At 39.4% G+C, this 72,089-nt stretch overlaps 1 protein-coding gene across 1 annotated transcript; it reads right to left on the bottom strand.

Moving 5' to 3' along the window:
• Positions 1–3,687: 3,687 nt before the first annotated feature.
• On the bottom strand, positions 3,688–33,836 carry LOC139159336 (vomeronasal type-2 receptor 26-like). The gene is made up of 10 exons (XM_070736656.1): positions 33,570–33,836; positions 32,331–32,577; positions 31,741–31,822; positions 30,636–30,799; positions 21,354–21,458; positions 18,790–19,025; positions 17,044–17,859; positions 12,855–13,082; positions 5,097–5,223; positions 3,688–4,589 (listed from the first exon to the last, which is right to left on the bottom strand). Exons 1-10 carry the CDS (start codon positions 33,834–33,836, stop codon positions 3,688–3,690), a joined length of 3,174 nt encoding a protein of 1,057 aa, XP_070592757.1.
• Between the last annotated feature and the right edge of the window lie 38,253 nt (positions 33,837–72,089).

Genomic DNA, 72,089 nt, shown 5'->3' on the forward strand with positions numbered 1-72,089 from the left:
CCTGTCTGGAACCCGCATTGCACATCAGACATTAATACAATTGAGAGAGTCCAGAAATATTTCACAAGATGAGTTCTTCACTCCTTTGCTCACAACAAAATACCTTATTCCACCAGACTTGAAATACTGGAATTAGACCATTTACAACTATGTTGCCTCTGATCTTATCTAAATGTAGTTCATAAAATCATATACCAAAATGTTTTTTTCATGTTAATGACTACTTTACCTTCAACCACAGCAATACACGGGCATGTAATAGATTCAAACTAAATGTAAATCATTCCAAACTCGACTGCAGAAAATATGACTTCAGCAATAGAGTGATCAATGCATGGAATGCACTACTTGACTCTGTGGTTTCTTCCACAAACCCCAAAAACGTTAACCTTAGATTGCCTGCAGTCGACCTCTCCCCATTTCTAAGAGGTCTATAAATGCACCACTGTGCCTACCATCCCTGTCCTACTGTCCCCTTTTAGCATTACTTTTTACTTTGTTATACTTATACAAACTATCCTATACATGTTTGACAAACAAATAAACCCATAAACACATAAACCTTTGCAAAACCAAAGTATTCATTTTATTTACTTACTTATTTGCAAAGCTATATCATATCATTCACAACAATCCATAAAAGGGTATTAAAATCATACCCTTACCCCTAAGCACCAGACTAGCTTGCATCCCCCATCCTACCCAATGCTTAGGAGAAGATCTGTATCTTCACACACCTCCAGAATGTTAATAAAGGATGCTATCAAGTATATATTGTATATGTTGTAATTATATTATATAATTTCTTTCTCTTATATCTTCTGAAGTTGACTAACAGCTGGATTCAAGTATGGATTAGCAAGAGAAATTACCTATCTGAAGATGGATATCTCTTCAACAAGACTTTTTTAGATCTAGATATTTGCCACAGAATATTCATGGCTTTAGAGTTGTTGTCCTATAGCCTACAGTTAACTACAATTAATGCGATTCTTCTATGACTAAACATTAACTTGTCACATAAAATCTTTCCCTTCCTTGAATTCATCTCTTTTATTTTGCATCCCTTTTATTTAAACCAAAAGGAACAGGAAAGCTGCAGAAGTGGCAAAAGTGTTAAACGGTGGAAAGAAAGAGTGGAGAGGGTAGTAGGAATTAAAGAGTAAATGTAAAGAAGGGGAAGAAACAGCGGGGAGAAAATAGTTCTTCTTCTGTTCTAAGTTATTCATCCAATCATTTTATTGGGAGTCATTGGTTAACTATTGTTCATAACTAAATAAAATAAACATGAATAAATAAGGCACTGATTCTTCACAGTCCCAAAGTAATCATTTTGAAAGCAGGCAGAATTCATCCAGACAAGATTCATCATGGGGCAGTGTTGGCAATGCCCAGTTTTGTCCATTTCCACTTGTGGAAGAAGTTAGGGAATTTTGCAAACTCGGGGTTTTTTTTTTTAATCATTATGTTCCCCAGGTGCCTTTCCAAACTGGGATGAGCAATAATGACTTGCCTTTCTCAAGGTGGGGATTAGGAGGAAATGAAATCGTATCTAGAAAAGACACTGGAGCAGGGAAAATCAATCACCAGAATGCTTGGACATGCTGACAAGTACCTTTTCAGTTGGTGGGTTGGAGGCTTGGCGAATGAAAATGGAAATGATAGAGCTACAATTTCAGACATTATTCCAGTAATCCAGTAGTCTCCTGGCTTGTAGAAATGGAACCACTCCTTTTCTTCTATTATCACCTTTAATGGACATTTCATCAGCATACTGGCATAGGGAATTTGAGACAGAAGCAGAAGCAGAAGCAGAAAGAGCTGTATATGCAGCAGCAACAACATTTGACATACAGTATTCTGCAGCAGATCCTTCCTATAGTTTTTTTTTCAGAACAGAATTAAATCTCAGCGATCACAGAAGACAGCAACTACAGTGAAGAAAGTTTGCCTCAGATTTGGAAGAGATATCTGTAATTTTAGACTGCACCAGTATTTGCCCAGTTTTACCCCAAACTCTGATTCCACCACTGCTTTACAAAGAAGATTATGACATAAACCTTGTTCAAAGGAGAATAAATAATCATGATTATTTTAATAATTAGAAAGGGAATTGGGAATGAGCATTGCCATAAAAGTGTGCCATTGGAGAAGAGTTTTGTTTGACTCAGGAGAATATATCTAATTTGAGAGTTGACAAAGAAACAGTTCAGTGAAGTTAGATTGTTTTTGGTCTCCAAACTTATTCTTGAGATTCTAAAGATTAAAATGTGGAAAAACAGTTCAAAACTCTTGAACTAGACAGTGGGCTATTATAATTCCTTCTTATTTTGTCTGATGTGGATGAGGCCATTTTCCTCAATAAAAGTTAGATACTCCAGTATGGTTAACTCCAGATCATAACATGTTGAACAACCCATTGGAGACCCCTGTTAAATGTCTTGTATCTTTCAAAAAGTGGAAGACTGTCAATCTTCATTGTTATAAAGAAGATCTAGTCAAAATTCCCTGGGGCATTAATCTGTAACAATGTCCCATTACTGACTTCTTCATGATAGCAATAACAATAACAGATTTATAGACCACTTCACAGTGCTTTTGCAGCTCTCTCTAAGTGGTTTACAAAGTCTGTATATTTCCCCCAAACAATCTGGGTCCTCATTTTACTGACCTTGGTATGATGGATGACTGAGTCAACCTAGAGTGTGGTAGTAAAAATTTTGACAGCCTATCACTGGGGAGAAGATATTAGTTCTCTGAAAGCTTTATGCTGTTTAGTTGGCAGTTGGTAAGTTAGATAGGAATTTCATGTTAGTGAATTCTCATGTTAGTGTACAAATATGTGTGTCAAAGAGGTCTCCTGCAAGGTGAAATCAGGATTCGTGACTTTAGGATTTGTTAGGGAAGAGAAAGTTATTTGTGAGTTCTTTGTTTGATTAGGGAAAGGGGGGCTGCAGGTTTGCTTTATATATTTGTAGGAATTATTGTAGTTATTATTTTAAATCTTGTAATCTATTCCTGTATTAAATGTATACCCATATGTATGAACTGCTGGAAAGTTAGAAACAGGGTTGTACAAGGGGGAAAGTAGGAGTAGCCAAGAGTATTCCCACCAAAAGGGAAATTAGCATTATGCTACAGAATATTGCTGAATCATAAGGACTTTGATTCCTTAGGTGAAAGAGAAAGGGATGAGTTATAAGAAAAAAAGCATAAGGCCCTATGACCTAATTGCCTCAAACAACCCTGTTTCTGTAAAAGAACAAGAGCCCTGTTCCTATAAAAGCAGATCTGTTCCTGTACAAATGTGGAAATTAAGCACAGGCCCATGTGCAAATGGCTTTAGAAGGAATGAACAGGAGATGTGGAAATTATGTAGTAACTGTATATAGCAACAAAAACACATTATCATTAGCCATAGTCTTTAATTTAAACTAAAAGCATATCAGAACACTACTGTTAACAGTTTATCATGGTTATGATTTAACATGAATTCAAATTGTGACAATTGAAGGATATGATTAATGCAAATAGTTTGAGTTGTTTTAGAAAATTTACCACTCTATTATTATAATTTAAAATCCACATGGAAGGAAGATAAGCTTCAACACATAAAATATTATTTCAAAATATGTGATTTTATACTGCATATAAACTGTACAAAAATAGATACCAACATAAAGAACCTTAATGTTGTTTTGGCATCAGATGTTCTTTTGTGTTCATGCCAGGTCTCAGGATAATAATGTAGCACTTGGGGATAAAGATGCAGCCCAGTAAACCCAGGCAGGAGGCCAGGATGGAAAAGACTTGCACAGCCACCATATATTTCCCCTTGGTACTCAGATATGTGGGAACAAAGGAGATCCAAACACTACAAAAAACCAACATGCTGAAGATGATCAGTTTGGTTTCATTAAAGGCCCCAGGCAGATTTCGAGCCAGAAATGCCACCAAGAAACAGATGGCAGCCAAAAAACCCATGTAGCCAAGAGCAGAGTAGAACATGATGACAGAGCCTTCATTGCACTGCAGCAGGATATGTTCTGGTTGGGATTGAAAATCAGAATCTGGGAATGGGGGAAAGATTCCCAGCCACATCATACAAATGCCTACTTGAATACCGGAGCAAGATAAAACAATATAGTTGGCCAGACTCTTCCCCAGCCATTTCCTCATGCTGCTGCCTGGTTTTGTGGCCATAAAGGCCACTACCACCATTACAGTCTTGGCCAGCAAGGAAGACACAGCAACTGAGAAAACAATACTGAAAATGGTTTGTCGAAGGAGACAGGTCATTTTCATAGGGCGACCGATGAATAGAAGGGAGGTCAAGAATGAAAGCAGGAGTGAAACCAGGAGGATGTAGGTGAGTTCACAGTTGTTGGCTTTGACTATGGGAGTTTCTCTGTATTTCATGAAGACTCCCAGAATCAGGGCAGTAGTTAGGGACAAAACAATAGCAAAGAAAGCCAGGAGGAGGCCCAACAATTCTTCATAGGATAAGTAGCTTATATTTTTTGGGACACACTGATCTCGTTTCTTATTGGAATATTGATGATTGGGACACTTTTCACAATGGACTGCATCTGAAAAAAATTGGTTAGTATATATCTGTTTCTGCAGCTGTAGGAGCATGAAAACTGCATGAGAAATCGATTACTTCATTTTCAAGAAATAATATCATATTTCTGTCCAGAGATATCCATATAACACAACATTAGTTAAAACATTCAACACTCTTTTTAATGATTAAAGATGAATGTGATTATGTGAAAACTTTTCCTCTTTCCCAAAATCAAGCAAGAAAGTAGCAACTCAATAGAAAGCAGCAATCTTTCATTATTTATTTTAATGTTCACATAATCATACAAAATTTGCTGATAGTGCCCAATCTTTGAAAAGTTTGTGGAAATGTCATTTTTTTTGGTTGCTTCTTGATCAAATATCCTCAAAAAAGCACTATAGAGTCTACGGAAAGGGGCGGCATACAAATAAATAAATAAATAAACAAACAAACAAACAAACAAATAAATAAATAAATAAATAAATTCCATGCTAATTTTTTGTTTTGTTTTTGGAGCCACCTACTCTACCTTCCTGTTCAGAGAATGTTCCTTCCGCACACAGAGAACAGTCGTAGCAGCAAACAGGGGCTCCCTCTTTCACAAGCTTGACATAACCTGGAGAGCAAGTTTCTGTACATCTTGAATAAGGCACCATCTAAACATAATGATAATGGTTAGCTTTCTCTGTTTCTAGCTGGATCACTGTATTTTCGAAGTCGTTGTTAGCCTGAATTAGTCTTTCATTCATATCATCCATACGTTTATGATCTTGTTCAATTCTATCCTCTAGCTCCTGAATTTTTTGCTCATGTTTTAAAATTTGTTGTTGAAAAATTTCATGTTTGTTGTCCATATTTTGAATTCTCTCTTTTCACTCATGTCATTCCTAATCTCCCCAATTTCTCTTTTAATTTCATCATGTTTTTTTGTCATCATATCTTGCATTTGTAGTAACATTGCCTGGAGTTCCTTAAAAGAGTTAGACCTTTCCCTGGGTAGCATGTCCTCAAGGGATCTCTGAGTAGATGGCTGGGAATTGTGGAGATAGACTGATTAATTGGTCTCCTCCCGGAACCAAGTCTAGATAGATTTGAGAGGATCATCATTTTTATATATTCCCACCAGGAGTCCCACTTAGACAAACCTTTTTTGGTCCCTTCCACTATTTAAAATACTGTGCTAGCTTTGATCATAAACAAAGAAAGAGTAAATAGTATTTATAAGGTTATACAAATTAGCAATAGATATTCTGGATACACTTCTATAATTTGTATCTATTACGAATAAATCAAAGCCAAGTATCAATCTATATTATATAACAATCTATGTAACAAATCAGGAAAATTCAAAATAAGCCTTGATCATATATCAGATTATAAATAAAAATTGTGAGAGCAAGTGAGGTCAAGAAAGTTAATTAGTTGTCGAACAATCAGATATTCAATTTTTCAAGATTTATCAATAGAATCAAGTAGAAATAATAGTTTAACTATGTAATTAATAGTCAGGTAGTTAAATCAACAAGAGAGAGTAAAGGCAATCAAAGTTTATCATATCACTAATAGTAACTTATTTAAATTTGTTTATATTATTCAGAGTTTAGGTTGTTATAGTCAGTTTTAATCAATTGTAATCAATTCTTATAGTTCATTAGTTTCTTTATGTGAGCAAAGTTTATAATCCAGTCTAGTAGATGGTGAAATGTTACAAAGGATCGGTAGAAGAGACTTCTGGAAAAACCTAAGGTTTTTCAGTCGAATCCTCACAGGTCCTTTAGTCTGTGCTTTGGACTTTCTGTGGTATCTGTCAGCAACCACGTAAAGCACACAGTCGAACCAAAATTTCTGGAATAAATAGGTAGTTCAAATTGCTGTCTGTCACTTTTGGATTATTTGTAAGTTATTTTAGTTATTTTTGAAAGATTTTAAAATTGTTCTCCTCTTTTAACCCTTAGAAAAGCATCTGATCTTATTTATTTATTTGTTTATTTGTTTGTTTATTTATTAATTCATTTATTTATTTAATTAATTCAATTTTTATGCCGCCCTTCTCCTTAGACTCAAGGTGGCTTACAACATGTTAGCAATAGCACTTTTTAACAGAGCCAGCCTATTGCCCCCACAATCCAGGTCCTTTTTTGTTGTTGTTAAGAAACGCTGTCTTTTTTTTAATCGAAAAAACCCAAAAGAGTCAAGAGATTTATATAGACTGATAGAAAGAATAGAAGGCCAGGAATGGAAATGACAGGAGGAGATAGTGGATAAGATAAGGAAACGAGATGAAAAGAACAGCCATACAGAAGAACCTAAAGAAATTCCAAGTACGAGAGCAACAAGACCCAAATACAAATAAAGTCACACAGAAATAAACTAATCTAGGGGTCGAACTATACTCCATGAATATAAATGGATTAAATACACCAAAAAAAAGAAAGAAAGAAATTTCTTAATAAATTAACTAAGAACAATTTAGACATAATAGCTTTACAAGAAGTCCATATCAAAGAGAAATTTGAGCACCTTCTCAAAAGAAATAAACTGGGAAACTTATTCACATCGTTAGCTCAAGAAAAAAATGGAGGAGTGATTTTCTATATAAATGTAAACATAGAGGCAATTTTAAGATACAAAGATACAGAAGGGAAGATCTTAATTGTGGAAATTCAGAAAAATCAGGAAACTATAACTCTGATTAATGTATACGGTCCCAATGAAGGCCAAGAGAAATTCTATTAAAAATTGCAAAATAAAGTTAGGGAATTTGCAAAAGACAATATTTGCATGATGGGGGATTTTAATGGAATAATTTATAAAGATTATGACTACAAAAATGGTGGATTGCAAAAACAAAAGAAAAAAACCCTACCAAATGTCTTTTTAGAACTAATCAAAGAATTTAAACTCAAAGAGGGAGGGAAAGAAATCCACAATTGAAAAAAAAAATCACTTATTATTCCAACAGACACAAATCTTGGTCAAGGCTAGACATGATCTGGATTATGACCAAAATAATTACCCAAATAGAAACAATTGAGATAGAAACTAATTTAGCTTCGGACCATAGCACGCTAAAATTAATCTGGAAAGGTAAAAAGCAATTAAACAGATGGACACTCAAAAAGTCCATTTTAAAACAAGAAGACTTTAAACAGAAATTGAAAAAGGAACTTAATTTTTTCTTCCAAGAAAATATTAAAGAGCATATTAACTTACAAAAACTATGGGACACAGCCAAAGTGGTAATTATAGGCATTGCAATCTCATATATGGCCAAATGAAAAGAAGGGGAATATAGAAAATTAGAGGAAGAGCTGCAAAAACAACCTCAGAATACCGAGCTAAAACAGGAGATGTTTTTAATAAAACACAAATTAAATTTGATAGATAAGGACAAGTTAGCTCAACAGATTAAAAGTAGTAAACAATATCAAATCATTTTGAAAATGCAAATAAACCCAGCAAGTGGTTAGCTAACAAACTTAAAAAACAGAAGGAAAAAATTGATTAACTGTCTCAAATTGGATGGGGAAGAGATATGTCATGGTCTAGATAGGAAAAAACAGATTGCTAGTGACTTCTACAATAAACTATATGAAAACCAAGATACATATCTAAGTAAGGAAACACAGGGGCAAGATATCTTTAACCAAGCAAATCTTCAAAAAATTCCGAATGGAACAAAAGAGTTATTAAATAAAAAAAATTTCAATAATAGAATTGAGAGAAACAATCAAAAGGCAAAAAAATAATAAAGCCCCAGGACCAGATAGACTTCTGATTGAGCTATATAAAGAACTCCCAGAAGAAGCAGAATAAACACTTTTAGAGGTTATAATGAAGTCCTGGAAGAAGGCAAAATTCCACCTTCTTGGAAAGACGCAAATTTGGCTTTAATAGCAAAAAAAGATACAGACCCAACTGAAATTGCCAATTACCAACCCATTTATCTCCTGAATGTAGACTATAAAATTTTTAGCTCTATTTCAGCAAATAGAGTTAAGGGATACCTAAACCAATTTATACACTCTGATCAAAACAGATTCCTTCCCGCCAGACAGATTTAAAAAAAATATAAGAATTATAATAGATGCCCTTGAATACTATGAACTTTACAGTGATAAACAACTGCTTTAATTTTTTAGACGCTCAGAAGGCATTTGATAATGTCTCCTGGAAGTTTATGTTAAAATAACTAGAATTTATGGAATTTGGACAAAAATTTATAAAAGGAATCAGAGCAATTTATACGGAGCAATTTGCATACATTATGATAAATGGTGACACGACATCTAAAATTAATATTCAAAAAGGCACAAGACAAGGGTGCCTACTGTCCCCTCTTCTCTTTATTTTGACCTTAGAAGTCCTAACCAGAATTATTAGAAAAAATGAACAAATAAAAGGGCTAAGATGCAAAAAAGAGACATATAAACTTCAGGCTTTTGCCGATGATAGAAACATAGAAACATAGAAGACGTACGGCAGAAAAAGACCTAATGATCTTGTCTTCATCTTAGAAGAACTGGTTGAATCAGGACCAAAATTATTAGAAGTTTTAGAAGAATTTGGCAAAGTGGAAGGATTAAAAATTAATAAACTGAAAACTAAAATGATTGTCAAAAATATGAATGAAGTGCAAAAAACCAGTCTTTCTACAAAATTAAATATCCAAATAACCAAAAGAATAAAATACTTAGGGATCAATTTTACTGCAAAGGTTTCAAGTTTGAAAGAGGACAATTATGAAAACACCTCTCTCTTCTAGGAAGAATAACCATGACCAAAATGAATATTTTACCAAAAATATTTTTTCTTTTTCAAACAATTCCCATCTATTTAACCCAAGATTTCTTTAATAAATTGAACAGTGTAACAAACAAATTTATCTGGCAAAATAAACGTCCTAGAATTCAACTAAAATATATGCAAGATAAAATGGAGGATGTCGGACTGGCCCTACCCAATTGGAAAGAATACTATAATGCTTCAATTTTACTCTGGGTCCAGAAATGGATACATCTAAAGATTACTTAATTTAGAAGGTCACAACTTCCCATCAGGATGTTACTTCTATTTATGGGAAAACAAAATAATATATAGTACACATATTAAAAAATCCAATTAATATAGCTGAAATGACTTTAAAGACCCTAATAACATTTAAAATCACTCATTCCCATTTGCACAACAAAACATACCTACACTCATTGGCCAGGAGGCTAGGGTTTAATGGACCCAAGCCTGGTGGCACAACTAGATTCTCATGGAAGGCAAGGAGGGTGGGGGCAGTATGAATCCCTGGGGGGGAACTGGTCCCAGAGGGCTGGGCCACCCACAGAGAAGGCTCTTCCCCTAGGTCCCACCAAGTGACATTGTCCAGTTGATGGGACCTGGAGAAGGCTGACTCTGTGGGATCTTAGCGATCACTGGGGTTCAAGCAGCAAAAGGCGGTCTGGCAAGTAATCTGGTCCAATGCCATGTAGGGCTTTATAGGTCATAACAAACTGGAAACCAATCAGCTGCCATTGCAGTGTGTGGAGTATTGGAGAAATATGAGTATGCCTTGAAAGACCCATAACTGCTCTTATTTGGAAGTTATCCCAATTGGCCTCCACAAGAATTATTTCTTGTAGTTGGCTCTGGCCCATCTCCTGCTGGAGGTGGATGTGGGGAAAACATCCACATGCCACAGGTCTGTTTTGCTCCCAATAGAATCTCCTGACAAAGGCTCCTCTGACAAAGGAAGCATGAGTAGCAGAGAAGGGGGGAGTTTGGCAGACAGCACAGGAGGAGATCAATCATCCTTATCATCCCCGGATTCGGAAAAAGAACTTATGACAGATCCATGCATGCGTAGAGTGATACATAGGAGAGAACAACTGAATGATTATTACAGGAGATAGGTGAGGCCACCTGTGGTTGGGTGGGGCTGCTGTAATTAGTGCTACAGATAAAAAGAACAGCGTGCTGGTTTAGCCTTGTGGAAGTTTATTTGATTCATAGTTTCGTCAAGAGTATTGCCGAGGATTTTAACACGTTTTTCGCTGATAAAATCGCTCAGATCCAGGCAGACCTCGACTCCAATTGGAAAACAGAGTCGACTGACAACGAGTCAGTCGAGGTGACTGGGGCCCGTACTTGTCCACCTGTCTGGGAAGAGTTTGATCTGGTGACACCTGATGAAGTGGACAAGGCCATTGGAGCTGTGAGTTCCGCCACCTGTTTACTGGATCCGTGTCCCTCCTGGCTGGTTTCGGCCAGCAGGGAGGTGACACGGAGCTGGGTCCAGGAGATTGTCAACGCTTCCTTGGGGAGGGGATCCTTTCCATCATCCTATAAAGAGGCGCTCGTGCGCCCCCTCCTCAAGAAGCCTTCCCTGGACCCAGCAGTACTCAATAACTACCGTCCAGTCTCCAACCTTCCCTTTATGGGGAAGGTTGTTGAGAAGGTGGTGGCACTCCAGCTCCAACAGTCCTTGGAAGAAGCCGATTATCTAGGTCCCCAGCAGTCGGGTTTCAGGCCTGGTTACAGCACGGAAACTGCTTTGGTCACATTGATGGATGATCTCTGGCGGGCCCGGGACAGGGGTTTATCCTCTGTCCTGGTGCTTCTTGACCTCTCAGCGGCTTTCGATACCATCAACCATGGTATCCTTCTGCACCGGCTGGAGGGGTTGGGGGTGGGAGGCACTGTTCTCCAGTGGTTCTCCTCCTACCTCTCTGGTCGGTCGCAGTCAGTGTTAGTGGGGGGCCAGAGGTCGACCCCGAGGTCTCTCCCCTGTGGGGTGCCTCAGGGGTCGATCCTCTCCCCCCTGCTATTTAATATCTACATGAAACCGCTGGGTGAGATCATTCAAGGGCATGGGGTGAGGTATCATCAGTATGCTGATGATACCCAGCTTTACATCTCTACCCCATGTCCAGTCAACGAAGCAGTGGAAGTGATGTGCCAGTGCCTGGAGGCTGTTGGGGCCTGGATGGGTGTCAACAGACTCAAACTCAACCCGGATAAGACGGAGTGGCTGTGGGTTTTGCCTCCCAAGGACAATTCCATCTGTCCTTCCATTACCCTGGGGGGGAAATTATTGACCCCCTCAGAGAGGGTCCGCAACTTGGGCGTCCTCCTCGATCCACAGCTCACATTAGAGAACCATCTTTCAGCTGTGGAGAGGGGGGCGTTTGCCCAGGTTCGCCTGGTGCACCAGTTGCGGCCCTATTTGGACCGGGACTCACTGCTCACAGTCACTCATGCCCTCATCACCTCGAGGTTCGACTACTGTAATGCTCTCTACATGGGGCTACCTTTGAAAAGTGTTCGGAAACTTCAGATCGTGCAGAATGCAGCTGCGAGAGCAGTCATGAACTTACCTAGGTATGCCCATGTTTCACCAACACTCCGCAGTCTGCATTGGTTGCCGATCAATTTCCGGTCACAATTCAAAGTGTTGGTTATGACCTTTAAAGCCCTTCATGGCACTGGACCAGAATATCTCCGAGACCGCCTGCTGCCGCACGAATCCCAGCGACCAATTAGGTCCCACAGAGTGGGCCTTCTCCGGGTCCCGTCAACTAAAAAATGTCGGTTGGCGTGCCCCAGGGGAAGAGCCTTCTCTGTGGTGGCCCCGACACTCTGGAACCAACTCCCCCCGGAGATTAGAACTGCCCCTATTCTCCTTGCCTTTCGTAAGCTCCTTAAGACCTACCTTTGTCATCAGGCATGGGGGAACTGAGACATCTCCCCCGGGCATATACAATTTATGAATGGTATGTCTGTATGTATGTTTGTTTAGAAAATGGGTTTTTTAAATATTTTTTAACTGTAATTTAGATTTGTTGTAAATTGTTTCACTTTGTTGTGAGCCGACCCGAGTCTGCAGAGAGGGGCGGCATACAAATCTAAATAATAAAATAAAATAAAAATAATAAATAAAGATCGTGATTTTTGCTGTTTCCCTGATCAAGACTGTGTGTGGACTTTCTGGACTTTGGCATTGGACTCAATTTTCCCAGTTACTGGGTGAGAAATTGGATAGCCTTTAACCTGTGCCTTGTGTGTACCAGAAAATCCCTTTGACATTTAAAAAGGGAGTTTTTTCTGCTTTTCTGTTGATAAAGATTTTTGTTTTTCCTTCTATCATGTGGTGTCAGTCTTTCTGGACTAATTACCCTGTAATTATGGGCGGTTGGGACATGCCGGCAGAACAATAAATAAATAAATAAATTTCTGAGCAGCAAAATTCCACATATGGTTTCAAATAGAAGAACAAATTCCAAGCAGTCTCAACTACTTTGTTAAATGAAGTTGGCCATTGGATGGCACTTTGATTGACAGAAATCTTGACTTCTGAGGAAGCTTGTCTTTCTACGCTCCCAATTTTCACCCCCACATATGATTTGTTCAAAACTGATGTCCAGTGCATGATATCAAAGTCAGAAACAGGAACTCCATTTTCATCAAAAGAAATCCCATCTCTGGAAATATTGTGATGTTGGAAGTTTCTCAGGAACCTATGAAGCTGCATAGAATACATAGAAAAAACATAACACTTTGAGCCTTTATTCAATGTTTTTCTTGCTATTATTCTGGATTGGAGGTACTCTGAATAATTCAACCTCTTAAAATCACCAGTATAGTATGTGTTCTGGGCATGGGCCTCCGGAGCGAACCTCAACTCATAAATGACTTATTTTATGATAACAATCCCACTCTTTATTTAAACTCAAGCATACAAGAGGAAACATAGGGTTTAAAGCAGTATAGAAGCAATTATTTTTCTCTTTAGAGATAGCTGTAATCTATGCCTGGGAAATGCGCCAGAAACTTGGTCTTATCTGCATTCCTAAGATAAAGTCCATTTTTTAACTTAAACATATGCCTTTGCTCACCAAAAGCTTTCCCTAGCAAAGCATCCAACAAAGATTGTCTTTTTGAAGCAGCAATCATGATTTTAAAGCTTCATTCAAGCACACCCCCAGTTTCATGTGTCTTCCATAGAATAATATTGATTCTCCATGACCCATTTCCCACAATCCTTTTCCTTTATACTGCCTGGAAATGACATCACATCTCAAAGAGGCTAAGGCTGTAAGCTAATACCTTTTACTCTGTAACTCCTCTCGCCTTCAGAGCATTCTTCTATAGTGACGATCTATCCAATTGCTTTTCCCTCTCATGTTTTCCTCACTCTTTGACTGGGACACTCTTCCATTGTCCCATCAACCCTCTCTAGTGGTTCCTCAGGCTCACTCAAGTCACTTTCTGCCTCACTCTCTCTGCTTCCTCTGGCACCCCACCACCAGCCCAGGGTATCTAGAGGGGCCTGGCTCATCCTCAGAATCTTACATAACCTGAAGTGGACAAGGATCACTCACAACAGTATGAAACAGATTGAGTCAGCATTTCATGGGAAACTTTCTAAGGAATTTACAGCTCTTTTTCATATATTTATCTCACATTCTTAAAGACATGGTGGCTTTGTAACTGGCTGACAAATTATATTTAACATGTAGTCATCTGGGGAACCTCATCCATATGTAGGGAAGTAAGCAATGGGTACACCAGGTTTCTGTTTTAGGCCCAGCACTTTTCAATATCTTCAAAAAAGATCTAAGCAATGGAATTGAAGGGGAATTAATCAAATTCGCAAATGACATCAATCCGGCAGGCATAGCCAACACCCCAGAAGACAAGCTCAAGATACAAAAAGATCTTGACAAATTGAACATAGGCCCCTATCTAACAAAATGAAATTCAACACAGATAAAAATAAAGTTTTACAGTTAGGCTTAAGGCTTAACAAAGTAACTGTGAGAGGGATTTTGGAGTCCTACTGGACAATCACTTAAATGTGAGCTAACAATGTATGGCAGCAAACAAAAATGCCAATGCAATCCTAGCTGCATTAATAGAGGGACAGAATCAAGATCACTTGAAGATCTAGTATCATTTTACAAAACCTTAGTAAGACCACATTTAGAATACTGCATCCAGTTCTGGTCAACACAATATAAAGCCCTACATGGCATCGAGCCAGATAACAGACCTCCTTCTGCCACGCAAATCCTAGTGCCCAATCAAGTCCCACAGAGTCGGCCTCCTCAAGTCCCGTCACTCAGACAATCTTGTTTGCCGGGCCCGGGATAAAGCCTTCTCTGTGGGGGCCCCGGCTTTCTGGAATCAGCTCCCCCCAGAGATTCGCACTGCCCCCACCCTCCTTGCCTTCTGAAAAAGTTTAAAGACCTATTTATGCCACCACGCCTGGGGCCATTAGATCCTAGCCCCCTGACCAATGAGTGTTTTAGTGTATTTATGGGATGAATGGTGATGGCTGTTTTTTTTAAATTATATTGGAGTTTTAGTTTTTTAGTCATATTAATTGGATTTTTTGAGATGTTTACGTATTTGTTTTGTATTTCTGATGTGTTATAAGCCGCTCTGAGTCCTCGGAGAAGGGCAGCATAAAACTCCAATTAATAAATACTAACTAACTAACTAACTAATTAAATAAATAAATACATAAACAAATAAATAAACAAACAAACAAACAAACAAAAACTCTTGAAAAATTGTAGAGATAAAATGATAAGGAGTCTGGAAGCTAAATCATGTTAACAACAGTTACAGGAATTTGGAATGTCTAGTCTCAAGAAAAGAATAGTGGAGACATGATATCACTTGAGGGGCTCATACAAAGATGAGGGGTCAAAACATTTCCCAAAGCACCAATAGGGAAGACAAGAAACAATGGTTGGAAACTAACAAAGGAGAGAAGCTACCTAGAACTAAAGAGAAATTTCCTAATGGTGAGAGCAATCAACCAATGGAATAGTTTGCCTTCAGAAATTGTAGTGCTCCATCATTGGAGCATTTCAAAATGAGACCTGAAATGGTATAGGGTCTCCTGCTCGATTATTGCATTGGACTACAAAATCTCTGAAGTTGTTTCAAATTCTTATTGTTCTGTTTTCTGTTTTTATGTCAGTGATGGCGAACCTGTGGCATCGGTGCCACGGGTGGCACACATAGCGATATCTGCTGGCATGCGAGCTGTTGCCCTAGTTCAGCTCCAACATGCATGTGTGTGCTGGCCAACTGATTTTTGGCTCACACAGAGGTCATGAGACCACCTTTGGAATACTGTGTTCAGTTCTGGAGACCTCATCTACAAAAAGATATTGATAAAATTGAACAGGTCCAAAGACGGGCTACAAGAATGGTGGAAGGTGTTAAGCATAAAACATATCAGGAAAGACTTAATGAACTCAATCTGTATAGTCTGGAGGACAGAAGGAAAAGGGGGGACATGTTCGAAACATTTAAATATATTAAAGGGTTAAATAAGGTCCAGGAGGGAAGTGTTTTTAATAGGAAAGTGAATACAAGAACAAGGGGACACAATCTGAAGTTAGTTGGGGGAAAGATCAAAAGCAACATGAGAAAATATTATTTTACTGAAAGAGTAGTAGATCCTTGGAACAAACTTCCAGCAGACATGGTAGATAAATCCACAGTAACTGAATTTAAACATGCCTGGGATAAACATATATCCATCCTAAGATAAAATACAGAAAATAGTATAAGGGCAGACTAGATGGACCATGAGGTCTTTTTCTGCCGTCAGACTTCTATGTTTCTATAATAATTATAATAATAATAACCCCACTGATGGGTACGCCTTGTCCCCACTGATGGATACGCCTTGTTGTGGTAGTGGGGCTTGTGTGCTTCAATGAAGCTGAGAGCTGTGCCAGCGATATGATTTTATGAACTACTTTTAGATCGGATCGGACGTAACAAAATAACCCACATCCACAGTATGGTAATATATATATATTAATTTGGGTAGGCACTATGGTGTGCTTATGCACGCCCTAACAAAGCTCTTAGAAAAGGGAAGAGGTCAACTATGGACAATCTGAAGATAAAGATTTTGGGGTTTGGGGGAGAAACTACAGAGTCAGGTAATGCATTCTAGGCATTGATCACTCTATTGCTGAAGTCATAATTTCTGCAATCTAGTTTGGAGCAGTTTACCTTAAATTGGAATCTATTTCGCGCTCATGTGTTGTTGCGGTTGAAGGTGAAGTAGTCACTAACAGGAAGGACATTTTGGTATATGATTTTATGAGCTACTGTTAGATCAGATAGAAGGCACCATAGTTGTAAATTGTCTGATCACATTATTTCAAGTCTGGAGGAGTAAGGGGTTATGTTGAGAGAGGAGGAGTGAAGGACCCTTGTGAAATATTTCTGGACTCTTTTAATTGTAGTTAGGTCTGATATGCAATGCGGGTTCTATATAGGTGAGCTGTATTCCAGAATTGGTCTGCAAAAGTTTTGTAAACTCTGGCTTGAAGTTCAGTGTTTTTGTAAATGAAGCTATATAAGATTAGATTTAGATTAAGTTTAAAATTTAATATTTAATATTGAGGAATTGGAAGGGAAGAATCAATGAAACCTCAAAGGACATGACTTACCTGCCATGGCCATACAACCTGGTTTTTTTTCCTCTGATTCTGTTGGGAGGAAGAGGCAGCACTGAGGACCCAGGCCACAATTTGAATAATTTGGGAAATACGGGAGGAATCCTGAGAGAGGATTCTTGCAATCACATCATGTTGTGGAAATTCCAAGTTCTCTTTTTCCCTGCATTTTTTCCAAACTTTCTTAGATAACACAGGACTTGAATAAGAACATTGAAACACTTCATTTCCATACAGTAGGACCATAGATGCATAAGAATTAAAGTCATGATACTGAGTCCTTCTCTTTGTCTGGATAAGGAAGGAAAACAAAGTATATTTATTTTGGAGATCCACCCAGAGGTCAAAAGCTTTGACACTTAAAGCTGTCAAAGTTGTTGCAATCCACACTCTTCCCACAATGGATGTATTAGTCATATCAAACATTTGTATTATTGCTGTTAACACTCCTGTGGCCTGAGAATCTAGTTGGCATACTATTATTTTTATTTGACTCTTGATAAGAGAAAGGAACATTTCCCTTTTTTCTTGCATGAGAGTATCACTAGCACTTGACTTCATATTTGCTTCTGGGATGGTTCCTGAGAGGACAATGCAAATCCCATTTTCTAGTGTGAGAACTTCCAAGTTTCTTTTGAATTTTTCTCCTTTTTCATTGTCCTGAGAAAGGAGGCCGATCCATGTCCATTGGAACTGCTGGAGCAGTTTGACAATTGCTGAGTAAGGAGGTTCTTGGTTTGGGGTCATCCGATATGAAAAAGGGAAACGATAATTTTGCTCAGCCATCTGGTTGATGACACTATAGTTGATCTAAGATAAAAGAGAAAGTATTGGTAGTTTGTTCCAGTTTTAATGATAAATGTCAGTTGATAAATCTGAGGTACTTTCCCCACTGCTGAGAAGTTTCAAATGATAACTCTATGAATTTTGCTAGTTCCCCTGATGTTCTGTCCTGTTGTCTGGTATGCTCCCTTTGAAATCAGGGAGCTCTAACTTATTTGTGGGTGGTCCTCATAGAGTGTACCCTTCTGGTCACATTATAACTCTGTGGATCACCCACCCAATCAGTCAATTAGTCTATCAGAATAGAGCTGGAAAGTCTTCTAGTCCAATTAGCAGGAGACTCTAGCCCAACTCAAGACCCAGGGTCCTTATATCAAGCCTGCAGGGCCATCTGGAAATAGCAAAGGACCAACATGCAGTGCTTCTGCCAGTGAAAAAAGAGCTAGAGAGGACTGTGCATGGCGCTCTCACAACTGAAAAAAGAGCTCAGAAGCCTGTTTTTGCTGGCAGAGCATTCAGGCAACCACAAGTGCCCCTGAAACAAGTGAAATCATGCTGATCATGCCCACAATGGATATGTCTCCCCCCAAGATCAAACACAAATTTGATGTGGCCCTGAATGAATTCAAGTGATACCTCTGCCCTTTTCCAATCTCCCAATACCATTTCAGACAAGTGACTGTCCATTCTGTTCTTAAAAAATATATACAAACACATGCACAATGCATATGCATGCATGCGTGTGTGTGTGTGTGTGTGTATACATACGATGGTGGGATTCAACCAGTTTAACAATAGGTTCTGTTAGCATGCGTACACATATCATTTGTGAATTAAAAATTCTTCTAATATTTACTCTATGATTTTCAATTAATTTGGAGAAATATATAGAAGTGCTGCCTTCTAGTTGACTCAGAACGATTTACAACACAGGAATAGTTATATTTGGCTTTATACCTGTGGAATTTTATAGATGCTCAAGACATTAGCTATATGATCAAAGAGTTCAGAATCCATCTCTTCAAGAATTGCCAGCAGGTTCTTTTGTCTTCCACATTTGTAATTTGGGACATTTTCCTGTCCTGTAGACAGTACATCCAGCATGGCCTCATATGTCATTCTTGCACTTAAAAAGTTCTCATAGATGTTGTATCCGAAGGTGATGTTGGGTAAGAGCCTTGAATTCTGGTTGACTTCATGAACAGCGAACAAGAAGGGAAGAATGTGATAGAAGTTGTTCTCACTGCAATGTAAGAAATTTCATCATCTTCTTTCCTCTATATCAATGTTTTATGTGATTAACCTATAAGCAATTTCATTGTTTTTGCCAAAGATGTAAAATTATTCAATTCAACAGATACAAGAGTACCTCTACCTAAGAACGCCTCTACTTAAGAACTTTTCTAGATAAGAACTGAATGTTCAAGATTTTTTTTGCTTCTTCTTAAGAACCCTTTTGTACTTAAGAACCCGAAGCCCGGAAACATTTCACAGGAAATTTGAGAGTGGCACGAAAGGCCGGCCAGTTTCCTGCCATTCCTCCTTTAATCCCAGCCATCTCGAGCTTTTCTGGGCTGCCAGAGAAGCCTTTTGGTGGCACTTAAGGAGGCTTTGGCAGTCAAGAGCAAACAAAACACTTTCCTTTCTCTGGGCGCTTGGAGAGGAAAAAAACCTCTGCCAGCACCCAGAGAAAGGAAATGTTTCCTTCGCTCTGGGCAGCCCAGAGCAAACAGAGCATTTTCCTTTATCTGGGTGCTTGGAGAGGGAATAAATCTCTTCACTGTGGTGACTCCCTCATGCTGTCTCCCATACGTCCGGCACAAGGTTGCCTCCCGAAGTATCTGGCCATGGTAAGGCAAAAGGGGGTGCTTCGCCCTGGCCAAATCAATTCAGCTTCAGCCAAACTGAGGAGTCACCACAGAGTGAGAGGAGAGGGGAAGGAAGAGGAAGCTGTTAGCAGCAGCAGCAGCGGCCATGTTTCAGTCAAAGGAGCGGGAGATTTCCCCCTCTCACCTGCCTGGGTTTCTCTCTCTGGCACAGTATATGGGAGGCTACCTTGTGCCGAGTGTATGGGAGGCGCGTACTCCTATATATTATATATTATATATATATATTTATTTATTTATTTTATATTTATTAGATTTGTATGCCGCCCCTCTCCATAGACTTGGGGCGGCTCACAGCAATAAGAAAACAATGAATGACAAATCTAATATTTTAAGTAACTGAAAACCCCTTATTAAAAAAGCAAAGCATACACACAAACATACTATGCATAAATTGCATAGACCTGGGGGGAAGGAGATATCTCAATTCCCTCATGCCTGACGACAGAGGTGGGTTTTAAGGAGCTTACGAAAGGCAAGGATGGTGGGGACAATTCTGATCTCTGGGGGGAACTGGTTCCAGAGGGTTGGGGCCATCACAGAGAAGGCTCTTCCCCTGGGTCTCGCCAAACAACTAGAGACTAGCTGGCAACATCCCTTGGCTGCCCAATTGGCAGCAGGCTGAACCAATCGCTGCAAGAATGCAACTCCTCCTCTACACAGAAAAGAGGCACTGGGAAAAGGGGCAGGAGGGCAGAAGAGACTTTTGGAAGGTAAAGGGGATGAAACATGATCTTTCTCCAAGGGGAGTCGCTTCAGGTTTAGAAATAGAAGTCCCTTCCAGCAAGCCGGCAATATATTTTACAAGTAAAATATGTTACCCATTTAAGTTTGATTCATTTCTACTAACAGAAGAGATGATTTTGTAATTAAATGTTACTTCAAATGGGAACATATTTAACCCTGTGTAATTAAACTTTTTCTTCCAACAAATCATTACACCTAAGAGGATTGTTAATGCGAGTCCTGCTGACTTTTGAGTTTTAATAACTGAAAATGATTTTACAATCAATGTGTCACAAATTATTAGAATTCTTCTTTTATATAGAGATCACACTCAAATGTTCAAGTGTGTGCCCCAACGAGCTACAGTTCCCAGCTCCAATATGAACTGATGCTGCAAGGTTGTGCACAGCCAGACAGCTTCAAGGAATAATACATTGCAATACATAACAATATATAACAGAATATTATCAGTACTGGAGACTTTTGTTTGGCTTCTGATTGTCTTTCTTATTTTTAGTGAACACTGTATTCTGTTTCTTTTTGAAATAAGCAAATATATCTTATAAGTTAGTTATATGAGATTTGATTAAAGGTAAGCTCTCTTTGAAGTAAGTGAATACATTGTATATGTTGATTTGCAGATAAACAAGATAACAATAATAAAATTATTCTGATAGTTCAATAGCCAGGGAACGGAAACAGTTACAATAGTAAGAAACTTCCACGCCTTCTTTTACTCAAAAAGGAAGCATGAAGGTTTCTTATTATTGCAACTGTTTCAATCTGTTTAGAATAAATGTTTGCAAAACCAAAGCATTTATTTTATTTACTTATCTATTTGCAATGCTAATATATCACTTATATCAATTCACAACAATCCATAAATTGTCATTAAAATCATATCCTTACCTCCAGGCACCAGACTAGATATGCTCATAGCTTGCATCCCACATCCTAGCCCATTGTTTAGGAGATCTGTATCTTCACACACCTCCAGAATGTTGATAAAGGATGCTATCAAGTGTATATTGTATATGTTGTGATTTTATTATATGATTTCTTCCTCTGGTGATGACGAATAGCTGTATTCAAGTGCTGGATTGAAGATGAATATCTCTTCAATAAGTCCTTTTAGACCTAGATATTTACTGCAGAATATTCATGGCTTTACAGTTATTGTCTTTATTCTGCAGTTAACTGTACTTAATGTGATCCTCTGTGGCTAAACATTAACATATCACATTGTAAGGTCAAAAAATGCACTTGAGTCACCAGAATGCCACAATGAGACTCAAGAAGAAGCTTTGAAAATATTATTATTGTTATTGTTGTTGTTGTTTTTGTTGTTTTTGTTGTTGTTGTTGTTGTTATTATTATTATTATTATCATTATCATTATCATTATCATTATTATTAATTAGATTTGTATGCCGCCCCTCTCCGTAGACTCAGCTTTTATTTGTACATAAAAGAGCTGGATAGACTGATTTCAACATGCATATAGACAGCAACCATGCAAGGAAGAAGCCACACCCGAGAAGAGTATAGCTAGGATCTTATGCACTCATTTAGCTAATCAGAGACAAAGCTTTGTTACCCAACATGGGCAATGTCTTGCCCATGCCCCCCTTATCCATGGAGCATTCGTTGTCTATGCTCTGTTCAAGCTTTTTTGTTGTCTTACAGAGCATTTCTTGTAGCCATGTCGATTCATGCTCTTCTTATCTATTTGATGGACATTCTGGGTTAGCCTTGCTTTGCTTCTATTTATCCATGGAGCAGGATGTTCCTGGGTAACTATCTGCCCTGTCTTTTCTATTTAATCTCCAAGGATGAGCCTAGTATTGAAGCGAACAACTGAAGCCAGAAACCAGATAGCAAAGGATACAATTCTTAACAAGCGAGATTTATATAATTAATTACTAACAAATAATTCCTGTAGCAAAATAGCAGAAGCAACTCTTAACAGAAGCACATAGCAAAAGTTAGATTGATTCATGTCACTATGTCCCTTAAACATAACGTTTATCCCCTCCTTGAATTTGGTTTTTAAAAGGCATTCCTTTTATTTAAACCAAAAGGAACAGGGGAGGCACAGAAGTGGCAAAAGTGTTAAAGGGTGGAAAGAAAGAGTGGAGAAGGTGGTAAGAATTGGAGAACAAATATAGAGAAGGGGAAGAAACAGTGGGGAGAAAATACAAGAGATCCCACTCTGTTCCAAGATATTCATCCAATCATTTTATTGGGAGTCATTGATAAACTATTGTTAATAAACAAATAAAATAAATATGAATAAACATGTAAATATGTTTCCACAGTCCCAAGGTAATCATTTTGAAAGCAGGCATAATCCATCTAGGCAAGATTCATCTTGTACCAGTATTGGCAGTGCTCAATGTTGTCCAGTGTTGAGGCTGACACTTTGGAAGAATGTAAATGGAACTTTGAAAAATCAGATGTTACAAAATTATCAGGTTTCCCAGGAGCCTTTCCTCTAAAGCAAGTTGGGAGAAGCAATAATAACATGCCTCTCTTAAGGTGAGGAATAAGAGGAAATGAAATCCTTCCTAGAAAAGACACTGGATCAGGTAAAACCAATCACCAGAATCCTTGGATGTGCTGGCAACTACCTTTTCAGTTGGTGGGTTGGAGGCTTGGAGAATGAAAATGGGTATAATCGAGCTAAGATTCCAGACATTATTCCAGTAATCCAGTAGTCTCCTGGTCTGTAGTAATGGAACCACTCCTTTTCTTCTATTATCACATTTAATGGACATTTCATCAGCATACAGGCACAGGGAATATGTGACAGAAGCAGAAAGAGCTGTATTTGCTGCTGCAGCAACATTTCACCTATACAGTATTCTGCAGGAGATCCTTCCTATAGTTCTTTTTTCAGGACAGAATTAAATCTCAGAGATCACACAAAGACCACAATTGCAGTGAAGAAAGTCCACTTTGGCTCAGATTTGGAAGAGCTATCTTCAATTTCAGACTGCAGCAGTACATGCCCAGCTTTACCCCAAACTCTGATCCCACCACTGCTTTACAAAGCAGATAATCACATAAACCTTGTTCAAAGGAGAATAAATAATCATAATTATTTTAATAATTAGAATGGGAATTGGGAGCCAGAATTGCCACAGAAGTGTGCCACTGAAGAAGAGATTTGCTTGACTCAGGAGAATAATCCTAATTTAAGAGTCAAGAGAGAAAATTCAGGGAAACTTTATTGTTTTTGGTCTTCAAACTTATTCTTGAGATTCTAAAGATTAAAATGTGGAAAAACAGTTCAAGACTCTTGAACTAGACAGTGGGCCATTATAATTCCTTCTTATTGTGTCTGGTGTGGATGAGCCATTTTCCTCAATGAAGGTTAGATACTCCAGAATGGTTAACTGCATATCATGACATATTGAACAACTTATTGGAGACCACCGTTAAATGTCTCGTATCTTTCAAAATGTAGAAGACTATTAATCTTCATGGTTATACAGAAGATCTAGTCAAAATTCCCTGGGGCTTTAACCTGAAACAATGGCCCATTACTGAGATCTTCGTGATAGCAATAGCAAGTACAGACTCATAGACCACCGCATAGTGCTTTTACAACCATGTCTATGTGGTTTACAGAGTCAACATATTTTCCCCAACAATCTGGGTAATCACTTTATGACTTTGGAAGGATGGAAGGCTGAGTCAACCTTCAGCCAGTGAGAATTTTCCAAATTGCAAGCAGCCGGCAGGCAGCAGAAATAGCATGCAATACTGCATTCTAACCACTGTGCTTCCTCCTCCCCCTGATGTGATGACATTTGCTACCTCTTACATAAGGTATCTAGTAGGGAACCAAGAGATGATGCTATATGAGTGCAATAACACAATGGCTGAAGATGAAGGATTAAACAAAATTTGAGGACCTGAGCTCAGGGGCCTATGTTAAATAATGCTACTGGTAGAGAAAGGAACGGCACACTGGTAGTGGCCTCCAGATTGTTCAATTTGTGCGCGGCTGCTATGGCTGCTAGGGAACCAAGAGATGATGCTATATGAGTGCAATAACACAATGGCTGAAAATGAAGGATAAAACAAAATTTGAGGACCTGAGCACAGAGGCCAATGTTAAATAATATACAGCAGTTGTAGGTTGCTACTGGTAGAGAAAGGGACGGCACACTGGTAGTGGCCTCCAGATTGTTCAATTTGTGTGCGACTGCTATGGTGCCTGTCCTATAGGCGCCACCATCTTTTTAATTCATTATTTTTGTATTTTTGCTTCATGCGCATGCACAGAAGCAAAATCTTGTGAGGGATCACATGCGTGAGGTAGATTTCAATGGGTTTTTTGTTTTTCTGCATGTCAAAATTTCTTTCTTGCGTGCATCCCCTTGCAACATTTCAGTGCAGAAGCAAGTAAGTGCTGGGACATGCACACATAGCATATGCACACACAAGAGAACCAAGCAACCAATGAATAGAATAGAGGTCAAGAAAGAAAGCAGGAGTGAAACCAGGAGGATGTAGTTGAGTGCTTGATGGTTGATTATATTTATGGGAGTTTCTCGGTATTTAATGAAATTTCCCAGGATAAAGGCAGTAGTTAAGAATAAAGCAATGACAATAAGAGTCAGGATAATACCCCATATTTCTTTATAAGATAGGAACATTATGAGTTTATAGAAAGTTTTATTTTGCTTCATCTTGGGAATTCCCAACATCTGGACACTTTCCACAATGGGTTGCATCCGGAAAAAAACACAAGCAACCCACAAGTACCACAATTTTGTAATGTGCATAAAAATAACCTTAAAAATTTATTTCATTTTATTGTCACATTGCCTGGTCTTTTCTTAAAGGCTTGATTGAATTTTCTGCTGCACTAATCATTGCAAAGATATGATTCCCTTGCTCAGGAAGGTCTGTATACATTTCCAAAATAAATGTCTGGCTTCTAGGGCAATTTGTATGAGAAAAAAACCTGGGCAAATTAATACTTATTTTTATTTATTTATTTGTCCAATACACAATACATATTGAAGAGAATAGACATGTAGTAATACATATAAAGAAAAGGGTAGAAGAAAAGATATAAAAATAGAGGAGAAGATATATGAAAGGAAGAAAAGATATATGAGATAAAGGAGAGACAATTGGACAGGGGATGAAAGGCACACTAGTGCACTTGTGTACGCCCCTTACTGACCTCTTAGGAATCTGGAGAGGTCAACTGTGGAAAGTCTAACGGTAAAATGTTGGGTGTTACGGATTGACACTACTGAGTCTGGTAATGAGTTCCACGCTTTGACAACTCGATTGCTAAAGTCATATTTTTTACAGTCAAGTTTGGAGCGGTCAATATTAAGTTTGAATTTGTTGTGTGCTCTTGTGTTGTTGCGGTTGAAGCTGAAGTAGTCATTGATAGGCAGGACGTTGCAGCATATGATCTTGTGATTAGATTAGATCTTAGATTGTGTTTTAGGCGTCGTAGTTTTAAGCTTTCTAGACCCAGTATTTTTAGATTATTTTCATAGGGTATTCTGTTTTTAATGGAGGAGTGAAGGGCGCTTCTGGTGAAGTATCTTTGGACATTTTCGAGAGTGTTGATGTCCGCGATGTGGTATGGATTCCAGACAGATGAGCTGTATTCATGGATGGGTCTGGCAAAAAGTTTGTAGGCTCTGGTGAATAGTGTGAGATTGCCATAGCGTAGAGATTGGCAACATTGTTGCAGTGGGCTTTGGCACTTAGGTCATTTGATATTAATATCCCAAAGTCTTTTACTGAGTGGGGGTTAGCTGTGAGATTTTGTTTATTCAGTTTATATATGAGGTTCAGATTCTTTTTGCTGATGTGGAAGGTAGAGCATTTGTTGGATGATATTTGAAGTTGCCAGGTGTTAGACCAATCAGAGACAAAGTTGAGGTCTTTTTGGAGAGTAGATGTGTTATCCGTGGTGTTGAAAAGTTTTACATCATCGGCAAAAAGAACACAGTTGCTTGTGATGTGATCGCAGAGGTCGTTGATGTAGAGAATGAAGAGAGTAGGACCTAGTACGCTGCCCTGAGAAGGAACACCACTTTTGACAGGGACGGGGGTGGAAATGGCGCTTCCAATTTTGACAACTTGTTGCCTATTTGACAGGAATGTAGTAATCCAGCTGTGGAGGAATCCTGAGATGCCATAGAATTTGAGTTTTAGGAGTAGTTTGTTGTGGACCACTGAGTCGAAGGCTTTGCAAAAGTCAATATAAATTGCATCAATGGATTTTCCTTCATCTAGGTGGGTAGTCCATATGTTTTTGCAGTGAAGTAGTTGTAGGTTGCAGGATAATTTGTTTCTGAATCCAAATTGTTTGTTAGAGAGTAGGTTATTAGATTCTAAGTAAAGGGTGATAGATTGATTTATAATTGATTCCATGATTTTACATGAGATGCAGCATAGTGATATTGGTCTGTAGTTGTCAACGAGAGAAGGGTCTCCTTTTTTGAAGATAGGGATGACTACTGCTTTTGACCATAGTTTGGGGAGTGTGCTGGTCCTGAAGGATTTTTGGAAGATAATGCTTAGAGGTTCAGCTATAGGAGAAGAGAGCTTTTTTAGGAAGTATGCACAAAGACTGTCTGGTCTGACTGATAGGGAAGGTTTGAGGTCATGGATTGCTTTTTCAATGTGGTCTACAGTGAAGTCTATTTGGGTTAGGCTGTTGAGAGACTTTGAGGTGTGATTTGCATAGATGGGGGATGAGCCATTACTGTTAACAAACACAGAGCCAAAGAAAGAGTTGAAGAGGTTAGCTTTGGATGGATCATCGTGGTATTCTTTGTTGTTGGGTCCTACGAGAGGTGGAATAGGTCTAGAGTCATTGAGTTTGTTGTGAACAAAGTTGTAGAAGGCTCGGTTAGATTTGGTGCGAAGGAGATTTTCCTCTTGTTTGCTGTGATAGTTGAGACATTCTGCTTTTATTTGCTGGCATATACTTTTGTAGCTGCTTTTGAAGTTTGTTACTTGGCCATTATTGCTTTTACACCAGAGAGATCATTTTTTGGAATAGAATAGAATAGAATAGAATTCTTTATTGGCCAAGTTTGATTGGACACACAACAAATTTGTTTTGGTGCATATGCTATCAGCATACATAGGATACAAGCAACAAGTTACAGTCATACAGTCCTAAGTGAGAGAAAAAGAATGATAAGGAATAATGAGAAAAAAACAGTAGAAATAGAAATGCTGACCTAGTAAAAAGTTAGACAGTGTTGAGAGAATTATTTGTTTAGTAGAGTGATTGCTTTTGGGGGGGGGGGAACTGTTCTTGTTTCTAGTTGTCTTGGTGTGCAGTGCTCTATAGCGACATTTTGAGGGTAGGAGATGAAACAATTTGTGTCCAGGATGCAAGGGGTCAGTAAATATTTTCACTCCCCTCTTTTTGTCTTGTGCAGTATACATGTCCTCAATGGCAGGCAGGTTGGCAGCAATTGTTTTTTCTGTAGTTCTGATTATCCTCTGAAGTCTGTGTCAGTTTTGTTGAGTTGCAGAACCAAACCAGACAGTTATAGAGGTGCAGATGACAGACTCAATGATTCCTCTATAGGACTGTATCAGTAGCTCCTTGGGCTATTTGAACTTCCAAAGCTGGTGCAGATAAAGGTAAAGGTATAGGTAGTTATAGGGAAAGGGTTGGTCAGACATGATCAAGCTAAGGGGTGGTCTTCATCTTTCATTCACAAATGAAGGGCCAGGTTTGTCTGGAGATGCTTCCACGATCATGTCGTATAACCATACAATTGGACAGGGGATGAAAGGCACACTAGTGCACTTATGTACTCCCCTTACTGACCTCTTAGGAATCTGGTGAGGTCAACCATGGAAAGTCTAACGGTAAAATGTTGGGTGTTAGGGATTGACACTACTTAGTCTGGTAATGAGTTCCATGCTTTGACAACTCGATTGCTAAAGTCATATTTTTTACAGTACAATCAGAGCGGTTAATATTAAGTTTGAATCTGTTGCGTGCTCTTGTCGTAGTTTTAAGCTTTCTAGACCCAGTATTGCTAGACTATTTTCATAGGGTATTCTGTTTTGAATGGAGGAGTGAAGGGCTCTTCTGGTGAGGTATCTTTGGACATTTTCGAGAGTGTTGATGTCCAAGATGTGGTATGGATTCTAGACAGATGAGCTGTATTCAAGGATGGGTCTGGCAAAAGGTTTGTAGGCTCTGGTGAATAGTGTGAGATTGCCATAGCAGAAGCTGCGGAGGATCAGGTTAAAAACTGTAAAAGCCTTTTTGGCAATATTGTTGCAGTAGGCTTTGGCACTTAGGTCATTTGATATTAATGTCCCAAAGTCTTTTACTGAGTGGGGGTTAGCTGTGAGATTTTGTTTATTCAGTTTATATATGAGGTTCGGATTCTTTTTGCTGATGGGTAGAGCATTTGTTGGATGATATTTGAAGTTGCCAGGTGTTAGACCAATCAGAGACAAAGTTGAGGTCTTTTTGGAGAGTAGATGTGTTGTCGTTGGTGTTGAAAAGTTTTACATCATCGACAAAAAGAACACAGTTGCTTGTGATGTGATCGCAGAGGTCATTGATATTGGTCTGTAGTTGTCAACAAAAGAAGGGTCTCCATTTTTGAAAATAGGGATGACTACTGCTTTTGACCATAGTTTGGGGAGTGTGCTGGTCCTGAAGGAGTTTTGGAAGATAATGCTTAGAGGTTCAGCTATAGGAGAACAGAGCTTTTCTAGGAAGTATGCACAAAGACCGTCTGGTCCGACACCCAACAAGGGAGAAAACTAGAGGTTGACCTCTGAAACCCCCCCCCCCACTAACACCGACTGCAACCGACAGGAGAGGTATGAGGAGAACCACTGAAGAACAGTGCCTCCCACTCCCAACCTCTCCAGATGGTGCAGAAGGATACCGTGTTCGATGGTATCAAAAGCCACTGAGAGGTCAAGAAGCACCAGGACAGAGGACAAGCCCCTGTCCCAGGCCCACCAGAGATCATCCATCAATGCAACCAAAGCAGTTTCCATGCTGTAGCCGGGCCTGAATCCTGACTGTTGAGGGCCTAGATAATTGACTTCTTCCAAGGACCGCTGGAGCTGGAGTGCCACCACCTTCTCGACAACCTTCCCCATAAAGGGAAGGTTGGAGACTGGATGGTAGTTATTGAGAATGGCCGGGTCCAGGGAAGGCTTCTTGAGGAGGGGGCGCACAAGTGCCTCCTTGTAGGGAGCCAGAAATGACCCCCCCAAAGAAGCATTGACAATCTCCTGGACCCAACTCCATGTCACCTCCTTGCTTACCGAAACCAGCCAGGAGGGAGATGGATCCAGTACGCAGGTGGCAGAACTCACAGCTCCAATGGCCTTGTCCACTTCATCAGGTGTCAGATCAAAATTTTCCCAGACAGATGGACAAGGATTGGCCCAAGTCACCTAGACTGACTCGTTGTCAGTCAACTCTGTTATCCTATTGGAGTCTAGGTCTGCCCAGATCTGTGTGATTCATCAGCAAAACATGTGTTAAAATCCTCGGCACTACTCTGCAAGGGCTCCCCAACTCCCCCCTGGTTAAGAAGGTAGCGGGTAACCCTAAACAGAGTGGCCAGGTGAGATTCCGTTGATGCAAACAAGGCAGCATGATACGCGCATCTTGCCATCTTGAGCGCCACTTTGTAAGTCTTAATATGAGCTCTTACAAGTGTTCAATGGGATTCAAACTTACTCTTCCTCCATCGCTTCTCTAGACATCTCTTCTAGCGTTTCAACTCCCGGAGCTCTTCTGTAAACCAAGGAGCTCTCCGGGGTCTAGTGCCGCAGAGAGGTTGCAATGGCACAATCCGGTCAAGAGCCCCGGCTGCAGCCTTGTTCCAGGCTACAGCAAGAGATTCCGCCAAGCTGTGCATGAGAGCATCTGGAATAGCCCCAAGCACCCTGTGAAAACCCTCTGGATCCATCAGGCATCTGAGGCAGAACCACCTAGTCGGAACCATCAGGCATCTGGGGCGGAACCACCTAGGCAGAACCACCTAGTAATATACTGCTACCTCCCTTCTCCACTGCCCTGACATGCTTTCCTGCCTTTCACGTGGCCTTCCATTTGCCTGCTTTTGCAAGCTGGCATGTGTAAGGCAGGAAAGCATGTAGAGTCCTTCCCAGCCTCAAAGCTCCACACTCAAAGCCTCACTAGGGGCCTCTGCCCTCATTAAGGCCACGCAGGGAAGTTCCCTGGCACGGTTCAATTTTGGGATGACGGAAGGCCCAGGCACACCCTGCTCATGCGTTCCACATTTCCCACAACCCTCTTCCAGCATGAAATCATGTTCTACAGAATGTGTAGTGCTGGGACACCTGCTTGCAGGATGAGCAAGTGGCAAGTAGTGGACCAATACGGGAACATGGCCAGCCAGCCATTGCTGGGTGGCCATCGCTACTGGTCCACCTGATCCAGGTCAAAGCAGCAACATTTCACTCCCAGACCTGATCTGGGAACCTACCACCAGTTTTAAGAAGCAACTGTGAAATACCAGATTCACTTTCCCTAAAAAGTGAGGGAGTCTATTCTACTGTCATCGCTACTGCCATCACTAACAGTCCCCCAATCCACTCTGAACTGGGTCTGATCTGGGAGCCTATCACTGGCTTTAGCAAACTGCTGTGTAAAACCAGATAAACTTTCCTAAAAAGCGAGGGAGTCTAAGTTGTATTGTAACAAAATTGATCACTTTCACTGTGGAGAAAGGTCCTTGAACTTTGGTCCTATGAACATTTAGAGTCAGTTTAGTGTCAGGTTCCAAGTAATAAACTCGTAGCAAACAGGACTTCAAGACAAGAAGGATCCTCGAATATCAGTTTTATTGTACATATCATATAGGAATAGACTGGTTAAAACTGACTCTAAATGTTCCCACAATTTTAATCTAATTAAAAGTAAAAGCTTTTCTCCCCTTTCCAAAATGTCACATGGTCCAATCAATGGTGTCATCTGGTTGTCTGGTGACTTCACTCATTGTCCCTCTGTCCATCAGTAAAAATCTCATTGGTTTCCAAGAGACAGTATTTTGTTTTGGCTAGAAAATATCTCTATTTTCCCTTCCCTATCCCTCAGCTCCAGTGTGGCCACACTGAAGCATCAAAGTGGCCTCAGTCAGGTCAGCTTCAGGTTGACACTCACTCTTAAATGCTACAAACTGGGCAACTACTCTTGGAATATCTCATCCATTTCTACATCTAATTTAATATTGAGGAATTGGAAGGGGGGAATCAATGGAAACAAAAAGGAGAAGACTTACCTGCCATGGCTGTACAATCTGGGGTGATTGATGGTCTCCAACTTGCACTCTCTTTTTATTCCATCGGGAGGAAGAGGCAGCACTGAGGACCAAAGTCACAATTTGAATTATTTGAAAAATATTGGAGGAATCCTGAGAGAGGATTCTTGTAATCACATCATGGGGTGGGAATTCCCAGTTTTCCTTTTCTCTGCACTTTTTCCAAACTTTCTTAGATAACAAAGGACTGGAGTAAGAACATTGAAACGCTTCCTTTCCATACAATTGGATCATAGATGCATAAGAATTAAAGTCATAACATTGAGTCATTCTGTTTGTCTGGATAAGGAAGGAAAACAAAGCATATTTATTTTTGAGATCAACCCAGAAGTTAAAATTGTCTATACTGAATGGTGTCAAAGTTGTTGCAATCCACACCCTTCCCACAATGGATATATTTGTCATATCAATTTGTTGTAGTATTAGTGCTAACATTGCTGAGGCCTGAGAATCTAGTTGGCATACTATAATTTTTATTTGACTCTTGATAAGAGAAAAGAACATTTTTCTTTTTTCTTTTATGAGAGTTTCCCCAGCACTTGTCTGCACACTTGCTTCGGGGACAGTTCCTGAAAGGACAATGCAAATCCCATTTTTTAAGGCGAGAATTTCAAATTTTCTTTTGAATTTTTCTCCGCTTTCTTTGTCCTGAGAAAGGAGGCCGATCCATGTCCATTGGAAGTGCAGGAGCAGCTTGACAACTGCTGAGTAAGGAGGTTCATGGTTTGGGGTCATCCGATATGAAAAAGGGAAAGGATGATTTTTCTCAGCCATCTGGTTGATGACGCAATAGTTGATCTAAGATAAAAAAAGAAGGTATTGGTATTTTGTGCCAGTTTTGATGATAAAAGTCAGATGGTAAATCCCAGTTATCAAACAATAACTCTATGAATTTTGCTAGTTCCCTTGACGTTCTGTCCTTATCTGCTTTGGAATATAGCCTTTGGTGCGCCGAGAGACAAAAAGGAAGTTGTATGCTGTTTCCATATACCAGGCTGACTCCACAAAAAAGCAAATATAACCCTTCCCTGGTACAAGCTGATACAGAAGGTGAGCCTGATGATGGCAAATAAGACCAAACTAGATCTATAGTAGTCTCCCTTCCTTTTCATTATCAGCAAAAATATGTTACACTTATAGATTATATTTGTTGGCTATTAAAAAAAAACTTATCTGCCTTGGAATATGGCCCCTCGTGGGGCCAAGAGGCAAAAAGGAAGCTGTATGCTCCTTTCATATACCAGGGTGACTTGACAAAAAAAATCACCAGGTATTGGGGGATATGTGTGTATGTCTCTCTCTCTCTGTGTTTGTGTAATAACGGTTTTAACTGTTTTAATATTGGATTGTTATATGCTATTTTTATTACTGTTGTTCGCCGCCCAGAGTCTACGGAGAGGGGCGGCATACAAATGAATGAATGAGTGAATGAGTGAATGAATGAATGAATGAATGAATGAATGAATGAATGAATAAATAAATAAATAAATAAATAACTGTTACTTCTAGGTCCCAGGATATTCCCCTTTTTCCCTGGTCAATCCCTCCAGAATGGAGTGTGCCTTTTTTGGCTCTCCAACAAGAAAATTCAAGCTTCAGGAACAGAATTATGTTCCTCATTTCTCTATACAGTGACGTCACCACTAGAAGTTGTGTTTGTCTACGCATGCACTCGTTTGTGTTTGTGTATACATATTTTCATTATCAGCAAAAATATATTCACACACACATACAGAGAGAGACAATCTGAAAACTTGACAACATGGAATTAATTTCATTTGGCTTTATACCTGTGGAATTTTATAGAGGGTCAAGATGTTAGATATATGATCAAAGAGTTCAGAATCCACCTCTTCAAGAATAGCCAGCAGGTTCTTTTCTATTCCACATCTGTAGTTTGGGACATTCTCCTGCCCTGTAGACATCACATCCAGCATGGCTTCATATGTCATTCTTGCATTGAAAAAGGTCTCATAGATGTTATAGCCCAAGGTAATGTTGGGTAAGAGCCTTGAATTCTGGTTGACTTCATGAAGAGTAAGCAAGAAAGGCAGCATGTGGTAGATGTTCTCACTGCAACGTAAGAAATTTCATCATCTTTTCCCCCTCTATATCAATGATTTATGTGATCAACTTAAAACCAATTCCGTTCTTTTTGCCCAGGATGTAAATTTATTCAATTCTACGGATAATTCTGTTGCTTTACAAAGTGATCTCAACTATCTGTCCGAATGGTCATCTATTTGGCAACTTCTTATTTTGATTAATAAATGCTCTGTCTTACATATTGGTAAACATAATCAGAATGTCAAGTTTAAGCTAGGTGGCATTGATCTAGCAGATGATCCTCATCTTTTTAACAACCTAGGTGTAATTATCTCTGACAATTTATGCTCCAAATGTCACTGTAACAGCATGGCTAAAGCAGCCTAAAGAGTTGTAAACATAATTTTGTGAAGCTTTTTTTTTTTAAAAAAAAAAAACACCATTGTATTGCTAATTAGAACTTATAAAATCTATGTTAGATCAATTTAGAGTATTGTCCAGCTGTTTGAAATCCACACCATATACTGACATCAATACGATCAAACGGATTCCAAGTTACTTCACAAGTAAAGTTTTTACTTCTGTACATAGTAAAATTCCTTATGCTGCTAGGTTCAAAATTCTCTAGCAGATTGGATAACTTAGAACATGTGATCAGACCTATTACATACAAAATTATATGTAGTAATGTATTATCTGTAAATGACTTTTTCTATTTTAACTGCAATAATATTTATTATTTATTTATTTATTGGACTTGTATGCCACCCCTCTCCATGGACTCGGGGCGGCATGTAAGTACCTGTATATAATATGCATGCAGACAACCATTTTAAAATCCATGTAAATTGTTCTAACTTGACTTTTAAAAAATACCATTTCAGCTACGAATTTTCAATCACAAACCGACTTTTGTGGACTTTACTTCATACTTAAGTGGTCAGTAGAGGGAGGGTACATAAATTCACTAAAGTGCCTATCGTCCCTGTTGAGAATTTTTATTCTCTTATACTTGTTCAAAGTTTTCTAACAAATTTCAATAAATAAATAAATAAATAAGTAAATAAGTAAGTAATGTCATATTTACTGTAGTTTTATATCTATATAGTGCAGTCCCCAAAAGATAATCAGATATTCATTATTCAATTAAATTATTCAATTTATTTGGACTATGCAGGTGATAGACATTTTTAAAATTTCTTTGACAAGAACAATCTCATTGACAGCATTAGGAGCTTCTTGCTAAAAGAAATATCAGAGAGAGATGACAAGATTGTTATGTCAGGATCAAAGGAATCCTATCAAAATCACCAGAAATAATTCTGCCTATTATTTTCTCCACATTATGGCATGGGAGGAAAAATTACAAAAATTATTCTTATGGTTCAGTAGCCAGGCAAGGAAAATGGTTTTGCTTACCGAAGGTTTCTTACATTGTAACTGTGAGAAGATTTGTATCTTCACACGCCTCCAGAAGGTTTATAAGGGATGCTATCAAGTATATATTTTGTATGTTGTGATCATATGATTTTTTTTCTGTTATACCTTCTGGAGATGACTAATAGCTGGATTCAAGGGCCAGATATTACCTATCTAAAGATGGATATCTCTCCAATAAGCCTTTTTTAGACCTAGATATTTGCTGCAGAATATTCATGGCTTTAGAGTTATTGCTCTATAGTCTACAGTTAACTACAATTAATGTGATTCTTCTGTGATTAAACATTACCTAATCATATCATCTCCTGTTCTGTCCTAGCACTGAAGCCACAAATAACTTCACAACACACAAACGTTTAAACATGATCTGTTTTAGTCAGCAAAGCAACTTCCCATAATAACACAACAAGGCAGAATTCACTCTGTTCAACTCCCAGTTGTTAATTCCTATTTTATCAACTGGCTGAAGTCCAGGAGTTAGCAAAGTTCCTAGAAATTTGTCCTTGAAAACTTCAAGTCGAACTAAGAAAGCAAACTAGAGTCATTGAGCAGGCTATGAGCAGACATGTTTTCTGACAGGTTATCTACAGACAGTTTTTTTGAAGACTGGAACCACTGAAACAAAGATTCAAGCCACAATACGAGCTGGAAACAAAAAGCATGAAACTGGAGTCATGAATCAAGACGGGCATTGTTCCCTCCAATTAGCCTTAGGATGGTTAGGCGTAGGTTAAGTAGTTTTAAGAGCATGGCCAATTATTCTGCAGGTCTACTCATGAGTAGACCTTCACCAGAGCAAACCTTTTTGCATTTCTACAGTTCCTGTTGCTAAGCAGCCCTGTGTGCTCTTGCATACATGCAAAGGAGGAACACCTCCTTTCTCAACCCTAACAAGAGGCGCTGCATACTTCCAAAGGTTCTGGCTCCAAAGGCTGCAAGGCAGACCACAACACTCTCCCTTCTTTGAATTTTATACCTTTTATTTTGTATCCTTTTTATTTAAACGAAAAAGAACAGAGAAGCCACAAAAGTGGCAAATGTGTTAAAGGGTGGAAAGAAAGAGTGGAGAGGGTGGTAAGAATTATAGACTAAATGTAAGGAAGGGGAATAAATGATGGGGAGAAAATACATGAGATCGCCCTCTGTTCTAAGGTATTCATCCAATCACTTTACTGGGAGTCCCTGCTTAACTATTGTTCATAAATAAATAAATAAATAAATAAATAAATAAATAAATAAATGAATGAATGAATGAATGAATGAATGAATGAATGAATGAATGAATGAATGAATAAATAAATAAATAAATAAATAAATAAATAAATAAATAAATAAATAAATAAATAAATAAATAAATAAAATAAAATAAACATAAATTAATAAGATGTTGACTTTTTATAGTCCCCAGGCAATCATTTTGAAAGCCGGCAGAATCCATCACAGCAAGATTCATTGTGGGACAGTATTGACAGTGCCCAGTATTGCCAAGTGTTGAGTCTGACACTTTTGGAACAACTTAAAAAGAAACTTTGCAAAGTCAGGTTTAAAAAAAACCCATTATGTTCCCCTGGTGCTTTTCCAAATTTGGATGAGCAATAATGACTTGCCTTTCTCAAATTGAGGAATAGGAGAAATGAAATCATTCCTAGAAAAGACATTGGAGCAGGTAAAATCAATCAGCAGAATCTTTGTACATGCTGACATGGTGCAAGACCCAGATTGTGGGGTCAATTTGCTGGCTCTATTAAAAAGTGCTATTGCTAACTTGTTGTAAGCCACCCTGAGTCTAAGGAGAAGGGTGGCATAAAAATTGAATAAAATAAATAAATAAAATAAATTACCTTTCCAGTTGGTGAGTTGGAGGCTTGCAGAATGAAAATTGGTACAATAGAGCTACAATTCTAGACATTATTCCAGTAATCCAGTAATCTCCTTGTTTGCAGTAATGGAACCACTCCTTTTCTTCTATTATCACCTTAAATGGACATTTCATTAGCGTACTGACACAGGGAATTTGAGACAGAAGCAGAAGCAGAAAGAACTGTATATGCAGCAGCAAAACCATTTGTTTTATACAGTATTCTGCAGGAGATTTTTCCTATATTTTTCTCTTAAGCAAAGAGCTAAATTTCAAAGATCACAATTGCAATGAAGAAAGTCCAGATTGCCTCAGATTTGGAATAGCTATCTTCAATTTCAGACTGCTGTAGTATTTGCCCAGCTTTACCCAAACTTTGATCTCATCACAAAGCAGATTATCACATGCTGTCTATCGCATTTGTTCTCAAATTGATTGGCCACTAATTGTGGTGGTGAAAATCCCATACCCTTTGTTTAAAGGAGAAAAGATAATAATGATTTTAATAATTAGAAAGGGAATTGGGAACGAGTACTGCAATAAAAGTGTTCCATTGGAGACAAGAATTTTGTTTGACTCAGGAGAATAATCCTAATTTAAGAGTCAAGAGAAAAAATTCAGGGAAACTTGATTGTTTTTGGTCTCCAAATTTATTCGTGAGATTCTAAACATTAAAATGTGGAAAAACAGTTCAATATTCTTGAACTAGGCTGTGGGCAATTTTAATTCCTCCTTATTTTGTCCTGTGTGGATGAGGCCATTTTCCTCAAGGAAGATTAGATACATCAGAATGTTTAACTCCAGATCAGGACACATTGAGCAACTTATTGGAGACTCATGTTAAATGTTTTATGTCTTTCAAAAGGTAGAAGTCTTTATGATTACAAAGAAGATCTAGTCAAAATTCCCTGGGGCATTAATCTGAAACAAAGGGCCATTACTGAGTTCTTCATGATAGCAATAGCAGACTTACATAGCACTTCACAGTGCTTTCTCTCTAAGCAGTTTACAGAGTCCACATATTTCCCCCAAAATCTGGGTCCTCATTCTACTGACCTTGAAGGATGGAAAGCCAAATGAACCTTGAACCATTGAGAATTGAACTACTAAATTACAGGCAGCCAGCAAGCTTTCAGAAATAGTCTGCAATTCTGCATTCTAACCACTGTGCCACCTCCTCCTGATGTGATAACTAGGAGGTATCTAGTAGAGATCCAAGAGATGATGCTATATGAGAACAATACTACAATGGCTGAAGGTGAAGGGCTAAACAAAATTTGAGGACCTGAGCCCATGGCCAATGCTATATGATGTACAGGTATGCATTTTTCGGCTAAGTGTGCACCTGAGACCTCTCTCCATTGCATCCTCCAAAACCACTTGATGGAGTGTAAATTAATAAATAAATTATACATCTATATATAATTTAACAAGGAAGGGACCACTGAATAGAATGTAAGTCTAGAAAGAAAGCAGTACTGAAACCAGGAGGATGTAGTTGAGTGCCTGTTGCCTGTTGACTTTATCTGTGAGAGTTTCTCAGTGTTTAATGAAGATTCCCAGGACAAAGGCAGTAGTTATGGATAAAGCAATGACAAAGAGAGTCAGGATGATACCAGGGGTGAAATTCAGCAGGTTAATATTAAAAGTGGTGGTATACTAAACCCAACCAAACAGAGGAAGTAGATCAACTTTTTGCTGGTCAGCTAACTAAGGTATGTAGGAAGCACATCGCAATAGTAATGGGGGAGTTTAATTACCCTGACATTAACTGGGAGACACATTCTGCACCAAGAGGAAGATCCAACAGGTTCATAAAAAACCTAGCAGACAAATTTGTTACCCAAAAAAGTAGAGAAGGAAACAAGGGGATCAGCCATATTGGACTTAATTTTCACTAACAGAGATAAAATGATAGAAGGTGTTGAAGCTACAATAAATTTTGGGTCAAGCAATCATGCAATATTAGGATTCAACATTTTTCAGTGCAAATTGGGTGCTCTGGGGTGGAGCTCCATTTTTGCTACCCAACTGTGTTCCCCCACATCTGGGCAGTAGCCCATCCATGCATGCATGCATACATACTTCATATAACTGGGAATCAAAAATGTTTGACACTTGCAAATGAATGGCATGGTTTTCCTGATGTATTGTGAGGCTATCTTCTGACGGACATGGTGCATATGAGACACCACCAAGTTAGAATAGAATAAAATAACAGAGTCGGAAGGGACATTGGAGGTCTTCTAGTCGAAGCACCGGTTTAGGTGGTAATCCCTATACCATTTCATTCTTGTTGAGTTCATTCTTGTTGAGTGCTCTGGACACATTGATTTGGTAAATGATTTGAAGGAGGAAATGTTTCTCACCTTTGCAGACAACCCAGAAGTCTCTATGATAGATACGACACTATAATATCAGAAATCAAAATTAGGACAAATTAGAATCTTGATTTAGCATATTGAATGAAACTGATCAGTATGTGAATAAAAATACTACAATTACATTTGGGAGGGCTTTGCTTTCCCAATGCTTTCTGACTATCCAAAGAGAGAGAGTGTAGAAGGCAGAATTAATGGCATTGGGAGACCATTATCAAGACAAGGTCAACTAAAAGTAGTACTGATTTATATGACAAAGCTTTCCTAATCTGTAATACACTGAAGGGCTGACTGACAAAAAGACAAAATACAGATGCATAAAAGCGTAGTTATATATTTTTAGGTAAAGGTATAAGTAGGTATAGGTAAAGGGTTGGTCAGAGATGATCAAGCCAAGGGGTGGTGTACATCTTTGATTTACAAATGAAGAGCCAGGTTTGTCTGGAGATACTTCCATGGTCATATGGCTGGCATAACCATATGCTGAAGTTGCACAGAATATTGTTCCTTTTCAACTGAACTGGTACATATTTATTTACTTTTATATGCCTTCAAATTGCTAGGTTGGCAAGGAACACAGAGACACACACACTATGTATATGGAAATGGATATGGATATTAATAAAGCAGGAACCAATTTTAATACTCTCATAAGAACACCTTCATTATCATATCACATGTCAATATGATTCTCCCCAAACATTCAGAGTTCTAATTTTTCTCCTTTTGATTGAAGACTGTCTACAATAATAATTTGTATCATTAAATTATTCAAATGGATGAGAAAAAATTAAAGTTATTCCAATGTTTATCTTGATATTTTATCTATGCTTAATATATAGAATGTTATCTGTCTGTCTGTTTCTCTTTCTCTCTCCCAGGTTTATAATTTATCCATCTACAGTGATCCCTCGATTTGCGCGTTCTCGATTAGCGCGAAACGCTGCAACGCGGTTTTTCAAAAAATATTAATTAAAAAATAAGTCCGCGTTTTTTTTCCTACACCACGGTTTTTCCCGCCCGATGATGTCATACTGATTGCTGATTGGCCAAAATCTCGACCAATCGTTGCAAACGCAAAAAAAGCTTTGCAACTGTTGGAACTTGTTCAGACTTGTTGGAAGATGCCTCCTAAACGTTGCACACGGAGTGGAGGCGGCGACGCTAAAAAGACCAGGAGGATACTCACAATTAAAGAGAAAATTGACATTTTGGATATGCTGAAAGGGGGACGCTCTTATGCAGATGTTGCCGCCAGCGCTGCCCCAAGAAAGCCGGTGAGAGGAAGGAAGGAGGGAAGGAGGGAGGGAGAGAAGGGAAGGAGGGAAGGAGGGAGGGTTGCCATTGCCATTGCCGCCAGCGCTGCCCTGTGGGTAGCGGCGAGGAGCCCGGAAAAATCACCATTGCATTGCCAGCCTCCGAACTTGCGTCGCTCGACCTTCTGCGCATGTGCGGCCATGGAACAAAGGGCGCGCATGCGCAGATGGTGTTTTTACTTCCGCATCCAGTATAACGCGGAAATCGGTTAGCGCGGGAGGTCTTGGAACGTAACCCCCGCGCTAACCGAGGGATCACTGTATAAGTGATCTTTCATTATCCATCCAGAAGTGATCAATCAAATATACAATATACAGTATTTGAAATTAATTATTTTTAAACAAAGTCAGAACATTACCCTAGAAAATAAAATATAACACCAAAACACACATAATTATTAGCTATAGTCTTTAATTTAATCTAAAAGCATATCAGAACATTCCCTAAAAAATTTATTAATGCCATTGATGTTGGTTATGATTTAACATGAATACACATTGTGGCAACTGAAGAATATGATTAATTCAAATAGTTTGAGTTTTTTGTAGAAATTTTACTATTCAATTATTATAATTTGAAATCCACATGGAATGACGAAAGATAAGTGACAGCACATAAAACCGTACTTCAAAGTTTGTGATTATATACTGCATGTAAACTGTGCAATCATAGACACCAACATAAAGAATCTTAATGCTTTTTTAGCATTAGATGTTCTTTCGTGTTCATGGCTGGTTTCAGGATAATAATGTAGCACTTGGGGATAAAGATGCAGCCCAGTAAACCCATGCTGGAGGCCAGGATGGAGAAGATCTGTACGGCCACCATGTATTTCCCCTTGGTGCTCAGATATGTGGGAACAAAGGAGATCCAAACACTACAAAAAACCAACATGCTGAAGGTGATCAGTTTGGCTTCATTAAAGGCCCCTGGCAGATTTCGAGCTATAAATGCTACCAAGAAACAGATGGCAGCCAAAAAACCCATGTAGCCAAGAGCAGAGTAGAACATGGTGACAGAGCCTTCATTGCACTGGAGCAGGATATGTTCTGGTTGGGAATGAAAATCAGAATCTGGGAATGGGGGAAAGATTCCCAGCCATATAATGCAGATGCCTACTTGAATACCAGAGCAGGATAAAACAATAGAGTTGGCCAGATTCTTCCCCAGCCATTTTTTCATGCTGCTGCCTGGTTTTGTGGCCAGAAAGGCCACTACCACCATTACAGTCTTGGCCAGCAAGGAAGACACAGCAACTGAGAAAATAATACTGAAAATGGTTTGTCGAAGGAGACAGGTCATTTTCACGGGGCGACCAATGAATAGAAGGGTGGTCAAGAAAGAAAGCAGAAGTGAAACCAGGAGGATGTAGGTGAGTTCACAGTTGTTGGCTTTGACTATGGGAGTTTGTTGATATTTAATGAAGATTCCCAGAATAAAGGCAGTTGTTAGGGAGAAAGCAATGGCAAAGAAAGCCAGCGTGAGTCCCAACAATTCTTCATAGGATAAGAAGCTTATATTTTTGGCAACACAGTGATCTCGCTTTTTATTGGAATATTGATGATCGGGACACTTTTCACAATGGACTGCATCTAGAATCAAATGGTTAGCATGAATCTTTTTCTGCAGCTATAGGAGAATGAAAACTGCATCAGAAATCAATTACTTCATTTTCAAGAAACAATATAATATTTCTGCCCAGGGATATTTATATGACACAATATTATTTAAAATAATCAAGAATGTGATTATATGAAAACTTGACCTCTTTCCCAAAACCAAGCAAGAAAGTAACAGCTTAATAGAAAGCAACAACCTTTCATTATTTACTTTAAAGCTCATATCAAAATTTGGTGATAGTGCCCAATCTTTGAAAAGTTTGTGGATGGCTTCAAAAATGTCATCTTTTTCTTGCTTCTTGAGCAAAAACCTCCCAAAAGTCAATAGAGAATTTTGATTGTACCCTGATTTGTTTTGTTTTTGGAGCCACCTACTCTACCTTCCTGCACAGAGAATGTTCCTTCCACACACAGAGAACAGTCGTAGCAGCAAACTGGGGCTCCCTCTCTCACAAGCTTGGCATAACCTTGGGAGCAACTTTCTGTACATCTTGAATACGGCACCATCTAAACATAAACACAAAGATTAGTCAGAACAATACGTGAATTAGAAGGATTTACTGAAATCAATTGGCTTCCAGAAGCTCAAGATGACATTGAGCAAAATGAGTCAAGGAGTAGTGGGATGAACTCTAATTACTCTACTTGCAAGGGGGAAATTTCTTCCTTCCTTCCTTCCTTCCTTTCTTCCTTCCTTCCTTTCTTTGATTTACATGCTGCCCCTCTCCAAGGACTCGGGGCAGCTCACAACCAATCCGAACAATATATAGTACACATATCTAAAATCCAATTAATATAGCTAAAATATCTTTAAAGACCCTAATAACATTTAAAATTACTAATAGTTATATTTATATTGAATTGGATTTGTATTCCACCCCTCTCCGAGGACTTGGGGTGGTTCACACCATATATAGTAGACATAACAATACAATAAATCCAATTAATATAATTAATTTTTTTAAAAAAATTCTGAAACATTTAAAAAAATATTCATTTACATTCCCCCAATAAATTATTCTAAAAACACTCGTTGGTTAAAAGGAAGATCTAATTTCACTAGGCCTGGCAAGAAAGATGAGTTTTTAAACTCTTTCGGAAGGCAAGGAGGGTGGGGGTAGTATGAATCTCCAGGGGGAATTGATTCCAGAGGGCCAGGCCCCCCCACAGAGAAGGCTCTTCCCCTAGGTCTCACCAACCCGCATTGTTTCGTTGATGGGACCATGAGGAGACCAACTCTGTGGAACCTCACCGGCTGCTGGGATTCGTGTGGCAGAAGGCTGTTTTGGAGATAATCTGGTCCTATGCCATTTAGGGCTTTATAAGTCATAACCAACACTTTGAATTGTGTCTGGAAATCAATCAGCAGCCAATGCAGTCCACGGAGTGGTGATGAGATACGGGCATGTCTTGGATGGCCCATTACAGTTCACACAGCTACATTTTGCACGATTTGAAGTTTCTGAACATGCTTCAAAGGTAGCCCATGTAGAGAGCATTACAGTAGTTGAAACTCAAGGTGATAAGGGCATGAGTGACCATGAGCAAAGACTCCCTGTCCAAATAGGGCCGCAATTGGTGCACCAGTCGGACCTGGACAAACTCCCCCCTTGCCACAGCTCAAAGATGGTGATCTAAAGTCAGCTGTGGATTGAGGAGGATGCCTAAGTTGCAGACCCTCTCTGAAGGGGTCAATAATTCCACCCCCCAGGGTAATGGACATGTCCTTGTGAGGCAGTACCCAGAGCCACTCCGTCTTGTCTGGATTGAGTCTGAGCCTGTTGGCACCCATCCAGACCCTGCCAGCCTCCAGACACCGGCACATCACTTCCAGTGCTTCACTGAGTGGACACAGGGTGGAGATGTACAGCTGAGTATCATCAGCATACTGATGGTATCTCACCCAGTGTCCTTGGATGATCTCACCCAGCAGTTTCATATAGATATTAAACAGCAGGGGGGAGAGGACTGACCCCTGAGGAACACCACAATGTAGGGACCTAGGCGTCGACCTTTCACCCCCCGCTAACACTGACTGCAACTGACCCAAGAGATAGGAGGAGAACCACCATAAAATGGTGCCTCCCACTCCCAACCCCTCCAGTCGACGCAGAAGGATACCATGATCGATGGTATCAAAAGGCACTGAGAGGTCAAGCAGCACCAGGACAGAGGATAATCCCCTGTCCTGGGCCCGCCAGAGATCATCCATCAGCGTAACCAAAGCAGTTTGTGTTCTATAGATGGGTCTGAATCCTGACTGAAGCCTAGATTAGTGATTTTTTCCCCTTGGGTGCCGAAAGAGCATGGGCATGCGCTATCGGGCATATGTGAGTGCCCACACCCATAATTCAATACCTGGGGAGGGCAAAAACAGTCTCCCCCCCAAGGCCCTCAGGAGCCCAGAAAGGGCCTGTTTCCCAACTTCTGGTGGGCCCAGTTGGCTCATGTTTCACCCTCCCCAGACTCCAAAGACTTCCCTGGAGCCAGGAGAGGATAACAATGCCCTTTCCCATCTCCCAGAGGCACCCTGGAATCCAAAAATGCCCTCCCAGAGCCTCTGTGTAAGCCAAAAATCAGCAGGGAATGTTGGAGACAGGATGATAGTTGTTAAATATGGCTGGGTCCAGGGAAGGCTTCTCTAGGAGGGGGTGCACAAGTGCCTTCTTGCAGGGAGCCAGGAAGGACCCCTCCCTTAGAGAAGCATTGGTAATCTCCTGGACCCAGCTCCATGTCATCTCCCTGCTGGCCAAGACAAGTCAGGAGGGACATGGGTGCAACAAGCAGGTGGTGGAACTCACAGCTCAAATGGCCTTGTCACTTCATCAGGTGTCACCAGGTCAAACTCACTCCAAACAGGTGGACCAAGATGAGCCCCTGTCACACCAACTGACTTGCCTGCTTGCTCTGCATTCCAATTGGAGTCAAAATCAGTCCATTTGTACAGCAAAACATATCTACACTCATCGGCCAGGGGGCTAGGGTCTAACGGCCCCAAGCCTGGTGACACAACTAGACTGTTACGGAAGGCAAGAAGGGTGGGGCAGTATAAATTCCTGGAGGGAACTGGTTCCAGAGGGCCAGGCCACCCACAGAGAATGCTCTTCCCCTAGGTCCCACCAAGTGACATTGTCCAGTTGAAGGGACCTGGAGAAGGCCGACTCAGTGGGATCTAACCGATTGCCGGGGTTCAAGCAGCAGAAGGCAGCCCTGCAAGTACAGTGGAACCCCGACATACGAAATTAATTGGTTCCGGAAGGAGGGTCGTACGTCGAAAAGCTCGTATGTCGAAACATTGTTTCCCATAGGAAACAATGGAAAAGCGATTAATGCGTGTAAGCCCGAGGGCTGAGGGGAAAAGACGTCGGCTGAGGGGTGCCCGGTGCTTCCCGGCGAGGAGGAGGAGGAGCTGGAAGTTCGCCAGGAGTCAGCGGAGAAGCGGCGCGCCTGTTTTAAAAGATCGCAGCCGGTCTGGGGGGGCTTTCCAGCAACCCCCGAACCCGGGTTGGGGGCTCGGGGGTTGCTGGAAAGCCCCCCCAGACCGGCTGCGATCTTTTAAAACAGGCGCGCCGCTTCTCCGCTGACTCCTGGCGAACTTCCCCGCTTTAGGAGTCAGCGGAGAAGCGGCGCGCCTGTTTTAAAAGATCGCAGCTGGTCTGGGGGGGATTTCCAGCAATCCCCGAACCCGGGTTGGGGGCTTGGGGGTTGCTGGAAAGCCCCCCCAGACCGGCTGCGATCTTTTAAAACAGGCGCGCAGCGCCCCTCTCGCAGCCCCCAAGAAGGTGTTTTTTGCTTTTTTTTTCCCCGCCTCACGGGAGAGAGAGAGAGAGAGCAGCGCCCTGTCAGTTCCGAGCTGCGAGAGGGGTGCGGCGCGCTTTCCCGAAAGGGACGGAGAAAGCCCTCTCTCACAGCGAAAGCGCTCCCAGCCAGGGGGCTGCGAGAGAGGGCTTTCTCCGTCCCTTTCGGGAAAGCGCGCCGCGCCCCTCTCGCAGCTCGGAACTGACAGGGCGCTGCTCTCTCTCTCTCTCTCCCGTGAGGCGGGAACAAAAAAGCAAAAAACACCTTCTTGGGGGCTGCGAGAGGGGCGCGGCGCGCTTTCCCGAAAGGGACGGAGAAAGCCCTCTCTCGCAGCCCCCTGGCTGGGAGCGCTTTCACTGCGAGAGAGGGCTTTCTCCGTCCCTTTCGGGAAAGTGTTCAGATCCCCCCACCCCCAGCAGAAGCCAAGGACCCGCAGAGTGGGGCGGCAGAGGAGGCGACCGCCTCTCCACTCACCAAGTGCCGGGATACGAGCTGAGAAGAGCCGGGCTGGTTTGCTTTCCTTCCTTCCCGTGCTGATGCAGAGCAAAGCGTCACGCCCCCCTGATGCTTTTGGCGGCAAAAGAGCCCAGCGTCGCTTCGGAAGCCGCCGAAAGCGTCAGGGGGGCGTGACGCTTTGCTCTGCATCAGCGCGGGAAGGAAGGAAAGCAAACCAGCCCGGCTCTTCTCAGCTTGTATCCCGGCTCTTCTCAGCTCGTATCCCGGATTTGAGCTCGGGAGACGAACAAAAATGTCTCTCCCCTCCCAGCTCTTATCTCGAGTAGCTCGTAAGTAGAGCTGCTCGTATGTTGAGGTTCCACTGTAATCTGATCTGATGCCGTGTAGTGCTTTATAGGTCACAACCAACACGTTGAACTTCATCTCGAAATCTATCATCCGCCAATGCAGTCTGTGGAGTGCTGGGGAAATATGAGTATGCCTTGGAAGGCCCATAACTGCTCTTATTTGGAAGTTATATCAATTGGCCTGTACAAGAATTATTTCTTATTGTCCATCAGGAGAGGGGAGGCTTATAAATGTGATAAATAAATGAATAAGTAAGTAAATAAGTAAGTAAATAAATAAGTAAGTAAGTAAGTAAGTAAGTAAGTAAGTAAGTACGTAAATTAATTAATTAATTTCTGGGCAGCAAAATTCCACATATGGTTTCAAATAGAACAAATTCCAAGCAGTCTCAACTACTTTGTTAAATGAAGTTGGCCATTGGATGGCACTTTGATTGACAGAAATCTTGACTTCTGAGGAAGCTTGTCTTTCTATGCTTCCAATTTTCACCCCGGCATATGTTTTGTTTAAAACTGATGTCCAGTGCATGATATCAAAGTCAGAAACAGGAACTCCATTTTCATCAAAAGAAATCCCATCTCTGGAAATATTGTGATGTTGGAAGTTTCTCAGGAACCTATGAAGCTGCATAGTATACATAGAAAAAACATAACACTTTGAGCCTTTATTCAATGTTTTTCTTGCTATTATTCTGGATTGGAGGTACTCTGAATAATTCAACCTCTTAAAATCACTAGTACAGTATCTGTTCTGGGCATGGACCTCCGTAGCGAACCCCAACTCAGAAATCATTTATTTATGATAACAATCCCACTATTTATTCGAACTCAAGCATACATGAGGAAACGCAGAGTTAAAACAGCATAGAAGCAGTTATTTTTCTCTTTAGAGCTAGCTGTAATCTATGTCTGGGGAAAAGCGCCAGAAACTCAGTATTATCTGCATTCCTGAGATAGTCCATTTTTTTACTTAAACATATGCTTTTGCTCACTGAAAGCTTTCCCCAGCACAGCATCCAACAAAGATTGTCTTTTTGAAGCAGAAATCATGATTTTAAAGCTTTGTTCAAGCACACCCCCAGTTTCATGCCCCTACCTAACAAAATGAAATTCAACACAGATAAAATAAGGTTTTATAGTTAGGCTTAAGGCTTAACACAAGTAACTGTGAGAGGGATTTTGGAGTCCTACTGGACAATTTAAATGTGAGCTAACAATGTATGGCAGCAAACAAAAATGCCAATGCAATCCTAGCTGCATTAATAGAGGGATAGAATCAAGATCACATGAAGTTCACATGTATAACTTTACAAAACCTTAGTAAGACCACATTTAGAATACTGCATCCAGTTCTGGTCAATACAATATAAAGCCCTACATGGCATCAGGCCAGATTACCTCTGAGACGTCCTTCTGCCACACGAATCCGAGTGCCCAGTCAGGTCCCACAGAGTTGGCCTCCCCAAGTCCCATAACAAGACAATCTTGTTTGCCGGGACCAGGGTAGAGCTTTCTCTGTGGGGGGCCCGGCTTTCTGGAATCAGCTCCTCCCGGAGATTTGCACTATCCCCACACTCCTTGCCTTCTGAAAAGATTTAAAGACTTATTTATGCCACCACGCCTTGGGCCATTAGATCCTAGCCCCCTAAGCAATGAGGTTTTTAGTGTATTTATGGGATGAATGGTGATGGATGTTTTTTTAAATTATATTGGCGTTTTAGTTTTTTAGTCATATTAGTTGGCTTTTTGAGATGTTTACTGTTTTGTATTTTTGATGTGTTGTGAGCCGCCCCGAGTCCTCGGAGAGGGGCGGCATACAAATCCAATAAATAAATAAGAAAGAAAGAAAGAAAGAAAGAAAGAAAGAAAGAAAGAAAGAAAGAAAGAAAGAATGAAAGATATGGTATCACTTGAGGGGCTCATACAAAGATGAGGGTTCAAAACATTTTCCAAAGCACCAATAGGGAAGACAAGAAACAATGGTTGGAAACTAACAAAGGAGAGAAATAATGGTTGGAAACTAACAAAGGAGAGAAGAACTAAGGAGAATTTTCCTAATGGTGAGAGCAATCAACCAATGAAATAGTTTGCCTTCAGAAATTGTAGTGCTCCAACATTGGAGCCTTTCAAAATGAGACCTGAACAACCATTAGTCTGAAATGATATAGGGTGTCTTGCTCGATTATTGCATTGGACTAGAAAACCTCTGAAGTTGTTTCAAATTCTTATTCTGTTTTATGTTCTATGGCAGTGATGGCGAACGTATCACACGGGTGCCACAGGTGGCATGCAGAGGCATATCTGTTGGCATGGAAGCTGTTGCCTGAGCTCAGCTCCAACATGTATGTGTGTGCTGGCCAACTGATTTTTGGCTCGCACAGAGGCTCTGGGAGGGTGTTTTTGGCTTCCAGAGAGCTTCTAGGGGGATGAGCAAAGGCATTTTTATCTTCCCCTAGCTCCAGGGAAGCCTGCGGAGGGTGAAACATGAGAATACTGGGCCCACCAGCAGTTGGGGAACAGGCTATTTCCAGCCCCTAAAGGGCCTCTGGGGGCTGGGGGAAGTTGTTTTGTACTCCCCAGGCATTGAATTATGGGTGTGGGCACTCACGCATGTATGATAAGATGTACGCACACTCTTTCGACACTCAACGGAAAAAAGATTGCCCATCATTGTTTTATGTTTTGCTGCTTCACCATCACAGCCAATCTGAGGCAAGATCATTTGCAGATATGGATAAACTATTGTCCAGTCTCCAACCTTCCCTTCCTCCAGCTCCAGCAGTCCTTGAAAGAAGCTGATTATTGGACCCAAATCAGCATGGCTTTACTGAAGGCAAATCGTGTCAGACTAATCTCATTGAGTTCTTTGACTATGTCACAAAGGTGTTGGATCAAGGTGGTGCCGTGGATATTGCCTATCTGGACTTCAGCAAAGCCTTTGATACGGTTCCACATAAAGAGCTGATAAATAAATTAGTGAAGATTGGACTTAATCCCTGGATAGTTCAGTGGATTTCAAGCTGGCTGAAGCGTAGACATCAGAGAGTTATTGTTAATGGCGAGTATTCTGAGCAGAGACAGGTTACAAGCGGTGTGCCACAAGGGTCTGTTCTGGGTCCTATTCTTTTTAATATGTTTGTGAGTGACATAGGGGAAGGTTTGGTAGGGAAGGTTTGCCTATTTGCTGATGACTCTAAAGTGTGCAATAGGGTTGATATTCCTGGAGGGGTCTGTAATATGGTAAATGATTTAGCGTTACTAGATAAATGGTCAAAGCAATGGAAACTGCAGTTTAATGTTTCCAAATGTAAAATTATGCACTTGGCGAAAAGGAATCCTAAATCTGAGTATTGCATTGGCAGTTCTGTGTTAGCAAAAACTTCAGAAGAGAAGGATTTAGGGGTAGTGATTTCTGACAGTCTCAAAATGGGTGAGCAGTGTGGTCGGGTGGTAGGAAAGGCAAGTAGGATGCTTGGCTGCATAGCTAGAGGTATAACAAGCAGGAAGAGGGAGATTGTGATCCCCTTATATAGAGCGCTGGTGAGACCACATTTGGAATACTGTGTTCAGTTCTGGAGACCTCACCTACAAAAAGATATTGACAAAATTGAACGGGTCCAAAGACGGGCTACAAGAATGGTGGAAGGTCTTAAGTATAAAACGTATCAGGAAAGACTGAATGAACTCAATCTGTATAGTCTGGAGGACAGAAGGAAAAGGGGGGACATGATCGAAACATTTAAATATGTTAAAGGGTTAAATAGGGTTCAGGAGGGAAGTGTTTTTAACAGGAAAGTGAACACAAGAACAAGGGGACACAATCTGAAGTTAATTGGTGGAAAGATCAAAGGCAACATGAGAAAATATTATTTTACTGAAAGAGTAGTAGATCCTTGGAACAAACTTCTAGCAGACGTGGTTGGGAAATCCACAGTAACTGAATTTAAACATGCCTGGGATAAACATATATCCATTGTAAGATAAAATACAGGAAATAGTAAAAGGGCAGACTAGATGGACCATGAGGTCTTTTTCTGCCATCAGTCTTCTATGTTTCTATGTTTCTATTATCTAGGCCCTCAGCAGTCAGGAGCAGGCCCGGGACAGGGGTTTATCCTCTGTCCTGGTGCTTCTTGACCTCTCAGTGGCTTTTGATACCATCTACCATGGTATCCTTCTGCGTCGGCTGGAGGGGTTGGGAGTGGGAGGCACTGTTCTTCAATGGTTCTGCTCCTACCTCCCCAGCTGGTCACAATTGGTGTTAGTAGGGAGTCAGAGGTTGACCTCGAGGCTTCTCTCTTGTGGGGTGCATCAGGGGTCAGTCCTCTCCCCCCTACTATTTAATATGTACATGAAACTGCTGGGCGAGATCATCCAGGGGCATGGGGTGAGGTATCATCAGTACACTGATGATACTCAGTTGTACATCTCCACCCCATGTCCAGTCAACGAAGCAGTGGAAGTGATGTGTCGGTGCCTGGAAGCTGTTAGGGTCTGGATGGGTGTCAACAGACTCAAACTCAACCATGATAAGACAGAGTGGCTGTGGGTTTTGCCTGCCAAGAACAATTCCACCTGTCTGTCCATCACCCTGGGGGAGGAATTATTGACCTCATCAGAGAGGTTCCACAACTTGGGCATCCTCCTCGATCCACAGCTTACATTAGAGCACCATCTTTAGCTGTGGCGAGAGGGGCGTTTGCCCAGGTTCGCCTGATGCACCAGTTGCGGCCCAATCTGGACCGGGAGTCACTGCTCACAGTCACTCATGCCTTCATCACCTCGAGGTTCGACTACTGTAACCAATGTTCCCTCAATTTTTTTTTTTTGGTGTGGGTGGAAAAGTATAGGGTCTGAGCGGCGTTCCCTTTGGGACTGAGCGGCATAGAAGTATAGATAGATAGATAGATAGATAGATAGATAGATAGATAGATAGATAGATAGATAGATAGATCTAGATAGATCTCTTGCTCTCTCTCTCTTTTTCTCACTTTCTCTCTCCCTCTCTTTCTCTCTCGCTCTGTCTGTTGCTCTCTCTCTCCCTCTCTTTCCCTCTCACTCACTCTTTCTCTCTTGTTTTCTTTCTCTCTCTCTCTATTGCTTTCCCTCTCTCTCACTCTTTCTTTCTATCTCTTTTACTTTCTTTCTCTCTCTTGTTCTCTCTCTTGCTATCTCTCTCACCCCCCACTTTATCTCTCTCTTTCTCACTTACTTTCTCTCTCCCTCTCTCTTTCCATCTTGCTCTGTCTGTTGCTCTCTCTCTGTCAGCGAGGGGGTTGCAAGTGCACTTTCTCTGAGCACTACGAGAGGGGTGGGGCGGGCATTCCCAAAGCGCGTGGAGAAACCCCCCTCGCAGCCCCCTGGCTGGCAGCGCGGATAAGGAGGAGGAGAAGCTGCAGCCGCCACCGCCACGGGAGAAGTCACACCCCAAGGCGGGAGGTGGAGAAAGCTGGAGAGGGAGCAGAATGGGCAGATGTGGGGCAGCGGCGAGAGGCCAGGGGCGCAAGGGGGCCGGTGGCACCGTGGTGAGGCAGGGGCAGCCATGGCTCTCTTTCCTTCCACCCTTGTCTACTGCTGGCACCTCCCTGCCCCCTCTCCCCACCGGCTGGCAGGGGGATGGGGAGCACATGCGGCGCCTCCGCACTTTCGTCGCTCTCCACCCCCACTCCAATGCCCGGCTCCTTGTGCACCCTTGGAAAAGGGTGCATGGGGGGGTATTTTGGGGTGCACGCATGCCCGCATGCACAGCTTACAGGAAACAGTGACTGTAATGCTCTCTACATGGGGCTACCTTTGAAAAGTGTTTGGAAACTTCAGATGATGCAAAATGCAGCTGCGAGAGCAATCATGGGCTTCCCCAGGTATGCCCATGTCACACCAACACTCTGCAGTCTGTTCTTAAAAATATGAATTTTAAAATATGAATTTTAAAATTTTAATTTTAATTTTAATTTTAATTTTAATTTTAATTTTAATTTTAATTTTAATTTTAATTTTAATTTTAATTTTAATTTTAATTTTAATTTTAATTTTAATTTTAATTTTAATTTTAATTTTAATTTTAATTTTAATTTTAATTTTAATTTTAATTTTAATTTTAATTTTAATTTTAATTTTAATTTTAATTTTAATTTTAATTTTAATTTTAATTTTAATTTTAATTTTAATTTTAATTTTAATTTTAATTTTAATTTTAATTTTAATTTTAATTTTAATTTTAATTTTAATTTTAATTTTAATTTTAATTTTAATTTTAATTTTAATTTTAATTTTAATTTTAATTTTAATTTTAATTTTAATTTTAATTTTAATTTTAATTTTAATTTTAATTTTAATTTTAATTTTAATTTTAATTTTAATTTTAATTTTAATTTTAATTTTAATTTTAATTTTAATTTTAATTTTAATTTTAATTTTAATTTTAATTTTAATTTTAATTTTAATTTTAATTTTAATTTTAATTTTAATTTTAATTTTAATTTTAATTTTAATTTTAATTTTAATTTTAATTTTAATTTTAATTTTAATTTTAATTTTAATTTTAATTTTAATTTTAATTTTAATTTTAATTTTAATTTTAATTTTAATTTTAATTTTAATTTTAATTTTAATTTTAATTTTAATTTTAATTTTAATTTTAATTTTAATTTTAATTTTAATTTTAATTTCAATTTCAATTTCAATTTCAATTTTAATTTTAATTTTAATTTATTTAATTCTGTTTATTTATTTATGTATCTTTCTATCTGTCTATCTATCTATCTATCTATCTATCTATCTATCTATCTATCTATCTATCTATCTATCTATCTATCTATCTGCGGAGTCTATGGAGTGGGGCAGCATACAAATCTAATTAATAATAATAATAATAATAATAATAATAATAATAATAATAATAATAATAATAATATTTGTTTGTTTGTTTGTTTGTTTATTTATTTATCCAAACAAGTATAGGATTGTAGTTTGTATAAGCATAACATAAGTAGAAAGTAATGATAAAAAAGAAAATAGGACAGGGATGGCAGGCACAGTGATGGGCTCCTACGGGTACGGGCAGGTATGCAGAAGTGGTAGAAAAAATTTAGTTAGGTATGCAGAACCGGTAGAAAATTGTGAATATTTTTCTTTTTTTCCCCTTCTGGCCTTTGGGTATGTTTTTCCTATCGCAGTAAATGAGATTTATATTGTATAATTTTAAAAGAGTTGTGTGTGTGTATGTCTCTTTCTCTCTGTGTGTACATACACATAGTGTATATAGTAGATAGTGTATATTTTTGTGTGCCTGTGTGTAATATGTATGTACACACAGTGAAGGACTACCAAAATTTTTACTACCACACTGTGGGTGTGGCTTATAATAATTTATACTAATAATAATAATAATTTATTACATTTGTATGCCACCCCTCTCTGAACACTCGGAGCGGATGCAGGATGCCCTGCATTTTCTTTCAACATCTTTCAGTGCAAATTGGGTGCTCTGAGGTGGAGCTCCATTTTCACTACCCCACTGCATTACCCCCCATCCAGGCAGCAGCCCACCCTTGTGTACACATATGGCATATATACATAAAATTAAATAGTATATTTATTTATTGTATTTATATTCCAAAGCAGACTCAGAGCGGCTAACAAGTGGGATAAATACAATAATACAAAAAACAAGGCTCTTAGAAAAGGGAATAGGTCAACTGTAGACAATCTGAAGTTAAAGGTTTTGGTGTTTGGGGAAGGACTCTTGCAAAATATTTCTGGACTCTCTTAATTGTATTTATGTCTGATATGCAATGAGGGTTCTATACAGGTGAGCTGTATTCTAGAATTGGTCTGACAAAAGTTTTGTAAGCTCTGGTTTGAAGTTCAGTGTTTTTGGAGATGAAGCTATATAAGATTAGATTAACAAACCTTAATGCTTTTTTTGGCAATGTTATTACATTGCCAAAAAGTTTAAGGTTAAAATTTAATATTTAATATTGAGGAATTGGAAGGGGAGAATCAATGGAACCTCAAAGGACATGACTTACCTGCCATGGCCATACAACCTGGGTCTTTTTCCTCTTACTCTGTGGGGAGGAAGAGGCAGCACTGAGGATCCAAGCCACAATTTGAATAATTTGGGAAATACTGGAGGAATCCTGAGAGAGGATTCTTGCAATCACATCATGGGATGGAAATTCCAAGTTCTCATTTTCCCTGCATGTTTTCCAAACTTTCTTAGATAACACAGGACTTGAATAAGAACATTGGAATGCTTCATTTCCATACAATAGGGCCATAGATGCATAAGAATTAAAGTCATGATACTGAGTCCTTCTCTTTGTCTGGATAAGGAAGGAAAACAAAGCATATTTATTTTGGAGATCAATCCAGAGGTTAAAAATGCCTACGCTTAAAGCTGTTAAAGTTGTTGCAATCCATACTCTTCCCACAATGGATGTATTAGTCATATCAAACATTTGTATTATTAGTGTTAACACTCCTGAGGCCTGAGTATCTAGTTGGCATACTATAATTTTTATTTGACTCTTGATAAGAGAAAGGAACATTTCCCTTTTTTCTTGCATGAGAGTATCTCCGTCACTTGACTTCATATTTGCTTCTGGGACGGTTCCTGAGAGGACAATGCAAATCCCATTTTCTAGTGTGAGAACTTCCAAGCGTCTTTTGAATTTTTCTCCTTTTTCATTGTCCTGAGAAAGAAGACCAATCCATGTCCATTGGAACTGTTGGAGCAGTTTGACAATTGCTGAGTAAGGAGGTTCTTGGTTTGGGGTCATACGATATGAAAAAGGGAAACGATAATTTTGCTCAGCCATCTGGTTGATGACACTATAGTTGATCTAACATAAAAGAGAAAGTATTGGTAGTTTGTACCAGTTTTAATGATAAAAGTCAGGTGATAAATCTGAGGTACTTTCCCCACTGCTGAGAGAAGTTTCAAATGATAACTCTATGCATTTTGCTAGTTTCCCTGATGTTCTGTCCTATTGTCTGGTATGCTCCCTTTGAAATCAGGAAGCTATGAATTATTTGTGGGCGGTCCTCATAGAGTGTACCCTTCTGGTCACATTATAACTCTGTGGATCACCCATCCAATCAGTCAATTAGTCTATCAGAATAGAGCTGGAAAGTCTTCTAGTCCAATTAGCAGGAGACTCTAGTGCAACTCAAGACCCAGGGTCCTTATATCAAGCCTGTAGGACCATCTGGAAATAGGAAAAGACCAACCTGCAGTGCTTCTGCCAGTGAAAAAAGAGCTAGAGAGGACTGTGCATGGCCCGCTGTTTTGGCTGGCAGAAGGTTGCAGGAGGCCCTCCCAGCTGAAAACAGAGCTCAGAAGCCTGTTTTTGCTGGCAGAGCATTCAGGCCACCTCAAGTGCCCCTGAAACAAGTGAAATCATGCTGATCATGCCCACAATGTCCATGTCTCCCACCGAGATCAAACACAAACTTGATGTGGCCCTGAATGAATTCAAGTGATACCTCTGCCCTAGTCCAACCTCCAAATACCATTTCAGTCAAGTAACTGTCTATTCTGTTCTTAAAAAATATATACAAACACATGCACAATGCATATGCATGTGTGTGTGTGTGTATGTGTGTGTACATATGATGGTGGGATTCAATCAGTTTAACAATAGGTTCTGTGAGCATGCATACACACATACTTTGTGAATTAAAAATTCTTTCAAGTCTTCTAATATTTACTCTATGATTTTCAATTTATTTGGAGAAATATATAGAAGTGCTGCCTTCTAGTTGACTCAGAACGATTTACACCACAGGAATAGTTATATTTGGCTTTACAGTGATCCCCCGTTTATTGCGTCCCCAACCATTGCGAACAGGGTACTTCGCGATTTTTCAACCCGGAAGTCAAAATACCATCTACGCATGCGTGCGTTTTTTCTATGGGCACGCATGCGTAGATGGCAACCGGGAGATCAGCTGCTGGGTGGCTTTCCTGGGTCTTCCCCCTCTTGCTGGCGTCAGCGAGGAGTTTCCCCACCGCCCACGCAAACTCCTCGCTGCCGCCCGCCCTTCGCCCGCCCACGCCGTTCATTCTCGCCGCTTTCGAGCTGAGTCCTGAAGCGAATTCGCTCCCGGACTCAGCTTGAAAGCGCCGAGAGACAGCGCCAAGGAACGGGCCTGTCCACGCTGTCTCTCGGCGCTTTCGAGCTGAGTCCGGGAGCGAATTCGCTCCCGGACTCAGCTCGAAAGCGCCGAGAGACAGCGCCAAGGAACGGGCCTGTCCACGCTGTCTCTCGGCGCTTTCGAGCTGAGTCCGGGAGCGAATTCGCTCCCGGACTCAGCTCGAAAGCGCCGAGAGACAGCGCCAAGGAACGGGCCTGTCCACGCTGTCTCTCGGCGCTTTCGAGCTGAGTCCGGGAGCGAATTCGCTCCCGGACTCAGCTCGAAAGCGCCGAGAGACAGCGCCAAGGAACGGGCCTGTCCACGCTGTCTCTCGGCGCTTTCGAGCTGAGTCCGGGAGCGAATTCGCTCCCGGACTCAGCTCGAAAGCGCCGAGAGACAGCGCCAAGGAACGGGCCTGTCCACGCTGTCTCTCGGCGCTTTCGAGCTGAGTCCGGGAGCGAATTCGCTCCCGGACTCAGCTCGAAAGCGCCGAGAGACAGCGCCCCCCGGACCCCCAACCCGGGTTTGGGGGGCTGCTAGGAAGCCCCCCATGCCGGCGGCAAACAGCCGCGCCGCCCCCAATCTTCGGCTCCTCGCTAGCGCTGTGGGAGTAAAAACACCATCTGCACATGCGCAGATGGTGTTTTTACTTCCGCAGCGCTACTTCGCGAAAACCCGCTCGTTGCGGGGGCTCCTGGAACGGAACCCTCGCAACGAGCGGGGGATCACTGTATACCTGTGGAATTTTATAGATGCTCAAGACATTAGCTATATGATCAAAGAGTTCAGAATCCATCTCTTCAAGAATCACCAGCAGGTTCTTTTGTCTTCCACATCGGTAATTTGGGACATTCTCCTGTCCTGTAGACAGCACATCCAGCATGGCCTCATATGTCATTCTTGCACTTAAAAAGTTCTCATAGATGTTGTATCCGAAGGTGATGTTGGGTAAGAGCCTTGAATTCTGGTTGACTTCATGAACAGCCAACAAGAAGGGCAGAATGTGATAGAAGTTGTTCTCACTGCAATGTAAGAAATTTCATCATCTTTTTTCCTCTATATCAATGTTTTATGTGATTAACCTATAAACAATTGCATTCTTTTTGCCAATGATGTAAAATTATTCAATTCAACAGATATAAGAGTACCTCTACCTAAGAACGCCTCTACTTAAGAACTTTTCTAGATAAGAACTGAGTGTTCAAGATTATTTTTGCCTCTTCTTTTTTTTTAAATTTTTTAAAAAGTTTTTATTACATATATATACACATTTACACACAATAGATGTTTTATATCATATATTAATACAAAGCTAAATCAACACATGACAAACAAACATGACAAACAAACAGAAAGAATTCTTAAAATCTAATTACTTATTTAAGTACATTAATGGCAATAACTATTCGCTTAACATATTATATAATATTTGTACTTATATTACCTTCAGGAGGTAAGTTATGAATGATTTTTAATTTTAAATTATTTTCTGGTGAAGTATATTGTATCCCCAGTGTATACCATTTTCTCTTGTAGGTTGTCACTGTTCTTTAAATCATTTATTTCTTTCTTATCCGCCTTCTTTCATTCATGTTTAATTTCTTTAATGTCATACAAATCTTTCTTTATAAAAAGGTTTTTTGTATATATGTCTTTTGTAAATTTTTTTCTATGTAATAAAAAGGATATAAAGTATTGTTAGTTTTGTATTTTCTTTTGAGTTTTATTTCTTTTCTTGAACCAATTATAAAGGTGTTTCCAGGTTTTATCGTGTTCGGAGTCTTCTTTGTTTTTTAATTTGATTGTTAGTGCATCTGATTCAGCACAGTCTAAAATTTTTTTAATTATCAAGTCGTCATCTGGTGGTGCGGGTTGCTTCCAATTTTGAGCTATCACTATTCTAACTGATGTCAATATATGTATTAGTAAATAATGTTTGTTTTTATCAATTTTTTTATCTATGATTCCAAGGAGAAAGGCTTCGGGTTTTTTATTTATTTTCATTTGTAATATCTCTTCTATCCAATTCTGCATTTTAATCCAAATTTTTTTCATTTTTGGGCAGGTCCACCAAATGTGGTAATAGGTCCCCATTTTTTTACATCTCCAACATTTCGGGTTTATTCCTTTGTACATTTTGGCCAATGTTGCCGGTGGGAGGTGCCACCGGTAATACATTTTATATATATTTTCCCTAAAAGCTGTTGACCTTGTTAATTTATAATTTTTAGTCCAGATTGTTTCCCATTTATCTAAATTTATGCTATAGCCAAAATTTCTGCCCCAACTATGTATGTTATTTTTAACAATGTGTTCCTCCATTTTGTAATGTAACATATATCTATATATTTTGGAAATCATTTTCTTTTCTTGGCCTAAAATTATCTTATCTAATTCTATCTCTTTTATTTGTATTTCTTTTCTTTTCCCTTCTTGATATTTTGATTTAATTACATTATACGTTCGCCAGTCAATTTTTATTCCAATTTTTTCTAGTTGTTCCCTTGTTTTTAATTCCTCGTTTTTTTCTAGTGTTTGATAATAATTTAGCATTTTGTTTAGTTCTCTTGAGTTTGGGTATACCGTCGCCTCTAAGCTCGAGTACCATTTCGGAATTTGGTGATAATACATTTTTTTTATTTTTTTCCAGGTTGTGTATAGTGAATTCCTTATTATGTGTTGTTTGAAGTAACTATGTGTTTTTTCTTTATTTTCCCATAGAATAGCATGCCACCCTATTCTCATATCGTGTCCTTCTAGTATTAATAGTCTTTTATTTTCTAGTTTAAACCAATCTTTCAACCAGTCCATAATCGATGCATTGTAGTATAGTTCGAAATCTGGTAGCCCAAATCCTCCCTGTTTAATATTATCTTGTAGATATTGAATTCTGATTCTAGGTTTTTTTCCAGCCCAGATTTGCCTCTTCTTAAGAACCATTTTATACTTAAGAACCTGAAGCCCGGAAAAAATTCACAGGAAATTTGAGAGTGGCACGAAAGGCCGGCCAGTTTCCTGCCATTCCCCCTTTAATCACAGCCATCTTGAGCTTTTCTGGGCTACCAGAGAAGCCTTTCGGTGGTGCTTAACGAGGCTTTGGCAGTCAAGAGCAAATGAAGCACTTTCCTTTCTCTGGGCGCTTGGAGAGAAAATAAACCTCTGCCAGCGCCCAGAGAAAGGAAATGCTCCCTTCGCTCTGGGCAGCCCAGAGCAAACGGAGCATTTTCTTTTATCTGGGTGCTTGGAGAGATAATAAACCCCTTCACTGTGGTGACTCCCTCAAGCTGTCTCCCATACATCCAGAGCAAGGTTGCCTCCCACAGCATCTGGGCATGGAAAGGCAAAAGGGGGTGCTTCGCCCCGGCCGGATCAACTCAGCTTCAGCCAGACCGAGGAGTCACCACTGTGAAGGAAAGGCGGCGGCTACAAAGTGAGTGAGTGAGAGGAGAGGGGAGCCCTTCAGCATGGGAAGGAAGCAGGTAGCAGCAGCAGCAGCAGCCATGTTTCGGTCAAAGAAGCGGGAGATTCCCCCATCTCATCCATCAGAATGTCAAGTATGAGCTAGATGGCATTGATCTAGCAGATGACCCTCACTTTGTTAAGAACCTAGGTATACTTCTCTCTGAGATTTATGCTCCATAGCTTATTGTAACAGCATTTCTAAAAGAGTATTAAGAGTTGTAAACATAATTTTACAAAGCCTTTTTCTGGTAACATTGTATTGCTAATTAAAGCTTATAAAACGTATGTTAGACCAAGTTTAGAGTATTGTTCAACTGTTTGGAATCCCCACCATATATCTAACATCAGTACAATTGAGTAAGTTCAGACGTACTTCATGAGAAATGTCTTGCACTCTTCTGTACACAGCAGAAATCATTATGCTACTAGACTCGCAATTCTCAGCTTGAATAACTTATAACTGCTTTGCTTGAGGTCAAACCTAATGTTACATACAAAATTATACATAGTAATGTTTTGCTGGTAATTTTTTCTGTTTTAATTGCAGTAATGCGCATGCAAAACACCACTTTAAATGCCATGTAAATCATTTTAAACCTGATTATAAAAATATTATTTCTGTAATAGAGTTGTCAAATTCTGGAATTCCCTACCTGATTCAATTGTCTCAACCACTGTTCCCTCTAAGCTGAGTGGCTGTGCGGCCAACATGGCCAACAGAAACTCCAAGCAGCATTTTCCAAAGCTGTGCATTTGGGATGCATAGGAGGGGAAGGAAACATGATGGCTCTGGGAACAATGAGGCTTTGACTTGGATGGCTGCTTCTGCTCTTGCTAGAGACTAGCCGACAACATTCCTTGGCTGCCCAATTGGCAGCAGGCTGAACCAATCGCTGCAAGAATGCAACTCCTCCTCTACACAGAAAAGAGGCACTGGGAAAAGGGGCGGGAGGGCAGAAGAGACTTTTGGAAGGTAAAGGGGATGAAACATGATCTTTCTCCAAGGGGAGTCACTTCAGGTTTAGAAATAGAAGTCCCTTCCAGCAAGCCGGCAATATATTTTACAAGTAAAATATGTTACCCATTTAAGTTTGATTCATTTCTACTAACAGAAAAGATGATTTTGTAATTAAATGTTACTTCAAATGGGAACATATTTAACCCTGTGTAATTAAACTTTTTCTTCCAACAAATCATTATACCCAAGAGGATTATTAATGTGAGTTCTGCTGACTTTTGAGTTTTAGTAACTGAAAACGATTTTACAATCAATGTGTCACAAATTATTATAATTCTTCTTTTATAGAGAGATCACACTCAAATATTCAAGTGTGTGCCCCAGCCAGCTACAGTTCCCCGCTCCAATATGAACTGATGCTGCAAGGTTGTGCACAGCCAGACAGCTTCAAGGAATAATACATTGCAATACATAACAATATATAACAGAATATTATGAGTACTGGAGACTTTTGTTTGGCTTCTGATTGTCTTTCTTGTTTTTAGTGAACACTGTATTCTGTTTCTTTTTGAAATAAGCAAATATATCTTATAAGTTAGTTATATGAGATTTGATTAAAGGTAAGCTCTCTTTGAAATGAGTGAATACATTTTATATGTTGATTCTGCCGTCAGACTTCTATGTTTCTATGTTTCTATGATTTGCAGATAAACAAGATAACAATAGTAAAATTAGATGGTAACTTTGATTTACAAAAATCGTTTAAAACAATACAAAGGTTAGGATAATATTATAGTAGTATGAATTTTGGATTTAATCATTTGTTCTATATAATTAATATGAATATATTTACTTTTTTGTGAGTGTGATTTCTCCTTATACAAGATAAATATCATCTTGTAGAAGAAATATTTTATAATTAATGATTGAGGAGCCCCAGATTGTTATTTACTGATCTATTGAGATAGTAATGATTTAAACTTGTGAAATATGTTTTAAATGGAAAATCTGAATATTTATCATATGGAAATTTGATTTAAGCAATTGTTTTGAAATAATATATGAAATTCCGATTATTAAGAAAGTTATAATGATATTGTAATGAAGATGAAGATAACAGGTTTGATTACCTAGCTAAAGATATTTTTAGGGGTTTTTGATTACGATAAAAGAAGGAATAAAAAAAATATTGAGGAAGAGATTTAGAAAGGGGAGGAAGCAGTAGGCCCAAAATTGGAAAGGTGCAAGAAATAAAAAAACATTTTGGAAGGAAAGGTTACATAATAATAATAATAATAATAATAATAATAATAATAATAATAATAATAATAATAACAACAACAACAACAACAACAACAACAACAACAGAGTTGGAAGGGACCTTGGAGGTCTTCCAGTCCAACCCCCTGTTTAGGCAGGAAACCCTACACTACTTCATAAAGATGGTTATCCAACATCTTCTTCAAAATTTTCAATGTTGGAACATTCACAACTTCTGATAATAATAATAATAATAATAATAATAATAATAATAATAATAATAATAATACAACAACACAAGCATACCATACATAAAACTATATAAGCCTGGGGGAGATGTCTCAATTCCCTCATGCCTGGCAATATAGATGGGTCTGAAGAAATGGTCCCGGAGATATTCTGCTCCGATGCCATGTAGGGCTTTATAGGTCATTACCTACAGTATGAATTGTGACCAGAAACTGATCATCAGTCAATGCAAGCCACGGAGTTTTGCAGAAATGTGGGCGAACCTAGGTAACCCCACAATAGCTCTCACGGCCGCATTCTGCATGATCTGAAGTTTCTGAACACAAAATAAATCTTTGTTTGGGTTTTCATGAAAGAATATCATATTTACTGTTGTTTTATAGCTATATAGTGCAATGCCAAAAAGATAAGCAGATACTAATTATTCAATTAAATTATTCAATTTATTTGAACTTTGCAGGTGATAGACATTTTGGAAGTTTCTACAAAAAGAAAAGTCCCATTAATGCCACTAGGAGCTTCTTGCCAATAGAAATGTCAAAGAGATATAGTAAGCTTGTTATGTCAAGTGAGAATGATCAACCAGTGGAACAACTTTGCTACGGAGGTTGTGAGAGCTCCAATACTTGAGACTTTCAAAAGGAGATTGGACTGTCATTTGTGTGAAATGGTCTAGGGACGCCTGCTTGAGCGGGAGATTGGACTAGATTACCTACAAGGTCCCATTCAACTTTAATAATCTGTAATGACAGGACACCACTAGGAGCTTCTTGCCAAAAGATATATCAGAGAGAGAGATAGCAAATTTGTTATGTCAGGATCAAAGAAATCCTATCAAAATCACAAGAAGTGATTTTACCTATCATTTTCTCAACATTATGACTTGGGAGGAGAAATTGAGAAAATTATTCTGATAGTTCAATAGCCAGGAACGGAAACAGTTACAATAGTAAGAAACTTCCACACCTTCTTTTACTGAAAAAGGAAGCATGAAGGTTTCTTATTATTGTAACTGTTTCAATCTGTTTAGAATAAACGTTTGCAAAACCAAAGCATTTATTTTATTTACTTATCTATTTGCAAAGCTAATATATCACTCATATCAATTCACAACAATTCATAAATTGTCATTAAAATCATATCCTTACCTCCAGGCACCAGACTAGATATGCTCATAGCTTGCATCCCACATCCTAGCCCATTGTTTAGGAGATCTGTATCTTCACACACCTCCAGAATGTTGATAAAGGATGCTATCAAGTGTATATTGTGTATGTTGTGATTTTATTATATGATTTCTTCCTCTGGTGATGACTAATAGTTGTATTCAAGTGCTGGATTGAAGATGAATATCTCTTCAACAAGCCTTTTTAGACCTAGATATTTACTGCAGAATATTCATGGCTTTCCAGTTATTGTCTTTATTCTGCAGTTAATTGTACTTATTGTGATCCTCGGTGGCTAAACATTAACATATCATATTGTAAGGTCAAAAAATGCACTTGAGTCACCAGAATGCCACAATGAGACTCAAGAAGAAGCTTCGGAAATAAACAGCTTTTATTTGTACAAAGAAGAGCTGGGTAGACTGATTCCAACAACATATAGACAGCAACCATGCAAGGAAGAAGCCACACCCGAGAAGAGTATAGCTAGGATCTTATGCACTCATTTAGCTAATCAGAGACAAAGGTTTGTTACCCAACATGGGCAATGTCTTGCCCATGCCCCCCTTATCAATGGAGCATTATTTTTCTATGCTCTGTCCAAGTTTTTTTGACAACTTACAGAGCATTTCTTGTAGCCTTGTGGGTTCATGCTCTTCTTATCTATCTGATGGACATTCTGGGGTAGCCTTGCTTTGCTTCTATTTATCTATGGAGAAGGATGTTCTTGGGTAACTATCTGCCCTGTCCTTTCTATTTAATCTCCAAGGATGAGCCTAGCTTTGAAGCGAACAACTGAAGCTAGAAACCAGATAACAAACGATTCAATTCTTAACAAGCGAGATTTACATAATTAATTACTAACAAATAATTCCTGTAGCAAAATAGCACAAGCAACTCTTAACAGAAGCACATAGCAAAGGTTAGATTGATTCATGTCACTATGTCCCTTCAACATAATGTTTATCCCCTCCTTGAATTTGGTTTTTAAAAGGCATTCCTTTTTTTAAACCAAAAGGAATAGGGGAGGCACAGAAGTGGCAAAAGTGTTAAAGGGTGGAAAGAAAGAGTGGAGAAGGTGGTAAGAATTGGAGAGCAAATATAGAGAAGGGGAAGAAATAGTGGGGAGAAAATACAAGAGATCTCACTCTGTTCTGAGGTGTTCATCCAATCACTTTATTGGGAGTCATTGATAAACTATTGTTAATAACCAAATAAAATAAATATGAATAAACATGTAAATATGTTTCCACATTCCCAAGGTAATCATTTTGAAAGCAGGCATAATCCATCCAGTCAAGATTCATCTTGTAAGAGTGTCGGCAGTGCCCAGTGTTGTCCAGTGTTGAGGCTGACACTTTGGAAGAATGTAAATGGAACTTTGAAAAATTAGATATTACAAAATTATCAGGTTTCCCAGGAGCCTTTCCTCTAAAGCAAGTTGGGAGAAGCAATAATGACATGCCTCTCTTAAGGTGAAGAATAGGAGGAAATGAAATCCTTCCTAGAAAAGACACTGGATCAGGTAAAACCAATCACCAGAATCCTTGGACGTGCTGACAACTACCTTTTCAGTTGGTGGGTTGGAGGCTTGGAGAATGAAAATGGGTATAATCGAGCTAAGATTCCAGACATTATTCCAGTAATCCAGTAGTCTCCTGGTTTGTAGTAATGGAACCACTCCTTTTCTTCTATTATCACATTTAATGGACATTTCATCAGCATGCAGGCACAGGGAATATGTGACAGAAGCAGAAAGAGCTGTATTTGCTGCGGCAGCAACATTTGACCTATACAGTATTCTGCAGGAGATCCTTCCTATAGTTCTTTTTTCAGGACAGAATTAAATCTCAGAGATCACACAAAGACCACAATTGCAGTGAAGAAAGTCCACTTTGGCTCAGATTTGGAAGAACTATCTTCAATTTCAGACTGCAGCAGTACGTGTTCAGCTTTACCCCAAACTCTGATTCCACCACTGCTTTACAAAGGAGATAATCACATAAACCTTGTTCAAAGGAGAATAAATAATCACAATTATTTTAATAATTAGAATGGGAATTGGGAGCCAGCATTGCCATAGAAGTGTGCCACTGAAGAAGAGATTTGTTTGACTCAGGAGAATAATCCTAATTTAAGAGTCAAGAGAGAAAATTCAGGGAAACTTTATTGTTTTTGGTCTTCAAACTTATTCTTGAGATTCTAAAGATTAAAATGTGGAAAAACAGTTCAAGACTCTTGAACTAAACAGTGGGCCATTATAATTCCTTCTTATTGTGTCTGGTGTGGATGAGCCATTTTCCTCAATGAAGGTTAGATACTCCAGAATGGTTAACTGCATATCATGACATATTGAACAACTTATTGGAGACCACCGTTAAATGTCTCATATCTTTCAAAATCTAGAAGACTATCAATCTGAAGATTATATGGTTATAAAGAATATCTGGTTAAAATTCCCTGGGGCTTTAACCTGAAACAATGGCCTATTACTGAGTTCTTCATGATAGCAATAGCAATTACAGACTCATAGACCACTGCATAGTGCTTTTACAACCCTGTCTATGTGGTTTACAGACAACAATCTGGGTAATCACTTTATGACTTTGGAAGGATGGAAGGCTGAGTCAACCTTGAGCCAGTGAGAATTTTCCAAATTACAAGCAGCCGGCAGGCAGCAGAAATAGCATGCAATACTGCATTCTAACCACTGTGCTTCCTCCTCCCCCTGATGTGATGACATTTGCTACCTCTTACATAAGGTATCTAGTAGGGAACCAAGAGATGATGCTATATGAGTACATTAACACAATGGCTGAAGATGAAGGATAAAACAAAATTTGAGGACCTGAGCCCAATGTTAAATAATGCACAGCAGTTGTAGGTTGCTACTGGTAGAGAAAGGGATGGCGCACTGGTTGTGGCCTCCAGATTGTTCAATTTGTGTGTGGCTGCTACGGTGCCTGTCCTATAGGCGCCACCATCTTTTTTATTCATTATTTTTGTATTTTTGCTTCATGCACATGCGGAGAAGCAAAATCTTATGAGGGGTCACGTGCGCGAGGTAGATTTCAATGGTTTTTTTGCTTCTGTGCATATCAAAATTTCTTTCTTGCATGCATCGCCTCGCAACATTTCAGTGCAGAAGCAAGATAGTGGTGGGACATGCACACATAGCATATGCACACACAAGAGAACCGAGCAGCCAATGAATAGAATGGAGGTCAAGAAAGAAAGCAGGAGTGAAACCAGGAGGGTGCAGTTGGGTGCTTGATTGTTGATTTTATTTATGGGAGTTTCTCGGTATTTAATGCAATTTCCCAGGATAAAGGCAGTAGTTATGAATAAAGCAATGACAATAAGAGTCAGGATAATAACCAATATTTCTTTATAAGATAGGAACATTATGAGTTTATTTTGCTTCATATTGGGAATTCCCAACATCTGGACACTTTCCACAATGGGTTGCATCCGGAAAAAAACACAAGCAACCCACAAATACCACAATTTTGTAATGTGCATAAAAATAACCTTAAAAATTTATTTCATTTTATTGTCACATTGCCTGGTCTTTTCTTAAAGGCTTGATTGAATTTTCTGCTGCACTAATCATTGCAAAGATATGATTCCCTTGCTCAGGAAGGTCTGTATACATTTCCAAAATAAATGTCTGGCTTCTAGGGCAATTTGTATGAGAAAAAAACCTGGGCAAATTAATACTTATTTTTATTTATTTATTTGTCCAATACACAATACATATTGAAGAGAATAGACATGTAGTAATATATATAAAGAAAAGGGTAGAAGAAAAGATATAAAAATAGAGGAGAAGATATATGAAAGGAAGAAAAGATATATGAGATAAAGGAGAGACAATTGGACAGGGGATGAAAGGCACACTAGTGCACTTGTGTACGCCCCTTACTGACCTCTTAGGAATCTGGAGAGGTCAACTGTGGAAAGTCTAACGGTAAAATGTTGGGTGTTAGGGATTGACACTACTGAGTCTGGTAATGAGTTCCACGCTTTGACAACTCGATTGCTAAAGTCATATTTTTTACAGTCAAGTTTGGAGCGGTCAATATTAAGTTTGAATTTGTTGTGTGCTCTTGTGTTGTTGCGGTTGAAGCTGAAGTAGTCATTGATAGGCAGGACGTTGCAGCATATGATCTTGTGATTAGATTAGATCTTAGATTGTGTTTTAGGCGTCGTAGTTTTAAGCTTTCTAGACCCAGTATTTTTAGATTATTTTCATAGGGTATTCTGTTTTTAATGGAGGAGTGAAGGGCGCTTCTGGTGAAGTATCTTTGGACATTTTCGAGAGTGTTGATGTCCGCGATGTGGTATGGATTCCAGACAGATGAGCTGTATTCATGGATGGGTCTGGCAAAAAGTTTGTAGGCTCTGGTGAATAGTGTGAGATTGCCATAGCGTAGAGATTGGCAACATTGTTGCAGTGGGCTTTGGCACTTAGGTCATTTGATATTAATATCCCAAAGTCTTTTACTGAGTGGGGGTTAGCTGTGAGATTTTGTTTATTCAGTTTATATATGAGGTTCAGATTCTTTTTGCTGATGTGGAAGGTAGAGCATTTGTTGGATGATATTTGAAGTTGCCAGGTGTTAGACCAATCAGAGACAAAGTTGAGGTCTTTTTTGAGAGTAGATGTGTTATCCGTGGTGTTGAAAAGTTTTACATCATCGGCAAAAAGAACACAGTTGCTTGTGATGTGATCGCAGAGGTCGTTGATGTAGAGAATGAAGAGAGTAGGACCTAGTACGCTGCCCTGAGAAGGAACACCACTTTTGACAGGGACGGGGGTGGAAATGGCGCTTCCAATTTTGACAACTTGTTGCCTATTTGACAGGAATGTAGTAATCCAGCTGTGGAGGAATCCTGAGATGCCATAGAATTTAAGTTTTAGGAGTAGTTTGTTGTGGACCACTGAGTCGAAGGCTTTGCAAAAGTCAATATAAATTGCATCAATTGATTTTCCTTCATCTAGGTGGGTAGTCCATATGTTTTTGCAGTGAAGTAGTTGTAGGTTGCAGGATAATTTGTTTCTGAATCCAAATTGTTTGTTAGAGAGTAGGTTATTAGATTCTAAGTAAAGGGTGATAGATTGATTTATAATTGATTCCATGATTTTACATGAGATGCAGCATAGTGATATTGGTCTGTAGTTGTCAACGAGAGAAGGGTCTCCTTTTTTGAAGATAGGGATGACTACTGCTTTTGACCATAGTTTGGGGAGTGTGCTGGTCCTGAAGGATTTTTGGAAGATAATGCTTAGAGGTTCAGCTATAGGAGAAGAGAGCTTTTTTAGGAAGTATGCACAAAGACTGTCTGGTCTGACTGATAGGGAAGGTTTGAGGTCATGGATTGCTTTTTCAATGTGGTCTACAGTGAAGTCTATTTGGGTTAGGTTGTTGAGAGACTTTGAGGTGTGATTTGCATAAATGGGGGATGAGCCATTACTGTTAACAAACACAGAGCCAAAGAAAGAGTTGAAGAGGTTAGCTTTGGATGGATCATCGTGGTATTCTTTGTTGTTGGGTCCTACGAGAGGTGGAATAGGTCTAGAGTCATTGAGTTTGTTGTGAACAAAGTTGTAGAAGGCTTGGTTAGATTTGTTGTGAAGGAGATTTTCCTCTTGTTTGCTGTGATAGTTGAGACATTCTGCTTTTATTTGCTGGCATATACTTTTGTAGCTGCTTTTGAAGTTTGTTACTTGGCCATTATTGCTTTTACACCAGAGAGATCATTTTTTTGGAATAGAATAGAATAGAATAGAATAGAATAGAATTCTTTATTGGCCAAGTTTGATTGGACACACAACAAATTTGTTTTGGTGCATATGCTATCAGCATACATAGGATACAAGCAACAAGTTACAGTCATACAGTCCTAAGTGAGAGAAAAAGAATGATAAGGAATAATGAGAAAAAAACAGTAGAAATAGAAATGCTGACCTAGTAAAAAGTTAGACAGTGTTGAGAGAATTATTTGTTTAGTAGAGTGATTGCTTTTTTTGGGGGGGAACTGTTCTTGTTTCTAGTTGTCTTGGTGTGCAGTGCTCTATAGCGACATTTTGAGGGTAGGAGATGAAACAATTTGTGTCCAGGATGCAAGGGGTCAGTAAATATTTTCACTCCCCTCTTTTTGTCTTGTGCAGTATACATGTCCTCAATGGCAGGCAGGTTGGCAGCAATTGTTTTTTCCTGTAGTTCTGATTATCCTCTGAAGTCTGTGTCATTTTTGTTGAGTTGCAGAACCAAACCAGACAGTTATAGAGGTGCAGATGACAGACTCAATGATTCCTCTATAGGACTGTATCAGTAGCTCCTTGGGCTATTTGAACTTCCAAAGCTGGTGCAGATAAAGGTAAAGGTATAGGTAGTTATAGGGAAAGGGTTGGTCAGACATTATCAAGCTAAGGGGTGGTCTTCATCTTTCATTCACAAATGAAGGGCCAGGTTTGTCTGGAGATGCTTCCACGATCATGTCGTATAACCATACACTGAAGATGCACAGAACATTGTTCCTTTTTCACTGAACTGGTACCTATTTATCTACTTTTACATGCTTTCAAATTGCTAGGTTATCAGGGCACACACAAACACAGGGAACGTTTGTAGGGTAGGATGTTGAGAAAGTGGTGGCACTCCAATTCCTGCAGACCTTGGAAGAAGTGGATTATCTAGACCCATTATTGCTTCAGACCTGGTCACAGAACAGAAACTGCATTGCTTGTGCTGATGAATGATCTCTGGTGGGCCTGGGATAGGGGGCACTCCCCTATCCTGCTTGACCTCTCAGTGGTATCCTTCTGCGATTGGGAGTGGGAGGCACTGCTTTACGGTGGTTCTCCTCCTACCTTACATGCCAATGATACTCCATTTCTACACAAACTGCATTAGTTGCCTGTTGGTTTCCAAACCCAATTCAATGTGTTGGTTATCACCTTTAAAGCCCTAGATGTCCCAGTGCCAGACTATTTACGGAACCGCCTCCTCCCTCATACCTCATTGCGGCCAGTAAGGGCCCACAGTGTCGACCTTCTCAAGGTCCCATCCACCAAACAATGTTGCTTGGTGGGACCTTGGCGAAGAACCTTCCCTGTGGCGGCTCTGACCCTATGGAATTAACTGCCCCCAGAAATTCTCCTCCTACTGGTCTTCCAGAAAGCCGTTAAGACCTGGCTTTTCTGGCAGGCCTGGAATTAGATTGACTGCTGTGTGTGTATGGTTCTTTTAAAAGTTATTATTTATCGTTATTACTTATTTTATTATGTATTTGTGATTGTATATTAATATTCTTGTATTTATCACATTTGTTAGCCACTCTGAGTCTGCTTTGGAATGAGCGGCATATAAATAAATAAATAAATAAATAAATAAATAAATAAATAAATAAATAAATAAATAAATAAATAAATAAATAAATAAATAAATAAATAAATAAATAAATAAATAAATAAATAAATAAATAAATAAATAAATAAATAAATAAATAAATAAATAAATAAATAAATAAATAAATACATACATACATACATACATACATACATACATACATATATACATATATACATACAAAAATAAATAAACAAACAAATTAATAAATAAATAAATATTTGGAGTTAAACATTTTTTAAAAACAATGTTAGAACATCACCTCAGAAAATAAAATAAAACATAACATCAACTTATACAGTAATAAAACAACACATCAACATTAGCCATATTCTTTAATTTAATTGAAAAGCATATCAGAACAGTTTATCTGGACTGATTTCAGAAATTTTATTAAT

This window comes from Erythrolamprus reginae, chromosome 2, assembly GCF_031021105.1.
Source record: "Erythrolamprus reginae isolate rEryReg1 chromosome 2, rEryReg1.hap1, whole genome shotgun sequence".
Classification (NCBI taxonomy): Eukaryota; Metazoa; Chordata; class Lepidosauria; order Squamata; family Dipsadidae; genus Erythrolamprus; species Erythrolamprus reginae.

Excerpts from the sequence above, each read along its gene's own strand:
- LOC139159336 (XM_070736656.1), bottom strand. The coding sequence starts at position 33,836 with ATGCTGCCTTTCTTGCTTACTCTTCATGAAGTCAACCAGAATTCAAGG. Across the intron at positions 21,459-30,635 it reads AATGAGGGCAGAGGCCCCTA|CATCCTTTATCAACATTCTG; the intron begins GTGAGGCTTTGA and ends TACACTTGATAG. Across the intron at positions 17,860-18,789 it reads GCATCTATAAAATTCCACAG|ATCAACTATAGTGTCATCAA; the intron begins GTATAAAGCCAA and ends CTTTTATCTTAG.